The sequence below is a fragment of the Dermacentor andersoni genome, chromosome 7 (assembly GCF_023375885.2).
Source record: "Dermacentor andersoni chromosome 7, qqDerAnde1_hic_scaffold, whole genome shotgun sequence".
Classification (NCBI taxonomy): Eukaryota; Metazoa; Arthropoda; class Arachnida; order Ixodida; family Ixodidae; genus Dermacentor; species Dermacentor andersoni.
Window position 1 is genome coordinate 4,169,437 of NC_092820.1, and position 72,089 is coordinate 4,241,525.

General features: G+C 45.7%; 1 long non-coding RNA gene across 1 annotated transcript; it reads left to right on the forward strand.

Moving 5' to 3' along the window:
- The first annotated feature begins 13,254 nt into the window (after window positions 1–13,254).
- Window positions 13,255–22,114, forward strand: LOC129385979 (uncharacterized). Its single transcript, XR_008613454.2, has 3 exons — window positions 13,255–13,476; window positions 14,623–14,759; window positions 19,833–22,114. It is a non-coding gene; the product is annotated as an uncharacterized lncRNA (long non-coding RNA).
- Window positions 22,115–72,089: the final 49,975 nt, after the last annotated feature.

Sequence of the window (72,089 nt, forward strand, 5' to 3'; positions counted from 1 at the left end):
CTCGTCTCAAAACTCGTACAGAAGTACTTGCCCGTCCGTCGCGACGGAGATCCAGTGACCCAACTCCCGGACTACCGAGGCCCTCCATGCCCCGAGCTCGACGAAGACTCCTCCGTTGCCGAGGCCAGACAGGCCATCTTCGCGCTCAACCGCAAGACTGCGCCGGGTCTAGACGGAGTCACCAACAGAATGTTGAGAAACCTCGAAGACACGTCGATCGTGTTTCTGACCGACAAAATCAGCGAGTCCTGGAATAGCGGCGTTGTTGCTGCAGAATGGAAGATGGCCTGCACTGTGCTCATTCACAAGCCCGGCAAGGGCCCAAACATCGAGAACCTCAGGCCGATTTCTATAACCTCCTGCGTCCGCAAGGTCATGGAGTGCGTCGTCCTCTACAGGGTCAATGGGTACCTCAAAGACAACGAGGTTTACACGTACAACATGATCGGCTTCCGCGCCGGACTCTCGACGCAGGATGCAATGAAGCTAATAAAGCATCAGATTGTGGCTGGCCGTTCCAGAGACGTCAAGGCTTTGCTCGGTCTGCACCTCGACAAAACTTTCGACAACGTGCTCCACAGCTTCATTGTAAAGACCATTTCAGAACTGGGTCTCGGTTCCAGATTCCATAGCTACGTCAGCTCTTTCCTAACGGACAGCAAGGCCAAGCTTCGCATTGGGGACTTCCGCTCCAACGATGTGCCCACCGGAGGTCGGGGCCCTCCTCAGCGTGCCGTCATCTCACCCACACTGTTTAACATCTGTATGATTGGTCTTTCCCAGCGGTTGGCACGCGTAGAGGGCGTCAAGCACACCAAATACGCCGACGACATCACCTTATGGTGCTCCGGGGGCTGCGAGGGCCAAGTCGAAGAATCCATGCAGGAGGCGATCGACGTGATCGAGGAGTATCTCCCCCCCACCGGACTTCGATGCTCCCCGGCTAAGTCGGAGCTTCTGCTTTACAGAAAAAAGAAGGGAGGCAGACCCAAAGATTGGAATCCAGTCTCCGAAAGCAGCATCAGTCTTCGCACTCGTGACGGGGGGGGGGGGGGAGGGAGTGATACCCAGGGTCGTCGCTATTCGGGTCATGGGCATGTTCGTCGAATTCGAAGGCGGGAACGGAACGGCTCTCCGCAAGATCATCGCAAAGACGAACAACGCTGTCAGCCTCGTTCGCAGAATAGCAAACCGGCACCGAGGAATGAAGGAAAACAATCTCCTCAGGCTTATCAATGCCTTCGTACTATGTTACTTTACGTACACAATTTCTATGCACAACTGGCTCAGAGCGGAGCGATACAAGGTCAACGCTCTCATACGCAAAGTGGTCAACAGGGCTCTCGGGCTACCCATCAGGACCTCAAGCTGGGGGCGCATAACACTGCTGAGGAGATTGCCGAAGCCCGAGAACGCACACAACTCACTCGCCTGAGCACCACAGCGGCAGGTAAACGCATCCTCGAAGAGCTGGGTTACCCACCTGCGGGATTCCCGATGGTCAGTACCCCGATCCCTAGGTGCATTCGAGACAAGTTCGAAGTGGTTCCTGTGCCCAGAAACGTCCATACCGTCCATAACGAGGGCAGACGCAAGGCCAGAGCAGCAGCCATCCTCAAACTCATCAAGCAACGACACATTAGAGCAAGCTTCGTCGAGGCCGCGGAGTACAGCTATGGGGAGACCTTTATCATTGTTGTGGTCGACTCCAGCGGCAAGATTTTCCAATAGCGCCTCCATTCACACTTCAGACCCCGGAGTCGCCGAGCAAGCCGCCATCGCCCTCACCCTGCTAGACGGTCATGGGTCCGAGATATATAGCGATTCCAAAACGGTAGTTAGGGCTTTTCAGAAGGGTGGCATCGCCAAGCAAGCTGCTCTTCTTCTTAGCAGATCGAGTCGATATACTCTCACGCATCATTCAATCCACTGGATTCCCGCTCACGTAGGGTCGTTCGAGGGTGCTCCCCCGAACCTAAATGAGTCTGCTCACGAGGAGGCGCGTGACCTCACCGACCGCGCTTCCTCTGCAAGAAGCACCGACTTCCCTCCTACCTACGGCCAGAGGGACGCTTCCGCTACTCACAACGAGATTATTAAATTCTTCCACATGTCTAAAAGGGTCTTTCCACCCCCTCACACCAAGTTGAATAGGGCGCAAGCCGTTTCGCTTAGGCTTCTACAGACGAGCAGGTATTCGTGTCTGTCCGTACTCCACGAGGCTTACCCGGACGTGTATCGAGACGACGCCTGCCCCTCCTGCGGCCAGACCTCCACTCTAGCGCACATGCTCTGGGAGTGCGGGTCGACATACCACAAGTTGACCAAGGAGGAGTGGGACTCGCTTCTGCGTAGCCGCGCTCTAGAAAAGCAAATCCTGGCTTTCCGGCGTGCCCGCGACCGGGCCGGTGGGCTAGACCTGCCGGTCCCGACGTGCGATTAGCCGGGTGCGCGACGAGTTCGCGTCCTCACCGGAACTGCAATAAAGTTTCTTCACCCACTCACTCAGGCCGCGTGTGCGAGCTGCCAAGAGCTGCAGGTGCATGCTTAGCACATGGTTTGGCAGAAAACAACGAGCACAGGCTACCAAAATCTGCATTTGCATGCTTACCGAGTGGCTTGCCAGAAATCCACGTGCGCGCGCAGCCAAAAGCAGCATGCGCGTGCTTAGCACTTAGCCTTGGTAGAAAACCCTGTGCGAAGCCAAAAGCAGCATGTGCATGCTTAGCGCTTGGTTTTGTCAGAAAGGCCACGTGCATGCACTTCCAAAAGCTGCATGTGCATGCTTAGCATTTGGTTTGCAGAAAACAATGTGCGCGCGCTACCGAAAGCAGCATCTGCATGCTTAACAAGTGGTTTCGCAGAAATCTACGTGCGCAGCAAAAAGCAGCGTGCGCGTGTTTAGCACGTGGTTTGCCAGAAATCCACGCGCGCGCGCGCTCCCAAAAGCACCATGCGCGTGCTTGGCACTTGCCCTTGGTAGAAAACCATCATCATTATCATTACCCTGGCTATGCCCACTGCAGGGCAAGGGCCTCTCCCATACTTCTCCCACTGGGTTTGGCAGCACCACAGCCATGGCGACAAACGCTAACCTTCGACGCTTATTTGTCACGCAGATGTTCCTGCTGTCTTACCTCCAACATCACAGTGTGGAAATTCTTGGTGTCACCGATGGAACTGCCGGCCCCACGTCCTGGAGCCCCACCGCCGAAGTACTCCTCGCCGGCTGGCCATGCCGTCCACCGTTTAGCACGACGCACTCAGCCCGGCTGGGTTCCTGCCGAGCATTGCCGCCGCGAGAACCAAGCGGTGGGTATGCCGTCGACGTTCCGAGAAACTTCCTACCCCATGTCCAATCGACCATTCCTGCTGCACCACCGCTTGTACAGCCGGATCACACGCCTTCCAGCGCCCTCGGGACACCAAAACAAATCCAGTGCACGGCGGTGCTCAACCTGCCTCCGCCCTGGACCGCGCATGCCCTTGTGATACCGGTCACATTTAATCGGGAGACATCTTCACCCTCTCCGCACCTCTGCCATATAAAGCCGCTCGGAACCCGCGCGGCCTTTCATGGGTTTGGCAGCACCACAGCCATGGCGACAAACGCTAACCTTCGACGCTTATTTGTCACGCAGGTAAACTATCACTATTCCTTATTCGCGTCTCGACGTACTCGCTATGCTGCTTTATTGGTGCTGCCAAGCCCAAGTTGCTGTTTTGCTATTCTTTTCGACTGTTTTCATGTTCTTCGGCAACTGCTAATTTTATCCGGTGACATTGAGCTTAACCCCGGACCTACCACCCGCGGCAATGAAGAACCTAGTGATATATTGGAAGCACTTATCGAAATCCGTACTGGCCAAACTTCATTATTAAACGATATGAAGTCGATCAAGCAAAAGTTGTCCCAGAGCGACAAATCTTTTGATGAGATAAAAAAACGACTAACTAAGATCGAAGAAGACTGCTCAGCACTTATCGCGGTAAAAAAAGAGGTCGACGAACTCAGGACGCTCGCCGAACAGAGCGCAAATAAGATTGCGTCTATTCAGGCTAAACTTAATGACTCGGAAGATAGAGCGCGAAGATCAAATCTAGTATTTTTTGGTTTAAAAGACACTGAAAGTGAAACATGGGCTGCGTCCGAAGTCCTAGTGATTCAACACTGCAGTACACAACTAAACACCACCGTCGAACATTTGGACATAGAAAGAGCACACAGATTAGGTCGCTTTAGCAGTAACAGAAATAGGCCTATAATTGTCAAATTCGCGCATTTTAAAGTAAAAGAACGTGTGTTGTCATGCGCTAAAAAACTAAAAGGAACTGAATATCGGATCTCGGAAGACTACTCTTCTAACACGCTAACTGCTAGAAGACACCTAGTTCAGTTTGCCAAAGCACAAAAGAGACCCTTCAAACTACGCCACGACAAATTACTAATGGGAAATACAACTTACACATACGACCATAGTTCCGATAAGGTAGTCGCTCGACCACCGGGTTCCTAGCATCCGACTGTCGCAACAACCGTTCCAATAACCATCCCTATAACTCCCTTTCATTCCTTTACACCAATATTCGCAGTATTCTTCCCAAACTTGATGCCCTCCAAAGCCTGCTCGGTACAACGACATCGAACATAGTCCTTCTTACTGAAACTTGGCTTAATCCGTCCATTAATAATTCAGAAATTCTTTCACATTTTCCAAATTTTTCTATATTTCGACGCGACAGATCTCACAAAAGGGGCGGAGGCGTACTGATATGCGCACACGAAAGTCTTCAGTGTGCTGAAATAACAGTAACAACGCCCTTAGAAACTGTCTTTGTGATAAGCAACGCTTCCCGCCCAGCCGTTATTATCGGTACGTGCTATCGTCCACCCGACGCAAACAGCTCTTTCGTAGCTGACTTCCATGAGGTGCTTCACTCCGTAACCGTGCTTTATCCCAAATCACCCATCATGCTGTTCGGCGATTTCAACTTCCCTGCCATCAATTGGTCCAATATAGCTGAAACAACGTCAAAAAACAATGTCGAAAGTGATTTTCTTAATACGTGTCTTACGTTTGGCCTAACACAAATCGTCAGTAACCCCACACGGCACAATGATAAGTCTTCTAACATACTAGACCTTATCTTCACTTCTCACCCTGATAATGTTTCACCACTGACGCACTTACCTGGCCTTAGCGATCATTCAGTGCTACATACCTCGTTCCAAAGTGACATCCCTGCCTTCACTAAAACTAGAAAAACTATTACGCTTTACGACAAAGGTAACTATACTGATATGAATATTAAACTAGCGGAATTTGCCAGCTCGTTCTTTACCGGTTTCTTAGAACGTTCTGTTGAAGTTAACTGGCTTCTTTTCAAAAATAAAATGCATGAGCTGATAAAAACTTACATACCTACTATCACTGTAACTGAAAAGCACTCATCACCCTGGTTCAATACGGCACTAAAGCGTCTCAACAATAAAAAGAAAAGGCTTTACCGCGCTGCCAGACATTCCAACTCTGAGTACGCATGGCAGAAATACTTCACCGCTGAAAAAACGTACCTATCCCTTGCTAGTCAAGCAAAACGCTCCTTTTCTTCGACTACCCTACCAAACATCCTGCGAAATAACTCCAAAAAATTCTGGAATATTATAAATCCAAAGCGTTCGCAACCACTTGCTCTGTGCGACGAGAAAAATAGGCCTATTCCTGATCACGAAATCGCCGAAGCGCTTAATCATGCATTCTCTTCCGTGTTTACGAATGAGCCTAAAGGTGAACTTCCTGAATTCCCATTTTTCAATTACCATACAATGCCCGCAATCACCTTCAGTTCTGATGGAATCAGGAAATGCATTGATTCCTTAAAGCTGTCGTCTTCACCTGGCATAGATGGTATTAATTCTAAAGTCTTAAAAAATACTAAATATGTTACAAGCGAGATGTTATGTCACATTTTTCAGCAATCTTTATCATCAGGAGTGGTGCCGGATGACTGGAAAGTGGGTAAGGTTATCCCAGTCCCAAAGAAAGGTCCTTCATCATCATGTAGTAGCTACCGCCCAATTTCTCTAACTAGTGTTTGTTCTAAATTAATGGAACATGTGCTTTACTCCCACATTGCTACATTCCTAACATCTGTCAGTTTCTTCCACCCTAACCAGTATGGTTTCCGTAAAGGTTTATCTTGTGATAGCCAATTAGCACTCTTTATAAATAACATAAGCTCTCACCTTGATCAAAATATCCCAGTTGATGCCCTCTTTTTAGATTTTGAAAAGGCCTTTGACAAAGTTCCGCATCAATGACTTCTCCTAAAACTTTCTCGCTTGCACCTTAATCCCCTTGTCTTGAACTGGATCCGAAATTTCTTAACTAACAGACAACAGTTTGTGTATGCTAACAACCACTCCTCCTCTAAGAGCCCTGTTCTCTCCGGTGTACCCCAAGGCACAGTTCTCGGGCCCCTCCTATTCCTTATATATATTAATGATTTACCGGCTAATCTTTCATCTAACATTCGCCTTTTTGCTGACGATTGTGTCATTTATCGCCCAATCCTAGCTGATACCGACAACCAGGCATTGCAAGATGACCTAGACAAAGTTACCTTTTGGTGCAGCATGTGGCTAATGTCACTGAACACTAAAAAGACTTTACTACTATCTTTTCATCGACGGAAGCTTCACCATACTCCTAAGTACGTTCTTTGCAACTCGGAAATATCATCAGTGGAGTCATGCAAGTACCTTGGCCTTACTCTTTCAAATAACCTTTCTTGGTCCTCTCATATTACCAACATCACCAACGAAGCCAATCGCACACTTGGTTACTTCCGCCGCAACTTGCGCTTCGTACCTCCATCCTTAAAGATACTAACTTATCTAACTTTTGTCAGACCTAAGCTAGAATACGCATGCTCTGTTTGGGACCCACACCAAATCACCCTTTCTAACACTCTAGAAGCAGTTCAGAATCGTGCAGCTCGCTTTATTTATTCTGATTATTCTTACCACACTAGTGTCTCTCAGCTAAAATTAAAAGCAGGAATTTCCAATCTAGATATAAGACGTCATGTCTTCAGACTGTGTCTTTATCACAAATTTTATCATTCGGCTCCTAGTGCTTCAGCCATCATTCCAGCACACCGTCAGTCTTGCCGATTATGTCATGAAAAATCTGTGTATCCTCCGCCTGCCCGGACCACTGCGCACCTACATTCTTTCTTTGTGAAGACTGCCCGGGACTGGAATGACCTTCCCGCCGACGCCGTGCACCACTCCAATCCACATCATTTCAAGGCTGCCATTGAGTCCATATTCCACTGAAGTGGCCACCCATCCCTCATGTAATACCCCACGTTGGGGCCTTTGAGGTAATAATAAATAAATAAATAAATTGTGGCCATGTTGTCCCTGCAAGCTTCTTAATCTCATCCGCCCACCTAACTTTCTGCCGCCCTCTGCTACGCTTTCCTTCCCTTGGAATCCATTGCGGAACTCTTAAGGACCATCGGTTATCTTCCCTACTCATTACGTGTCCTGCCCATGCCCATTTCTTTTTCTTGATTTCAACTAAGATTTCATTAACTCGCGTTTGTTCCCTCATCCAATCTGCTCTTTTCTTATCCCTTAACGTTACACCTATCATTTCTCTTTCCATAGCCCGTTGCGTCGTCCTCAATATAAATAGAACCCTTTTCGTAAGCCCCCAGGTTACTGCCCCCTACGTGAGTACTGGTAAGACACAGCAGTTTTTAAATTTTTCTATTGAGGGATAATGGAGACCTGCTGTTCATGATCTGAGAATGCATGCCAAACGCACTCCAGCCCATTCCTATTCCTCTGATTATTTCAGTCTCATGATGCTGATCCGCAGTCACTACCTGTCCTAAGTAGATGTATTCCCTTACCACTTCAAGTGCCTCACTACCTATTGTAAAATGCTGTTCCCTTCCGAGACGGTTAAACATTACTTTAGTTTACTGCAGAATAATTTTTAGACCCACCCTTCGGCTTTGCCTCTCCAGGTCAGTGTGCATGCATTGCAGTTGGTCTCCTCAGTTACTAAGCAAGGCAATATCATCAGCTCATCGCAAGTTACTGAGGTATTCTCCATTAACTCTTATCCCCAATTCTTCCCAATCCAGGTCTCTGAATACCTCCTGTAAACACGCTGTGAATAGCATCGGAGAGATCGTATCTCCCTGCCTGACGCATTTCTTTATTGGGATTTTGTTGCTTTCTTTATGGAGGACTACGGTGGCTGTGGAGCCGCTATAGATATCTTTCAGTATTTTTACATATGGCTCGTCTACACCCTGATTCCGCAATGCTTCCATGACTGCTGAGGTTTCGACTGAATCAAACGCTTTCTCGTAATCAACGAAAGCTATATATAAACGTTCGTTATATAGCGCACATTTTTCTATCATCTGATTGATAGTGTGAATATGGTCCATTGTTGAGTAGCCTTTACGGAATCCTGCCTGGTCCTTTGGTTGGCGGAAGTCTAAGGTGTTCCTGATTCTATTTGCAAATACCTTAGTAAATATTTTGTAGGCAACGGACAGTAAGCTGATCGGTCTATAATTTTTCAAGTCCTTGGCGTCCCCTTTCTTATGGATTAGGATTATGTTAGCGTTCTTCCAAGATTCCGTTACGCTCCAGGTCATGAGGCATTGCGTATACAGTGCGGCCAGTTTCTCTCGAACAATCTGCCCACCATCCTTCAACAAATCTGCTGTTACCTGATCCTCCCCAGCTGCCTTCCCCCTTTGCACATCTCCCAAGGCTTTCTTTACTTCTACCGGCGTTTCCTTTGGGATTTCGAATTCCTCTAGACTATTTTCTCTTCCATTATCGTCGTGGGTGCCACTGGTACTGTATAAATCTCTAGAGAACTCCTCAGCCACTTGAACGATCTCATCCATATTAGTAATGATATTGCCGGCTTTATCTCTTAACGCATACATCTGATTCTTGCCAATTCCTTGGTTCTTCTTCACTGCTTTCAGGCTTCCTCCGTTCCTTCGAGCATGTTCAATTCTATACATATTATACTTCCTTATGTCAGCTGTCTTACGCTTGTTGATTAAATTCGAAAATTCTGCCAGTTCTCTTCTAGCTCTAGGGTTAGAAGCTTTCATACATTGGCGTTTCTTGATCACATCTTTCGTCTCCTGCGATAGCTTACTGGTATCCTGTCTAACGGAGTTACTTCTATTGCACACTCCTCAATGATGCCCACAAGATTGTGGTTCATTGCTTCAACACTAAGGTCCTCTTCCTGAGTTAAAGCCGAATACCTCACTTTGGCAAGATGGTATTCATAATCCGCATATTATTCTGTTCTGACAGCGACAGGTTCGACAGGTTCCGGGTGCAGCGGTGGCGTAGAGGTAGAACACCCGCCTCGCGTGCAAGCGGTCCGTGGTTCGAATCCCGGTGCCGGCAATTTTCCACCGAATTAAAAAAAAAACCCGCGTTTTGATAAAATTGCATAAACAGGCCTGGCGTGTGGCCTGATCCAAGTGACCAGAACCGGTAACTTACTCCCTCACCAGAGCAGGATTGGCGTCCCTGGTGCAGTACTTGGCCACAACCTCCTGTATGAACACTACAATCAAACCCCGGCCATCAGTCCCCAGCAGCTGCGAAGCAACTGACCACGGCGGCGCTCAGACCTGCGACGCAGCAGACGGTGCTAAGAATCCCTGGCTCCGGACAGGCCGCCATTTGAATATGAACCTGGCTACGTTTAATCTAGAACGTTATCTAGTAAATCGTTAGAGGGCAGTAAATTGGATATAATAGGGCTCAGTGAAGTTAGGAGGCCAAAAGAAGCATATACAGTGCTAAAATGCGGGCACGTCCTGTGCTACCGGGGTTTAGCGGAGAGACGAGAACTAGGAGTCGGATTCCTGATTCATAAGAATATAGCTGGTAACATACAGGAATTCTATAGCATTAACGAGAGGGTGGCAGGTCTTGTTGTGAAACTTATTAAGAGGTACAAAATGAAGGTTGTACAGGTCTGCGCCCCAACATTCAGTCATGATGACCAGGAAGTCGAAAGCTTCTATGAAGACGTGGAATCGGCGATGGGTAGAGTGAAAACAAAATACACTATACTAATGGGCGACTTAATGCCAAGGTAGGCAAGAAGCAGGCTGGAGACAAGGCAGTGGGGGAATATGGCATACACTCTAAAAATTTTCACACCCTTATGGGTGTAATACGGGTGTATTCATCTTTTCACCCTTGTAAACACCATTGAAACACCCTTTTTTAATGGAAAAGGGTGTTCAACAAGAAAGCACCCTTGGAACACCCCAGTCTTTCTAATATACACCCTAATTATAAGGGAGTAAGTGAACCAGCTTACAGTATATGATAAATGAACATTGCCAGTTAAGGCGTTGATATTGGCTTTACATCAAACGCGCGCTACCTGCGCTTGAATCAGGTAGCTGGAATGATTAGATCGGGGCATCTAGGCAGCAGCGCGCTGGCTCCGAACAGCGGTCAAAAATGAAGTTTCCCACTAATGTTGATATCGAACGGATGCCACTAACGCGCAGACTTTGCATAGCCAGATATCTGCAAAAGGCTTGATATGATCAATGGCAAATATTTACAATGCTATCACTGAATACTTAAAGGTGTGCAACCAGTTAGACTGGGAATTGTTAGGAGTGAGGGCTAAAGGTAAATAGCTCACCAACTTACGGTTTGTAGATGACATTGGCATACTCAGCAAAGCTGCAGACTATTTGCAACAAACGTTTGAGGACCTTGGCGAAGAAAGTGTAAGAGTCTGATTGAGAGTTAGTATGCAGAACAGAAAAGTAATGTTCCGCAGCCTGGCGAGAGAACGAATGTCATGGTCGGCAGTCAGCCTCTAGAACCTGCGCAGAAATACGTTTATTGAGGTTAATTACTCGCAGGGGCCTCTGATCAAGGAAATTAACAAAAATAAAAAATTAGCTGGAGAGCTTACGGCAGGCATTACTAAATCATGACCAGGGAGCTTACTGCTAATCATTGCTTTCTACCGTTACTAACGTATGGGGCCGAAACTTGGAAGTTACCAAAGAAGCTTGGGAAGACGTTGAGGACCGCGCAACGAGCGATGGAATGAAAATTATTAGGCATGACGCTAATAGACTGGAGGACAGCGATGTGGATTAGAGAGCGAACGGGGATAGCTGATATTCTGGTTGACATTAAGAGGAAGAAGTCGTGCTTGGCAGACATTGCAATGCGTAAGGGAGAGAACTGCTGGTCTATTGGAGTTGCAGAATGGGTGCTAAGGGAAGGGAAGCACAGTCGAGGACGGCAGAGAATAATGTGGACGTGATGGAATAGGGAAACTTCAAGACACGTGGAACCAGTTAGCACAAGACAGGGGTATTGGAGATCGCTGGAGAAGCTTTCGTCCTGCGATTGACGTCAAAATAAGCTGATGATGATGATGATGTGACGACGTCCATGCCAGCTTCGCGGCATGTCATTCATGTTATGACATGCATGCGTGTCATGCACGTTCTGATAGCTCGATTTGCTTCGACTGCGGGGTGGGGGGGGGGGGGGGGGGCTAGTAGCGGCGTAGCCAAGTGAGGCACGCCGGGCACTTGTAACGCTCACTAACAGTAAATTTTTTGCTACTATGGCAATGGCCCCGCTCCTTCCCCCTCCACGGTCAATTGGGACCCCACCCCCCCTCACACGAAAAAAATTTTCTGGCTACACCACTGTGGGGAGGGGGGTGTAAGATTGCTCCAGACCCCTCCCCCTAACTTGTCAACGGAAACGGGGGAGGGTTGGGCCGCTGCCACCGGGCCGCAAGCCTTAGGCAGCCCAATTACCGGCTGCATTTCCCTTTGGACGTGAATACTGCTCTAACGTCATTACACTGTAGGATTCGTGGCGGTTCGAGGGCCCCCATGCGACAATAAAAAAAAAAAACACATACAGCCATCAGCAAGTCTTACCTTGAGCAGATCTTTGGGAGCTGGGCAAGACTCTCATAAAGAAAGAAAGCTTGGCACCCCTCTTACATGCATTGTCAACTCTGGGTCACCGCTGACTGCACATTTCCGGTAAAAAAAATCACACAGGAACTCCTCTCGGATTTGTCTAAGTATGCGTAAGCATTGTGACTCTTCCTCATCCACACGCAGTCCATGTCGTTATCAATGTTATGAGACTTGATCCGACGAGTATAAGCGACAGCGCTGCGGCGACACGAGCTGCTGTGGTCGGCGGCGCCAAGTGAATGGCGCAAGGAAAGTACTGCAGGTGGCGGGGCCAGGTGCGCTGTGACGTTACGTTCGTTTTGAGCCGTTATCGCTCTTTAGCACTTCTCAACCGCGTCGAACCATTATCAACCGTTCTCCGGCGGCGGCGGCTGCTTGTGGCACGGCCGCGCGAACCGTATCTCGAAAGCGAACTGCAATTTGGACAGAGTGTGCCCACTGATGAAAACTTCACGCGCTGTGTTCTCACCGTTTACTTCGCTTTGAAAACAGACGCGCGTACACCTATCTTGAAAGTGATCTGCGAAAAGAGCATAGTGCGGCATAAGCTGAGAGCTTCGTGAGCGCTGTGTTCTCGCCGCTTCAGTCGCGTTGAAGCGAGAGCTAGCACGAAGGTGAATTCACTCGCTGCTGCGGGTTCTATTTTGAAAGGTATCGTGCGGTACGGACTGACGGACGGATGGTTTTTATTTGTGGGTAATTATAGAAATGCTTAAGTTATAAAAAAAATCGCAGGGTTCGCGGATGTCGCGATAACAACCAACTCTGTCTTGATCGCCCCCTCCCCACCCCGGGAAAAGGGACACTACGCCTCTACCTCAGTTGAAGAAACGATGATGAAACGTTAACGACAAGAACGGCAATTTTTAACGCGTTGTCTTATGGCCTCCGAGATTCGCGCGCAAAGCTGGCGCGCGCGAACCTGGGGGGCCATAATTGGCTGCTTAATAGCATTAAAGGACAAAATGATAATACCAAACGACACAGTAAAAATGCAAACAAAGAACTGATCTTCGCTATACTGTTCGGGGAAAAGAAATAAAAAATTAGACAGCCGCAACACACGCCACTAAAGCCACCACCGCCGGCATAACGCGGAACCAACAGTTGGCAACATTCATTCGTGCTTCATTGTCCGCTTCGTCTCCGCAACGAGAGCCGCCATCCTTTCGCGCCGGCCGTATTGTCATAGTTTTGTTTTTCCGCAAGTCCGCGCACGCAGCTCATCGGTAGCTGCACGGGTGCACGGCGTCGCATTGCGACCTGCGGCATTTTCTCGTGTTCGCGCAATCGGTGTGAAACATGTCGCATGTGAAATATTTGATAGAAGTGCCTCACGTCCAAGTCGAGCCGCCGTACGGGTGTAAGGCTGTGTGCCCCGTTCTCGGAAGCGTCGACGGGTTTCCGGCATGCGGATTTCAGGTACGTGCAAATGCGTTTCGCCCTTCTATTGAGCTCTGGAGCAAAGCGTGCAATATTTCATGTGAAAGATGCAGTGCCCGTCATCATGGTGTGAATTTCGAGCGGCAAACGAGAACTGTGCCGCTTAGAGCACACCGCGGCTGCTAAGTCAGCGTTGAAATTGTTTTACGTTACCGTAATATGTTGCTGTCTGTCTAATCTGCGGCTTGTGGACAGCTAGCCCATTGACTTTTGCTTGTGGCAGCGATAGGTATATAAATGGAAGCGGTAATAATTTTCGAGAGCAGACAGTTGTTTCGCGGCGCGATGTTTGGTCGTGTTCATGGCGTTATGAAAGCTAGAAAACTAACTGGCTTGATCGTGCTTAGTTCCAACTCCAAGGAGCGTAACGTTGGCGCTGTATATGTTTGTTTTCCGTGCCGCGAGTACCACTTTCATGCTTTTGTTGCATGAGAGTGGTAGCAGCTGCATGCCGTCTGGGCAGAATACAATAAAAGCAATTTCCTCACTTTCATACGTATGCAATGTGACGTAACAAAATTTCCAGCGTCTTATTCGGAGCGTAAATGTCCAGTAGAGTTTAGTAAGAAACTCAAATTCTGTCTTAGCTTAGTAGGCGTGAAACAAGTGAAACTCTCATTCCTTTTTGAATTGTTCGCCCAAGCCGCACCGCCCGCAGATGCGTCATCGGGTAATTGACAGTAGCTTCGCTACGTGAGTTGTTTTTTATGCGCCAATATTGCCCGGTTAAGTATATTGTTAATTTATGCCGACGCTCGTTCATCTTGATTTTAAGCGATTACTATCCCCGAGTACCGGACGATGCCAAACTTGTTGCGAGGTGTAGCAAACGCGGGAAATTCAAAGTGGCGTGGCTGCAAGTTCCTGTTTTTACTTTTCTTGCATTCAAAGCCAACAGACACAGTATCACTGATTTATTTTTCATTTCTGCAGTACTTGACCAATCTAATCTGACAACTGCATTTGCTCTTTAATGTTCTCCATTTATGTGTATTCAGCTGGGCTGCCAGAAAATGCTTGAATTTTTTTCAGTATCCAAGTGACGAAATATTTCACTTACGGCCGTGTGTGAAACACGCAAGATGACAAAACTGATAGCAAAATGATGAGATGTTTCTTTTATAGCGTTTGGACTCGACTTTTGGTGAAGATGTCGATCGACCTTGGGCCTGGTGACAGCACACCCGACATGGCCAAAGTGCAGTCTATCAGTTGAGTGCCCCCGAATGGACCATCAACATCGGAAAATGAAACAGAGCCAGGTAGGGGCAACTTTTACTTTGGAACAGAATACTGACAGCTGCCTCTTTTTTAAAGAACTAAATAACATATTTACAAACCCATCCTTTATCTTTGTGCAGCCTACATAGAATTGTTTTTTGCTTGTTATACAGATCTTCAGAAAGCAGTTCTTCTGAACCCTTTCTGCATGCACAAATAAATAAAGAGGAGTGCACTTTCTGAAGAAATTGATGCACTGAAATGTGCGTTCGACACACAATGAGATGCAAAATAACCAATAACATTAAAGCGGTAAAAAAAAAACAAGTTTGAAACATGTTCTAACATCATAACCCGCCTTGGCATACGGATCTAAATATAACAGCAACAGCGGTGCATGCAGAGAAGTGTTTGTAAATGTTTGCAAGATATGTACGTTGTCTAAGAAATTGTTTTTACTTACTCGGAGCTTCTTGGTGCCGTGGCAGTGCAGTAAAAGCTCAAAATGATGCCCCTGCTCCTAATAAAGCACCTTTCGATTTTAAAATTAAATTATGGGCTTTTACATTCCAAAGTCACAACCTGAAGTTTTGGGAACCTGGCCTTCTTTAATGTACACCCGAATCTAAGTGCATAAGCGTTATTGCATTTTACCCCCATTGGAGGGCAGCTGCCATGGCCTACATTGAAGTTAGGACCAGCATGACTGAGCAGCATGGCATCATAGTAAGTGGGCTATAACACCAGGTCAAAATGAGAAATACTGCTTAGAACTACCAACTTCTTGGCTCACAAGCACTTTGCACTAAGTTAAAGGAGTATGGAGTACTGACAGCGACCACTTATGTACCAATTTCTTTTTAGGCTGACTCTGTTATTAGGGTGCGAAGCTTCAATTAGTCAAAACCAGCCTAAATTACAGAACCAGCTCAAAACACGCACCATGTATAGCTGGATTTGGACATGAAAATGGAGTCAATTCATGTCGCCGAAAATGGAGGTGGCAGTCACATTATTTCATGCATTTTGCCTAAAACATAGTCAATAATAATTAATCAATTTCTAAAATATTCTTTTCAAAAGTTTTTTTCAAGCATGAAAGGAGGAGCCAAATGGTGTTCAGGTGCACGAGTGGTTAGTTGCATGGCACTTTTCGCATGTATTCACTGGCTTCTTTCAAGCTTGAAAAAAAAGCTTGTTGCACCTATTGAGCAGTAGAAAGCTGGATTGGTAATTTTTCAGGATGCTCTACAATTTTTGCACTGACACTCTTGCTTTGAATATAATATTTGAGCAGTTAAATAATCGTTTATAACTAATTACCTAATTAGGAAAAATGCAAGAATTGGTTTCACTTCCTCCAAACAATGGCAAAGGACATTACCTTGGTGCTGTCCAGCTACGTGGCACTTGTACATATTTAAAGCTTGCACATGTCCGACAGACCACCTGGTAATTACAAGGCATATATAGCAGTGGCTAAGTTGTGTGAGCCAGCCATGTGTAGCGAATCATGCGAAACGGCCATGTTTGTTTGACTTAAGGGCATGGTAAGATTTACATGCTCGACACCTTGTATCAGTGGGTTCTAGGCCTGTTCGTAGTTTAGCTGCTACATAAACAATATTTCTTCACGTGTAAGCTCATATGCATCTTTCAAGTATATTCCCTCATGTGTCCAAAATAAACCATCCTCGCGCTTCCTTCATTATGTCTTCATCTGTTGCTGTGCTAAATTTTTAACATGCAACTGCACAAATTTTCATCTAGTTTTCATATTTCCTCGTTGTTTGGTGGCTTTATTTCTGAACAAGTTGTTTTCGTTAAACCCTGTTGCACACAGCAGTACACAGCATTTCTGCCTAGAGTGGGAATTTTTTTTTTCAGATTGACATTAATACACCTTGCCTGGGCAATGTAAGGCATTCTACATAACACGGCCCTGCAATAATGTTTTATATTGCATTCCAGCATCATGCAAAAGCTGTTTACTTACCAGATTAGAATATGTATAAGTGTTGGAAGTAACAGAACTGGAAGAAGCCAGCAGATAATGAGGCCAAGGAAAGCATGTTTTAAGTTTTTTATATGAAGTAAGAAGTGATAAATTCTAAGTAAATGAAAGTGGATTAAAAGATATCCACCTGTGGGTGAGGAACGAACCCATAACCTTCACATTACGCATGTGATATACTAACCACTGTGGTACTACGGCCGTGTTCAAGCGTCGACAATCTGAGGGGCCATTGTGGATGGTTGAATGCTGCCTCTGTGGCACAGTGGTTAGTGCATCGCATGCCTAATGCAAATGCTGTAGGTTCGTTCTCCCCCCATGCCTGTTTTTACCATTTTCATTTACCTTTATCATTTCTACATTTAAATAGAAAATTACAAATAAGTTTCCATGTGCCTTCCCTGGCATCTTCCAGCTGTGATTCAGAAAAAGTTTGAGCCTCAGTATCCTTTCTTCTCATTTGGAAGAACAGGAGCTTCATTTTAAAAATAATGAGTTCACTTTGTTCAGCATCTCAATGTGGTCTCAAATCTTATCACAGCATGTGTATTACTAAGTGAAGTTTTTGTTAAGATGATGATATAGCATGGGACCTAATTAGTAGCCTTTGTGTTCAGATATATGACTAGTCTAATAAATAGGAGGATTTTAAGAAGCACTTCTAAGATGGTCTGATCATGTGTTTAAAAAAACTAATCTAGCATGATTTCAGGTATAACTGTTGCCCCTGAAAAATATTTGGATCATCTGCATTGGTATTGTTTTTAGAGAGCACCAATACTGCTTTGGTTGAAGTAGCCTCGTGGAACATGAAGCATCGCTTCTTGCTGAGTCAAGGAAATATCTGCATATCTGAGGTGCATGTGTCATATGCTCGAATGCTGTTTAAAGGCTGCTAATAAGAAAATTACTTCACTTGCCTTCCAGAGATTGCTTCAGTAGTCTATGCTACTCGATCATAAAGAATTTACCAGAGTGAACATTCATCACAGTTGCCTTTGCAATGTTTATGCAAAATACCACAATTGCCTACTAGGCATGTGACTGCACTAAAACTTGGAATTAATGACCAGTAAGATTTATGGGACTGCAAAACTTGTTATTACTCCAGAACAAAATGCCAGGCACTTCGGTTATTTCTGCCATAGAGTTTCTTACAGTAATTACTAAAGGGAACTCTGGCGCTCCAGTCGTACCACCATGGGAATGATGGGAAGCACATGGATTTGTCTGATATTCGTGCTTGTGAATTCAGACGTTCTTGTGGCTTCGTATATTATGCGCTATATAAATCTTATTGTCGTAAATTTCAGCGCAGTCTATACTCTTCGAAGTGCAGAAGACGGCGCCAACACGCACAATTGCTATTAATTGCAAGGATTGAGCTTGTCCAGCTGGCCAAATCAAAAGGCGCCAAGCGTCTCAAGGCACTGGTATGCCCGCGATAACTTCATCAGGGCGTTGCACTCGCTTGTCGTTACATGCCTCCGTGGCTTAATGGTTTCAATATCAGACTTCTTCTCTAGAGTTCCTGTGTTTGAATCCTGTCGTCGGACGATTTTAATGTTTATTTATTTATTACACAGTATATTGTTGAAAATGACTAGTTTACAAAGTCACAAAGCCGCTTGAAGCCAAACAGACGAAGTTTAGGCAAATCCATGTACTTCCCATAATTTCCATGCTGGTACAGCCGTTCTTGTTTGACCTCCTGTAGACACTAATGTCAGAGTTCCCTCTAGTAATTATTGTATGAAACTGATTTCTGCACCGCAGTCTTGCAGAAGCGGCACCACACCCGCTGCGTAAACATGCACTACCTTTCGTCCAAGTGCAGGGAATGCTGTGAACTCGCCCTGTACAAAGCCTGCACTTAGTAAAACAAATCACAACGTGCAGTTGCTGTCACGTTGAACTGGTGGAATGAGTATTGAAATGCAGCACCTCCTGAACTAGTTCAGGAAGTGCAGGTTAATCAAGTGGAGATTATATAGTAGCAGAAGTTGAGTGATGCTGCATTACATTCACGAAATACACTTCATGATACTTTTCCATTTATTTCCTCAGTTATTAAGAATCCATTTTGCAATGTTGGACAAAACTACAGAATGCCAACATATTTTCTAGCATTCACTGGTAGCAAACATGTCAAAACATGTTCTAGTTTCTGGATTGCCGCTTCGACCGTTAACCCCCTAGTTAATTCCGGAAAAATGTACAAAATTTTCCAAATTCTTTACATACTCAATTTTTCGGTGTCATTCTCATTCTAAAAATAATTACTTCATTGGTCTCTGGTTAGAAATAACACAAAAATAAGAGCTGCTCTTGAGGGCAGCTTTCCCTCAATGCCGACTGTAACTCATCTTTGACAATAACAGCAGCATAACATCGGGCAGAAAGAGTGCGACTCGTCATTGGCGATATTGGTGCTACCTGCAGTCACTAGTACAGCTTGGGATCAAGGGTTAAAGGTTGCGACTTCGTTGCTGCCCAATTTTAATTCTGCAGCTGTTACACGTGGGTGTATCGTGTGTATGTACGTGTGCATGCATTAAAATGACTTCACGCTAGAGCAAAGCAACTGTAGCGCAGAGAGGCATTAGTCATCTTTATATATTTGCTTTGTAAAGATGCGCTAAGTTTATCTTTTGCAATATAGACTTGGTGCTCTTTGGCCAAAGATGACCTTGTGCTACTAAAACCTATCAATTAGCTTTTTGCAGTAGCAGGTGCTTATTCCTTTTTCGGGATTGGTGTGTGAGTTTTAATTTGTTTTTCTTGAACTGTGCAATTCCCACTCAGAGGACTGCATGTCATTTGAGGTGTTCCTTTTTCAATCAAGAATGTTGAGGTTGTGTTTGTGAAACTCGATTTCTTGCCTCAAACGAGCTTGTACAAACTGACCAAGCTGATAATTCTACCTGCTTATATATGAAATATGTTGCGGTTATGAACCCTCATAATGAATGACACATAGTATAAAAATTTTATCTATTAAAACAATTTAATGAAATTTTTCATGTTTTTCGCGTTCGTGTTCACTTCTCTACTCTCGTGTCCTGTCTGCATGCCTCACCTCTTTTTTACCACAATGCAGGGGGAAAAGGTTCCGGTAACACCATGCATTCAGTATGGTGGCCCAGACGTGTATGCAAGCAATCTCCTTCATGTGGACCAAGAACTACTCTGCAGTGTCTCGCAGACTTCCATGCGAAGTCCTCAACATTCTCGTCTCAGTGGAATGGCTGCTCATCTATCTGCGTGTCCATCACCAAGACGGCCAGTTGTAAAGCTCCTGTACCTGTTTAAGAAAGCTTAATGATTTTTTTATTTAGTTTTCACGGTTGGCCATAGAATCTTAACATTTTTGATGTTTATAACATTTTTACCTGGCACAAAGTGGTGCAATAACTTTAAACCAGTGTAATGTATTTAAGTGATGCTCACTCTAATGCCTATCTGGTTTTGTTAGTGTTTAAGAAATTTGTATGTCTGATGAGGTAACAACATTTGAATTTGTCATCGTGGCTCGTTTCAATGAGCTGCTAGGAAAAAAGTCGCAAAACTTATCACACGCCAGTTGTAGCATTTTTGTTTTCATGACTATAGTATACACGTTTCAAAAGATGGAAAGTGGGGAAAAAAACCTGAAGAACATAATCATCCTAGGATTGTCATGTCCTTACAACTCCGCAATGATAATGCCTCATACATCTTGGGAGCACATTGGTCACAATTCCTACAGGTATACTTGATAAGAGAATAGCTTGCACCCAGATTTGCCACACAGTTGATGGCTGATGGCTTTTGTTTGTCGTCTTCATGCTACTACTGTGTATTCAATATTCATTTAGATGTAAAGGACACTAGAGGCACTGAAGTACCAAATGGCACTTGCATTTCAGGGGACAAAGTGCCCAGCATGCCTGTCACAAAACGTGTTCTAGGGGCTACCTTGCCTCTATAGGTAAATGGATACCAGATGCTCTGTGTACAGTGTAATCGGTGTACTTGTCTGGAGTGCTTGAAAGATGTGCTACGGGCTGTACTGGCACTGTCTGAAGATAATGCATGGTTCTAGAAAGCCTGCAGCTGAGCATCTGCCACCATACTGAAGGAACTGTCCTAATTTTGTTGTTGAAATGTAGGAGCTGCAATGAATAGTTGTGAATGTGTGCTCCGAATCTTTTAATGTGGAATGCCTTGATTATTTCCCGTGTGGTTTGACATTTGTCTCGAAAGAATTTTTGTGTCTTCAAACAAAGGTTTGCAACCGCAATTGAAACAATGTGATGCTAGATGTGAAGCATTAGGGTTGTAAAGTGAATGTTTGTTTTCTTTTAGTCTAATAATAATGCACCTGCCGCTCTGTACAATGTAAGTCTTCCCTCACTTGAGAGGATACTGATAAACTATACCAGTGTTACAGGGCACAAAAAGGGAGACATGTCTAACGCCGCAATTATCTTTTCTGTTTTGCCACCCTGTTCAAGTTTCCTATTTATCATAGGCACATGATAGACAACTTGCGGTGCCGAGAAAACTTTATCCACATCATATGTATTGGCCACGTTCCATAAACCATCTGATAATCTATGTATATAGGGCACCACAGCAAACCTTCTTTTTCTGTTTTTCTTGTTTCTTAGCCTGGCCTTTTACCCACTTTAAAAGCTTTTTGCAGGTTAGTGATAATAAATGCACAGGATAACTAGCCTTTTCGAGCCTATTTGTTGTGAAAAACTGTTTCATATTGTGTGGACATGACTAGCTTACTCAGCTCTTAAGTTTGCCATTACTAATGTCCGCACAATATGAAACAAAGTTTTTCACAACAAATAGATAGAGAGGCATTCCACATTAAAAGATTGGGAGAGACTTACATTAGCCATGCATCTTTGTCTCTGTTAGGATGCGAATTTCAGTATCTTCAGAACACGTGTGTTAATCTGAAGTAGTCTTTTTGTTGTTTCCTTTTTTACTTACTTCCTGATATGCTTAACTGATATCTTCATACCTTGTCATGTTCTTACGCTGCGGTTTTTTTGCAGTCACCCATATATATATATATATGTTCTTCGTTTCAATAAAAATTTAGTTGAGAGTTAGCGCTCATCCTGGTCTGCTTCTAGTGTGTGTACGTGTCACTTCGCGCTACAATCCAAGATCATGTTACTGTACCAACTCGCCCAACTTTCTATCCTTGTGTTAACATAGACACACTCAGACTTGTTCTTACTTATGTGACCGGTTATTTTTGTACTTTATAATAAGATGCAGTGCTTTTCGAATGAAAACATGTGATAGTTCGTAGCGAGATTATTTAAAAAAAACTTTTCTGCTTAAAATTTATTTGAACAAGCCTGTGGCATTATTCGGTGCTTATGTCTTTATATTGGTACGGTTTTACTCCTTATCTTTTTACTTTTAAAACGTGCAAACATTATTATGTAAGCATTTCACTTTATTTAAATAATAAATACTTTTCTTATGACATTTCGTCACAAATTTTACAATGATTTTGTTCAATTAGGTAAGCTTAGACTAGCTGATTGTTATTCTGATAGCTTAACTTACTATGCCTGTGGGATATTCAATGCAAGCACATGGTGAAAAATGAACTAAATTGTTGGGTATAAGCAGGTCACTGGCAGTAAATGGAGCATACATATATTTCAGGAAATAGTGCATGATTATATATTGAACAGCTTGCACAGCTACACATGCTGTTTTGTTCGTAAATGCTGAAACAATATTCGAAGTGGAAGCGCTTTGTTGCACTTTGTTCTTTGGCTTTCAGTGCTACCTTTAAGTCATATATGTGAAAGTACTAGTAGAAGCATCCCGTGGAGATAAATGACAACTTTGATGAATAGAGGTATAGAATGTGTGCTTAAAACGGCAAAAAACTGCTTCACAGGCAAACGTATGCTTCTGTAGTACTGCACTTGTTACCGTCGCCAATCCATGCATTGCTTGCGCTCTATTGCATTCAATATGAGCTACGACAACGAGCTGTAGTGTCTTTCCCTCCTGGTCGAGCTGGTGTTGCGAAAATTTTTGACCAAGTGGAGGTTTTTAATTATTTCTGAAATGCATGCAACCATGCTTTTGGCTGTGTGCTGTTTCCACGGAGTGATAAGTACTGGTGCACCAAGGTGCGGGAGATCCTGTGTCCTTTGTGCAGCGCGCGTTGTTATTGCGCTCTGCATCCTGCCGGCAGAGAACTATCACTGCAGAGGAAGATTACGAAAAGCATAGGATGTGTGCATTTCTGCGATCATGAAACTTAAATTTTTTGCCTTAAAGGGTCGCACGTTATGCTACCACATGACGGACCAGAAGCGCAATATGACGACGCCTCACAGATTCTGGCTCATACTGAACAAGGTAGTACCATAGCTAAGGCTAGGCAGCATTCACAACAGCTAGTCTGCCCATTAACTACATGGCTGTAGTGAACGCTAAAATACTTGCAGGGATAACACCCTTTCGGAAGGGTGTTGTCCATGCTACACCCATAGTGAAAGGGTGGTGTCTGTGTTACACCCCATAAAGAAAGGGTGTCGTTTGTTTTACACCCATAGGCAAGGTGACGTCATATTAACACCCCTTCCTTTGTGGGGTGTTAATTTGCATCTCTTTGCTTGGGGTGTAGCAATACACCCAAAAAGGGTGTCACCCATGGGAGAAGTCATTTACACCCTTAAGGGTGTTAAAATTTTTAGAGTGTAGGCACTAGGAATAGCAGGGGAGAGTTATTAGTAGAGTTTGCGGAACAAAATATTATGCGGATAATGAATACCTTCTTGCGCAAGCGGGATAGCCGAAAGTGGACGTGGAGGAGCCCGAACGGCGAGACTAGAAATGAAATAGACCTCATATTCTGCGCTACCCCTGGCATCATACAAGATGTGGACGTGCTCGGTAAGGTGCGCTGCAGTGGCTATAGGATGGTAAGAACTCGAATTATCCTAGACCTGAAGAGGGAACGGAAGAAACTCGTATATAAGAAGCCGATCAATGAGCTGGTGGTAAGAAGGAAAATAGAAGAATTCCAGATCAAGCAATAGAACAGATGTTCGGCTTTAACTCAGGAAGAGGACCTTATTGTTGAAGCGATGAACGACAATCTTGTGGGCATCATTAAGGAGTGTGCAATAGCAGTCGGTGGTAACTCCGTTAGACAGGATACCACTAAGCTATCGCAGGAGACGAAAGATCTGATCAAGAAACGCCAATGTATGAAAGCCTCTAACCCTAAAACTAGAATAGAACTCGCAGAAGTTTCGAAGTTAATCAACAAGCGTAAGACAGCTGACATAAGGAAGTATAATATGGATAGAATTGAACATGCTCTCAGGAACGGAGGAAGCGTTAAAGCAGTGAAGAAGAAACTAGGAATTAGCAAGAATCAGATGTATGTGTTAAGATACAAAGCCGGCAATATCATTACTATAATGAATGAGATATTTCAAGTGGCTGAGGAGTTCTTCAGAGATTTATACAGTACCATGCGGCACCCACGACGATAATGGAAGGGAAATTAGTCTAGAGGAATTCGAAATACCACAGGTAACACAGGAATAAGTAAAGAAAGCCTTGGGAGCTATGCAAAGGGGTAAGGCAGCTGGGGAGGATCAGGTAACAGCAGATTTCTTGAAGGATGGTGGGCAGCTTGTTCTAGAGAAACTGGCCACCCTGTATACGCAATGCCTCAGGACTTCGAGCGTACCGGAATCTTGGAAAAACGCTAACATAATCCTAATGCATAAGAAAGGGGAAGCCAAAGACTTGAAAAATTATAGACCGATCAGTTTACTGTCCGTCGCCTACAAAGTATTTACTAAGGTAATTGTAAATAGAATCAGGAACACCTTAGACTTCCGTCAACCAAAGGACCAGGGAGGATTCCGTAAAGGCTACTCAACAACAGACCATATTCACACTATCAATCAGGTGACAGAAAAATGTACGGAATATAACGAACCTTTATATATAGCTTTCACTGATTACGAAAAAGCGTTTGATTCAGTCGAAACCTCAGCAGTCATGGAGGCATTGCGTAATCAGCGTGTAGACGAGCCGCATATAAAAATACTGAAAGATATCTATAGCGGTTCCACAGCCACCGTGGTCCTCCATAAAGAAAGCAACAAAATCCCAATAAAGAAAGGCGTCAGGCAGGGAGATATGATCTCTCCGATGCTATTCACAGCGTGTTTATAGGAGGTATTCAGAGACCTGGATTGGGAAGAATTGGGGATAAGAGTTAATGGAGAATACCTTAGTACCTTGCGATTCGCTGATGATATTGCCTTGCTTAGTAACTCAGGGGACCAACTGCAATGCATGCTCACTGACTTGGAGAGGCAAAGTCGAAGGGTGGGTCTAAAAATTAATCTGCAGAAAACTAAAGTAATGTTTACCAGCTTCGGAAGGGAACAGCAGTTTACAATAGGTAGTGAGGCACTGGAAGTGGTAAGGGAATAAATCTACTTAAGACAGGTAGTGACTGCGGATCCGGATCATGAGACTGAAACAATCAGAAGAATAAGAATGGGCTGGCGTGCGTTTGGCAGGCATTCTCAGATCATGAACAGCAGGTTGCCATTATCCCTCAAGAGAAAAGTTTATAACAGCTGTGTCTACCAGTGCTCACGTACAGGGCAGAAACCTGGAGGCTTACGAAAAGGGTTCTACTTAAATTGAGGACGACGCAACGAGCTATGGAAAGAAGAATGATAGGTGTAACGTTAAGAGATAAGAAAAGAGCAGATTAGGTGAGGGAACAAACGCGAGTTAATGATATCTTAGTTGAAATCAAGAAAAAGAAATGGGCATGGGCAGGACACATAATGAGGAGGGAAGATAACCGATGGTCATAAAGAGTTACGGAATGGATTCCAAGGGATGGAAAGCGTAGCAGAGGGCGGCAGAAAGTTAGGTGGGCAGATTAGATTAAGAAGTTTGCAGGGACAACAAGGCCACAAGTAGTACATGACCGGGGTAGTTGGAGAAGTATGGGAGAGGCCTTTGCCCTGCAGTGGGCATAACCAGGCTGATGATGATGATGACTTGTTAAGCATGCACATGCATCTTTTCTTAGAAGCGCACGTTGTTTTCTGACAAACCACAAGCTAAGCATGCACATGCAGGTTTTGGCAGAGCACGCACATGGATATCTGCCAAACGACGTGCCAAGCACGCCCATGCTGCTCTTTTCAGCGCACGCGCATGGATTTGTGCCAAACCAATTGTTAAGCGTGCACATGCATCTTCTAGTAGACGCGCACGTTTTTTTCTGCCAAACCACAAGTTAAGCATGCACATGCACATTTTGGCAGAGCAGGCACGTGGATTTCTGCCAAACCACGTGCTAAGCACGCCCATGCTGCACTTTTCAGCGCACGCGCCTGGATTTTTGCCAAACCACTTGTTAAGCGTGCGCATGCATCTTTTAGTAGACGCGCACGTTTTTTTCTGCCAAACCACAAGTTAAGCACGCACATGCAGGCTTTGGCAGAGCGCGCACGTGGATATCTGCCAAACGACGTGCCAAGTACGCCCATGCTGCTCTTTTCAGCGCACGCGCATGCATTTGTGCCAAACCATTTAAGCATGCACATGCATCTTTTGGTAGACGCGCACGTAGTTTTCTACCAAACGACACGTTAAGTATGCACATGCTGCTTTTGGCAGAGCGCGCACGTGGATTTCTGCCATGCGACGTGCTAAGCACGCCCATGCTGCTCTTTTAAGCACACGCGCATGGATTTCCGCCAAACCACTTGTTAAGCATGCACATGCTGCTTTTGGCAGAGCGCGCACGTGCATTCCTGCCAAACCACGTGCTAAGCACCCCCATGCTGCTCTTTTCAGCACACGCGCGAGGATTTGCGCCAAACCACTTGTTAAGCATGCACATGCATCTTTTCTTAGATGCGCACGTTTGTTTTCTGCCAATTCACAAGCTAAGCATGCACATGCAGGTTTTGGCAGAGCGCGCACGTGGATATCTGCCAAACGACGTGCCATGCAAGCCCATGCTGCTCTTTTCAGCGCACGCGCATGGATTTGTACCAAACCACTTGTTAAGCATGCACATGCATCTTTTAGTAGACGCGCGCGTAGTTTTCTGCCAAACCACAAGTTAAGTATGCACATGCTGCTTTTGGCAGAGTGCTCAGGTAGATTTCTGAGGAACCACGTGCTAAGCACCCCCATGCTGCTCTTTTCAGCACACGCGCATGGATTTGTGCCAAACCGCTTGTTAAGCATGCGCTTGCATCTTTCGGTAGGCGCGCACGTTGTTTTCTGCCAAACCACAAGTTACGCATGCACATGCTGCTTTTGGCAGAGCGCTCAGGTGGATTTCTGACAAACCACGTGCTAAGCACGCCCATGCTGCTCTTCTCATCGCACGCGCATGGATTTCTGCGAAAGCACTTGTTAAACATGCACATACATATTTTGGTAGACGCGCACGTTGTTTTCTACCAAACCACAAGTTAAGCATGCACATGCTGCTTTTGGCAGAGCGCGCACGTGGATTTCTGCCAAACGACATGCCAAGCACGCCCATGCTGCTCTTTTCAGCGCTCGCGCATGGTTATGTGCCAAACCACTTGTTTAGCATGCACATGCACCTTTTCTTAGACGCGCACGTTGTTTTCTGCCAAACCACAAGTTAAGCATGCACATGCTGCATTTGGCAGAGCGCGCACGTGGATTTCTGCCAAACGACATGCCAAGCACGCCCATGCTGGTCTTTTCAGCGCTCGCGCATGGATTTGTGCCAAACCACTTGTTAAGCATGCACATGACTCTTTTGGTAGACGCGCAAGTTTTTTTCTGCAAAAGCACAAGCTAAGCATGCACATGCACCTTTTGGCAGAGCGCGCACGTGGATTTCTGCCTAACGACGAGTCAAGCACGTCCATGCTGCTCTTTTCAGCACAGGCGCATGGATTTGTGCCAAACTACTTGTTAAGCATGCGCATGCATCTATAGGTAGAATTTATTTATTTATTTATTTATTGTACCTTCAAGGCCCGAAGGCGTTACAGAAGGGAGTGGAACGAAATATACAGCATGTGCAGATAACAGGGTATAATAATAACAAGAAAAAAATTAGAAAGTGCGGATTAACAAAAGTATTCTTCAATAGTAGTTCTAAAAGCAGATGTATCGGTTATGTTAATAATTGAGGCCGGCAGATGATTCCATTCATTGGTAGTTTTAGGAATAAATGAATAAAAAAATAGGTTCGTGCGACAGTGTGGAACGCCCAATTTATGCCTATGGTCAGTACGAGATGATATATATGCAGGTTCGGACAAAAGTTCACATTTTAATTCCGGATTGTAATAATGAATTTTGTGCAGCAGTGATAAGCGTGCTAACTTCCTACGGGATGAGAGGAGAGGGAGGTGTAAAGTAGCCTTCATAGATGTTACGCTTGATGTCCGAGAATAGTTAGTAAGAATGAACCGCGCGCTGCGATTTTGTATAGATTCTATGGCATTTGTTAAGTAATCCAAGCCAGGGTCCCATACAGAAGAGGCATATTCAAGCTTAGGACGTAATAGTGTTTTGTATAGAAGTAGCTTTAAGTTAGCGGGTGCCATAGAGAAATTGCGACGGAGGTAACCAAGAGTACGGTTAGCATCGTTAGGGATGTGGTTTATGTGTGTTTGCCAGGAAAGATTAGATGTTATGTGAACGCCTAAGTATTTATAGGAACTGACCTCTTCGAGTACAGAGTTCTTCAAGTGATAGTCGGATAGGTTAGACGAAGCATTATTGCGGGAAATCCTCATTAGTTTGCACTTTTGGCGGTTAAGTCGCATTTTCCAAGTGTCGCACCAGTTAGTTACCTTGTCTAGATCAGATTGTAGCGTTAGAGTGTCAGAATTTCATGATATTACTCTGTAAATTACACAATCGTCTGCAAATAACCTTATGGGGGACGCTACACAGTTAGGCAAATCATTAATATAAATGAGAAAAAGCAAAGGTCCGAGAACGGAATCTTGCGGCACCCCGGAACTGACAGGACAACGTGAAGAGTCAAAATTGTTAGCTGAGAAAAATTGTGTTCTATTGGATAAGAAGTGTTCAATCCATGTGATAATGTTACGGTCAATGTTAAGTGTATTTAATTTTAGACAAAGTAATTGGTGAGAGGCGAGATCAAATGCTTTAGAAAAGTCTAAGAAGATGGTGTCAATGCGAAATCCATTATCCAACGCGGCAGAGATGTCATGTGTAAATGAAATAAGTTGGGTATCACAGGAAAATGATTTACGGAACCCATGCTGACGAGATGAAAAAAATGAATTTGTTTCTAGGAAGTTGATGAGATTAGAGTATATTATATGCTCTAGAATTTTGCATGGCACACTTGTTAGAGAAACTGGCCTGTAATTTAAAGGTGAATGCACGTCACCAGACTTAAATAATGGAACCACCTTGCCGACTTTAAAGTCTTTTGGTAGTGAGCACGACAGAATAGATTGCGAAAAAATGTTGCACAAAATTATGGATGAGTACACTTCAGTATTTTTCAAAAATTTAGAGTTAATATCGTCTATTCCTGACGATGACGAAATCTTTAACTTACGAATCAAGTTCACGACACCATCGTAATCAATTAAAAAGGGCTCCATCGGAGGAAACTTCATCTTAACAATTTCAGGTAGAGAGGCACAGGGCAACACGTTATTCAAAAATGATTTAGAAAACACTTCATTGAGGACAGAACAACATTCTTCTTGTGGAACAACAGCACCATCTACATCAGTTAACGATATTGTGTTACATTCGGAACCCTTCACAGTTTTCCAAAATTTTTTAGTATTTTCAGTCAGCAGAGATGGAAGTGTATTGTAAAAGAAAACGCGTTTAGCTTCTTTGACTGCGTTTTTAAACAGTGAAGCAACCTGCTGATACGCACGCCAGCTATCAATTGTGTTCCGTTTTTTAGTTTGGCGAAACAGCCGCTTCTTCCTGTTCAAGATACGTTTTAGGGATGCATTAAACCACGCTGCTCGATGGTTACACCGGACAACTCGGAGGGGTATGTATTTTTGTACTAATTCATTAACTTTATTTTTAAAGAGCGACCAGTTCTGTTCAACGCTCCGAGTGTAAAAGTCCGGCATATATTCTTCTACAAAAGCTTCAAGTTGTGTGTTCATTGATGCGTAATCGGCTTTACTGTAGTCTCGAATGTATTTTTGTTTGCTATTGGGACGGTTGACGTTTTCTTTCAGCTGGAAATGAATAAAAGAATGATCGCTAAGCCCTGGCAAAATACTTAAAGAATTGACAAGATCCGGAGTGGTAGTTAAAACTAAGTCAAGGATGTTAGCACTGGTTGCTGTAGTTCGAGTAGGTTGAGTAATCAGCTGAGTAAGATGGAAATCAAAACATAAATCGAGAAATGCCTTGCTATCACTGGATGAGTCGGATACAGTTGGCACAGGATAGGACCAGTTTATGTTGGGGTAATTGAAATCCCCCATTAGGAAAATGGGTGAGTGTGGAAACCTTGTTACGATGGTATTAAGCAGGTCATCAAGTTCAGCGCAAAACGTAGAGGAAGCGCGCGGTGGCCTATAACATGCGCAAAAAATAACATCACGGTGGTTTATTCTAATTCCTGCACAAACTGCTTCTAAACCGGAAGAAAGAGGAATGTGAAACGAATTGAGCCTGTCGGCCACTGCGATAAGCACGCCACCACCTAATCTAGTACCACGGTCACACCGATAGATACAATATTGTTGTTGGCATTCGAATACTTCTTTGTTCGATATTTTTGACGATAGCCAGGTCTCTGTCAAAGTGACAATGTCGGCAGTGCATGCATCGATTAAGGATGATATGTCATCACGTTTATTTACAACACTACGAATGTTAGAAAAGAGCAGATTAATATCAGGTGCAAGGCGGTGTGTGTTCGAGTTTAGCTATGCCGGAGGTGTGTCATGCGCAGAAGATCGAACAGCGGCTTGAGAAGGATGCAAGGATGATTCATCAGCCTCGATTCCGGACTCGATCTCACAGACACTGTTAGTAGATGGGTGGTACATATAAGCCTTCTTTTTGATTATCAATTTATTGTAGCATACTGAAAATTGTTCACCGCTAGCTTTTCCAAACTCGATTAGTTTTTTGCGCGCTGTGCGGGTGGAAATGCAAAAATCTTCACTTACTGTGATACCTGTCGTTCTCATTTGGGATGTTGAGGAAAATATTTCGCTTTTTGTTTTAAAACTAGTGAACCTAGTTATTATCGGACGGCATTTATTTGGCGGAAACTTTCCCAGTCTGTGGGCACGAGATACGGCCTCATTCGACAGTTCCATGTTGAGCGCTAAGGAAATTATGTCCCGCACTTTTTTTTTCAGAAGCAGCCCACGTTTCTGTCCGGTCATCAGCGACGCCATAAAATATCAAGTTATCGCGCCTTGACCGATCTTCGAATTCATCGAAACGACTGTAAATGCCGGCCGTCTCCCTACCCACAGCCTCAGTCACTGCTCGGGCAATTTCCACCTCGGCACAGTTTTCAGTTGCTTCTAATTTTTCTTCAACAGCTGTCAACCTGTCATTTAAATCTGTCAATAAACCTGTCATGGCACGTTCTTTTCTGCCAAACCACAAGCTAAGAATCCATATGCAGCATTTGGCAGAGCGCGCACGTGGATTTCTGCCAAACGACGTGCCAAGCACGCCCAAGCTGCTCTTTTCAGCGCACGCGCATGGATTTGTGCCAAACCACTTGTTAAGCATGCACATGCATCTTTTGGTAGACGCGCACGTTGTTTTCTGCAAAACTACAAGCGAAGCATGCACATGCTGCTTTTGGCAGAGCGCTCAGGTGGATTTCTGACAAACTACGTAGCTAAGCACGCCCATGCTGCTCTTTTTAGCAGACGCGCATGAATTTGTGCCAAAGCACTTGTTAACCATGCACTTGCATCTATCGGTAGACGCGCACGTTATTTTCTGCCAAACCAAAAGCTAAGCATACACATGCAGCTTTTGGCAAAGCGCGGACGTGGATTTCGGCCAAACAACGTGCCAAGCACGCCCATGCTGCTCTTTTCTGCGCTCGCGCATGCATTTGTGCCAAACCACTTGTTAAGCATGCACATGCATCTTTTCTTTGACGCGCACGTTGTTTTCTGCCAAACCACAAGGTAAGCATGCACATGCTGCTTTTGGCAGAGCGCGCACGTGGATTTCTGCCAAACGACATACCAAGCACGCCCATGCTGCTCTTTTCAGCGCTCGCGCATGTATTTGTGCCAAACCATTTGTCAATTGGCAAGAATCAGATGTATGTGTTAAGAGACAAAGCCCGCAATATCATTACTAATATGGATGAGATAGTTCAAGTGGCTGAGGAGTTCTATAGAGATTTACACAGTACCAGTGGCACCCACGACGATAATGGAAGAGAGAATAGAGGAATTCAAAATCCCACAGGTTACACCGGAAGAAGTAAAGAAAGCCTTGGGAGCTATGCAAAGGGGTAAGGCAGCTGGGGAGGATCAGGTAACAGCAGATTTCTTGAAGGATGGTGGGCTGCTTGTTCTAGAGAAACTAGCCACCCTGTATACGCAATGCCTCAGGACTTCGTGCGTACCGGAATCTTGGAAAAACGCTAACATAATCCTAATCCATAAGAAAGGGGACGCCAAAGACTTGAAAAATTATAGACCGATCAGTTTACTGTCCGTTCCCTACAAAGTGTCTACTAAGGTAATCGCAAATAGAATCAGGAATACCTTAGACTTCTGTCAACCAAAGGACCAGGCAGGATTCCGTAAAGGGTACTCAACATAGACCATATTCACACTATCAATCAGGTGATAGAGAGATGTGCGGAATATAACCAACCTTGATATATAGATTTCATTGATTACGAGAAAGCGTTTGATTCAGTCGAAACCTCAGCAGTCATGGAGGCATTGCGGAATCAGGGTGTAGACGAGCCGTATGAATAAATACTGAAAGATATCTATAGCTGCTCCACAGCCACCGCAGCCCTCCATAAGGAAAGCAACAAAATCTCCATAAAGAAAGGCGTCAGGCAGGGAGATATGGTCTCTCCGATGCTATTCACAGCGTGTTTATAGGAGGTATTCAGAGACCTGGATTGGGAAGAATTGGGGATAAGAGTTAATGGAGAATACCTTAGTGACTTCCGATTCGCTGATGATATTGCCTTGCTTAGTAACTCAGGGGACCAACTGCAATGCATGCTTACTGACCTGGAGAGGCAAAGTCGAAGGGTGGGTCTAAAAATTAATCTGCAGAAAACTAAAGTAATGTTTACAAGCCTCGGAAGGGAACAGCAGTTTACAATAGGTAGTGAGGCACTGGAAGTGGTAAGGGAGTAAATCTACTTAGGGCAGGTAGAGACTGCGGATCCGGATCATGAGACTGAAACAATTAGAAGAATAAGAATGGGCTGGCGTGCGTTTGGCAGGCATTCTCAGATCATGAACAGCAGGTTGCCATTATCCCTCAAGAGAAAAGTTTATAACAGCTGTGTCTACCAGTACTCACGTACGGGGCAGAAACCTGGAGGCTTACGAAAAGGGTTCTACTTAAATTGAGGACGACGCAACGAGCTATGGAAAGAAGAATGATAGGTGTAACGTTAAGGGATAAGAAAAGAGCAGATTGGGTGGGGGAACAAGCGCGAGGTAATGATATCTTAGTTGAAATCAAGAAAAAGAAATGGGCATGGGCAGGACACATAATGAAGAGGGAAGATAACCGATGGTCATAAAGAGTTACGGAATGGATTCCAAGGGAAGGAAAGCGTAGCAGAGGGCGGCAGAAAGTTAGGTGTGCAGATGAGATTAAGAAGTTTGCAGGGACAACAAGGCCACAAGTAGTACATGACCGGGGTAGTTGGAGAAGTATGGGAGAGGCTTTTGCCCTGCAGTGGGCATAACCAGGGTGATGATGATGATGATGACTTGTTAAGCATGCACATGCATCTTTTCTTAGAAGCGCACGTTGTTTTCTGACAAACCACAAGCTAAGCATGCACATGCAGGTTTTGGCAGAGCGCGCACGTGGATATCTGCCAAATGACGTGCCAAGCACGCCCATGCTGCTCTTTTCAGCGCACGCGCATGGATTTGTGCCAAACCATTTAAGCATGCGCATGCATCTTTTGGTAGACGCGCACGTTGTTTTCTACCAAACGACAAGTTAAGTATGCACATGCTGCTTTTCGCAGAGCGCGCACGTGGATTTCTGCCAAACGACGTGCTAAGCACGCCCATGCTGCTCTTTTAAGCACACGCGCATGGATTTGCGCCAAACCACTTGTTAAGCATGCACATGCATCTTTTCTTAGATGCGCACGTTTGTTTTCTGCCAATTCACAAGCTAAGCATGCACATGCAGGTTTTGGCAGAGCGCGCACGTGGATATCTGCCAAACGACGTGCCAAGCACGCCCATGCTGCTCTTTTCAGAGCAAGCGCATGGATTCGTGACAAACCACTTGTTAAGCATGCACATGCATCTTTTGGTAGACGCGCACGTTGTTTTTAGCCAAACCACCAGTTAAACATGCACATGCTGCTTTTGGCAGAGCGCGCAAGTGGATTTCTGCCAAAGCACGTGCCAAGCCCGCCCATGCTGCTCTTTTCAGCGCACGCGCATGGATTTGTGCCAAACCATTTAAGCATGCACATGCATCTTTTGGTAGACGCGCACGTTGTTTTCTACCAAACGACACGTTAAGTACGCACATGCTGCTTTTGGCATAGCGCGCACGTGGATTTCTTCCAAACGACGTGCTAAGCACGCCCATGCTGCTCTTTTAAGCACACGCGCATGGATTTCCGTCAAACCACTTGTTAAGCATGCACATGCTGCTTTTGGCAGAGCGCGCACGTACATTCCTGCCAAACCACGAGCTAAGAACCCCCATGCTGCTCTTTTCAGCACACGCGCATAGATTTGCGCCAAACCACTTGTTAAGCATGCACATGCATCTTTTCTTAGACGCGCACGTTTGTTTTCTGCCAATTCACAAGCTAAGCATGCGCATGCAGGTTTTGGCAGAGCGCGCACGTGGATATCTGTCAAACGACGTGCCATGCAAGCCCATGCTGCTCATTTCAGCACACGCGCATGGATTTGTGCCAAACCACTTGTTAAGCAAGCACTTGCATCTTTTGGTAGACGCGCACGTTGTTTTCTGCCAAACCACAAGCATGCACATGCTGCTTTTGGCAGAGTGCGCAAGTGGATTTCTGCCAAAGCACGCGCCATGCACGCCCATGGCGCTCCTTTCAGCGCACGCGCATGGATTTGTGCCAAACCATTTAAGCATGCACATGCATCTTTTGGTAGACGCGCACGTTGTTTTCTACAAAACGACACGTTAAGTATGCACATGCTGCTTTTGGCAGAGATGCGCACGTGGATGTCTGCCAAACGACGTGCCAAGCACGCGCATGCTGCTCTTTTCAGCAGAGGCGCATGCATTTGTGCCAAACCACTTGTTAAGCATGCACATGCATCTTTTGGTAGACGCGCATGTTCTTTTCTGCCAAACCACAAGCTAAGCATGCACATGCAGCTTTTGGCAGAGCGCGCAGGTGGATTTCTGCCAAACGACGTGCCAAGCGCGCCCATGCTGCTCATTTAGCGCACTCGCATGGATTTCTTCCAAACCACTTGTTAAGCATACACATGCATCTTTTAGTAGACGCGCACGTAGTTTTCTGCCAAACCACAAGTTAAGTATGCACATGCTGCTTTTGGCAGAGCGCGCACGTGGATTTCTGCCAAACAACGTGCCAAGCACGCCCATGGCGCTCTTTTCAGCGCACGCGCATGGATTTGTGCCAAACCATTGAAGCATGCACATGCATCTTTTGGTAGACGCGCACGTTGTTTTCTACCAAACGACACGTTAAGTATGCACATGCTGCTTTTGGCAGAGCGCGCACGTGGATTTCTGCCAAAGCAGGTGCCAAACCCGCCCGTGCTGCTCTTTTCAGCGCACGCGCATGGATTTGTGCCAAACCACTTAAGCATGCACATGCATCTTTTCGTAGACGCGCACGTTGTTTTCTACCAAACGACAAGTTCAGTATGCACATGCTTCTTTTGGCAGAGCGCGCAAGTGGATTTGTGCCAAACGACGTGCCAAGCACGCCCATGCTGCTCTTTTCAGCAGAGGCGCATGAAATTCGTGCCAAACCACTTGTTAAGCATGCACATGCATCTTTTCTTAGACGCGCACGTTGTTTGCTGCCAAACAACAAGTTAAACATGCACATGCTGCTTTTGGCAGAGCGCGCAAGTGGATTTCTGCCGAAGCACGTGCCAAGCCTGCCCATGCTGCTCTTTTCAGCGCACGCGCATGGATTTGTGCCAAACCACTTGTTAAGCATGCACATGCATCTTTTGGTAGACGCGCACGTTGTTTTCTACCAAACGACAGGTTAAGTATGCACATGCTTCTTTTGGCAGAGCGAGCACGTGGATTTCTGCCAAACGGCGTGCCAAGCACGCCCATGCTGCTCTTTTCAGCGCAAGCGCATGGATTTTTGCCAAACCACTTGTTAAGCATGCACATGCATCTTTTGGTAGACGCGCACGTTGTTTTCTGCCAAACCACAAGCATGCACATGCTGCTTTTGGCAGAGTGCGCAAGTGGATTTCTGCCAAAGCACGCTCCAAGCACGCCCATGCTGCTCTTTTCAGCGCACGCGCATGAATTTGTGCCAAACCACTTAGGCATGCACATGCATGTTTCGGTAGACGCGCACATGCTTTTCTAGCAAACGACAAGTTAAGTATGCGCATGCTGCTTTTGGCAGAGCAAGCACGTGGATTTCTGCCAAACGACGTGCCAAGCACGCCCATGCTTCTCTTTTCAGCGCAAGTGCATGGATTTGTGCCAAACCACTTGTTAAGCATGCACATGCATCTTTTGGTAGGCGCGCACGTTGTTTTCTGCCCAACCACAAGCTAAGCATGCACATGCAGCTTTTGCAGAGCGGGCACGTGGGTTTCTGTCAAAGCACGTGCCAAGCACGCCCATGCTGCTCTTTTCAGCACACGCGCATGGATTTGTTGTGCCAAACCACTTGTTAAGCATGCACATGCATCTTTTGGTAGACGCGCACGTGGATTTCTGCCAAAGCACTTGCTAAGCACGCCCATGCTGCTCTTTTCAACACACGCGCATGGATTTGTGCCAAACCTCTTTTTAAGCATACACATGCATCTTTTGGTAGACGCGCAGGTTGTTTTCTGCCAAACCACAAGGTAAGTATGCACATGGTGCTTTTGCCAGAGCGAGCGCGTGGATTTCTGCGAAAGCACGTGCCAAGCACGCCGATGCTGCTCTTTTCAGCGGACGCGCATGGATTTGTGCCAACCCACTTAAGCATGCATATGCATCTTTTGGTAGACGCCCACGTTTTTTTCTACCAAACGACAAGTTAAGTATGCACATGCTGCTTTTGCAGAGCGCGCACTTGGATTTCTGCCAAAGCACGTGCTAAGCACGCCTATGCTGCTCATTTCAGCGCGCGCACATTGATTTGTGCCTAACCACTTGGTAAGCATGCACATGCATCTTTTGGTAGGCTCGCACGTTGTTTTCTGCCAGACCACAAGCTAAGCATGCACATGCAGTGTTTGGCAGAGCGGGCCCGTGGATTTCTGTCAAACCACGTGCCAAGCACGCCCATGCTGCTCTTTTACGCACAGGCGCATGGATCTGTGCCTAACCACTTGTTAAGCATGCACTTGCATCTTTTGGTAGGCGCGCACGTTGTTTTCTGCCAAACCACAAGTTAAGCATGCACATTTCTGCCAAAGCACGTGCTAAACACCCCCATGCTGCTCATTTCAGCGCACGTGCATTGATTTGTGCCAAACCACTTGTTAAGCATGCACATGCATCTTTTCGTAGACGCGTACGTTGTTTTGTGCCAAACCACAAGTTAAGCATGCACATGCTGCTTTTGGCAGAGCGCGCTAGTGGATTTCTGCCAAACCACGGTCCAAGCATGCGCATGCCGTTCTTTTCAGCACACGCGCATGGATTTGTGCCAAACCACTTGTTAAGCATGCGCTTGCATCTTTTGGTATTCGCGCACGTTGTTTTCTGCCAAACCACAAGCTAAGCATGCACATGCAGCTTTAGGCACAGTGCGCACGTGGATTTCTGTCAAACCACGTGCAAAGCACGCCCATGCTGCTTTTTCAGAACAGGTTCATGAATTTGTGCCAAACCACTTGTTAAGCAAGCACTTGCACCTTTCGGTAGACGCACATGTTGTTTTCTGCCAAACAGCAATCTAAGCATGCACATGCAGCTTTTGTCAAAGCGCGCATGTGGATTTCTGCCAAACGACGTGCCAAGCACGCCCTTGCTGCTCTTCTAGTCGCACGCACATATATCTCTGCCAAACCACTTGTTAAGCATGAACATGCAGCTTTTGGTAGCACGCGCATGCTGCTTTCTGCCAAACCGCAAGTTAAGCATGCACATGCAGCTTTTGGCAGAGTGCGCACGTGGATTTCTGCCAAACGACGTGCTAAGCACGCCCATGCTGCTCTTTTCAGCACACGCGGAAGGATTTGTGCCAAACCACTTGTTAAGCATGCACATGCATCTTTTGGTAGACGCGCACGTTGTTGTCTGCCAAACCACAAGCTATGCATGCACATGCAGGTTTTGGCAGAGCGCGCACGTGGATATCTGCCAAACGACATGCCAAGCACGGCCATGCTGCTCTTTTCAGCGCACGCGCAAGGATTTGTGCCAAACCACTTGTTAAGTATGCACATGCTGCTTTTGGCAGAGCGCGCACGTGGATTTCTGCCAAACCACGTGCAAACACGCTCATGCTGTTCTTTTCAGCACACGCGCATGGATTTTCGCCAAACCACTTGTTAAGCATGCACATGCATCTTTTCTTAGAGCGCACGTTGTTTTCTGCCAATTCACAAGCTAAGCATGCACATGCAGGTTTTGGCACAGCGCGCACGTGGATATCTGCCAAACGACGTGCCAAGCACGCCCATGCTTCCACCCATCCCGGTGCTCGTTTGGCCGAATCTGAATGCCTCTGGGAGCGTCATCTGGCAACAACGCTCAGCAATGGCCATCACCTGCTCAACCAGCGCCGGTTATAAACGCCCGCCTGAGACTGTACCCCTTGGGCACGGCACCGATACCAGCATGGAGAACTCGCGCACGCTACATTTGCAGACCACTGTCGTATTCGGCATCTGCTCTTGGGCCCTGGATTCCGGGCGGCGAGGCCCGGCGGAAAAATTACAACTTCCACCCACCCAGGTGCTCGTTTGGCCGAATCTGGATGCCTCTGGGAGCTTCATCTGGCAACAACGCTCAGCAATGGCCATCACCTGCTCAACCAGCGCTGGTTATAAACGCCCGCCTGAGACTGAATCCCTTGGGAACGGCACCGATACCAGCATGCATAACTCACTCACGCAACTTTTGCAGACCACTGTCGTATTCGGCATCTGCTCTGGGGCCCTGGATTCCTGGCGGCGAGGCCCGGCGGAAGAATTACAGCTTCCACCCACCCCGATGCTCGCTTGGCCGAATCTAGATGCCTCTGGGAGCCTTATCTAGCAACCACGCTCAGCAATGGCCATCACCTGCTCAACCAGCGCCGGTTATAAACGCCCGCATGAGACTATCCCTTGGGCACGGCACCGATACCAGCATGCATAACTCACTCACGCTACTTTTGCAGACCACTGTCGTATTCGGCATCAGCTCTTGGGCCCTGGATTCCTGGCGGCGAGCCCCGGCGGAAGAATTACACCTTCCACCCACCGCGGTGCTCGTTTGGCCGAATCTGGATGCCTCTGGGAGCGTCATCTGGCAACAACGCTCAGCAATGACCATCACCTGCTCAACCAGCACCGGTTATAAACGCCCGCGTGAGACTGTATCCCTTGGGCACGTCACCGATACCAGCATGCATCACTCACGCACGCTACTTTTGCAGGTTAGTTACCTTAAGTATGCTTCTTGTCTTAGAAGTGACGATAGATGCCTTGTAGTGGTGTCATGCCCAATGGAGCCGCTCGAGGGTGTTAGGCGTGCCTTGTCTGTCATTCCACGATTGTGTTCTGCCTTGGTGAATGCGGCCGCATTTCGATGGGGGTGAAATGCGAAAACACCCGTGTACTTAGATTTAGGTGCACGTTAAAGAACCCCAGGTGGTCGAAATTTCCGGAGTCCTCCACTACGGCGTGCCTCATAATCGGAAAGTGGTTTTGGCACGTAAAACCCCATAATTTAATTAAAAGTTTTAATTTTTTTTGCCTTGGTGAATATGCTTTTGTTACTCGCCGGTGACGCTGAATCGAACCCGGGACCCGACTTTGATGCTCTGGAAGAAACGCTTGCATCTCTGTTGGAAACCGTTCGAAAACTAGACAGTGGGCAGGAGGCGATATTAAGAGAAATACGAGGCTTAAAGGACAAACAGGATGCCACTGATAGACAAATTAAGCTTAATAAATAAGAACAAAAATCAACCGTTGGGAGGTCAGAAGCCTCAAAGACGAACAAACAGCAGTATCTGCTAAAGTCGCTGTCCTGGCCAGCAAACTTTCAACCCTTGAAAGCACTCTTTCTTCACTCAATATGACCGAGATAAGCAAGTTTGGCAGTCCACTGCGCAACATCAGCGAGCAACTGCAAACCATGGTCACAAGATGCGACGACACAGAAAATAGAATGCGTCGGTGCAACCTTCTATTTTCTGGGCTTGATGACGAGTATAAGGAAGACTGGGCAGCTTCAGAATCGAAAATAATTAGGTTTTGTTCGGATAAACTTGGGGTACAAACAAGCAGCACACAATTTGAACGTGTACACAGGTTGGGTAAATTCGCCGAGGACAAACGCAGATCAATAATAGCAAAGCTAAGCTTCGTTAAAGATAAACAGGTCATCCTAGCATCTGCGCACAAACTAAGGGGATCTGCATTCTCGATTCGAGAAGACTTTTCGCCATCGACGTGGCTTGCTAGGAGGAAGTTGGTTGAATTTGCCAAAACGCAAAACAAAGCATTCAAGCTGTCAATAGACAAGCTACGTATTGACAATAATACTTACATGTATGCTCACGCAACTGACAAGGTCATTTCATGTCAAAGATAGCTAGAAAACGGTACTTGTAGAGGCGTGCCGCAAATAACCCAATAAATTTCATCAGTACAGTCGATATCCTTATCTTTCACTAACATTCGAAGCCTACTCCCAAAGCGCGACCTGGTGTGTTCTTTTATCGAAGACAGTCATTCAGACATTATCGTTTGGAAAGAGACTTGGCTACGACCCGAAATAACCAACAACGAAATTTTTCATGATTGCCCTGTGTACAACGTATATAGGCATGACCGCACCGAAAAAAGAGGAGGTGGCGTCTTAGTAGCTGTTAATCGAAATGTTTCATCGCATGTAATAGACACTAACTCATCTCTTGAAATTATCTGGGTTGCATGCTCATCCTTATCTGTCAAATTATTAATTGATTCTTGCTATCGTCCTCCTGATTATGACCAATCGTTTGTAGAAGAATTACGTTGCAGTATTGACAATGCAACAAAGCAATATTCTGCTGAGAATATTACATATTCGGCGACTTTAACTTTCCGAACATTGATTGGCCGCAGCTATCATCCCCTTGTCACTAGTCGATTGAATTCATTAACTTAACCTTAGATTTCAACTTATTTCAAGTTCTCAGAGAGCCCACTCGAGAAACTAATGTTCTAGACCTGATTTTCACTAACGCTCCTGAAACAGTCGGTACAATTTCTTGTCTAGATGATTTTAGTGACCATAAACTGCTTCAGTTACAAATTACCGTGCCTTTAAAATTTACAGGAGTCACGGTTAAACAGATTCGCGATTGTAATAAGGCTAACTATGCTAAAATGAATACTGACTTGGATGCGTTCTTTAATGAAACAATCGTAACATTGATGATAACTGGGTACTTTTTAAAAAACGCCATTTCCACTTTAATTGTCAAGCACATTCCTCTAGTCACAATAACGAATGATAAATCTAAGCTTTGGTTTAATAAATATATTCGTACTCTACGTAACAGAAAAAAACACTTGTTTGTTTGTTTCTTTATTTATACTGTCAGTCCAAGGATGGACCATTACAGGAGTGGATAGAAATACAACAACACATATACAAAATATCGGTACATGTTGAACAAAGAACAATGCAATAGCAGTATCTGTAAAATGTGACATGCAGTGATCAAAGACAAAACACTCGTAATATGCGCATCAGAAACAAATGCTATGATGCAGTCATATCTGGAAAAATAAGATTCTCTAAACCAGCAGTAAAAGCACTGACAGAGGAACATGTGACAAGTGGATTGGGTAATTCGTTCCATTCCTTGATCGCCCTAGGAAAGAAACTATACTTGAATATATCATTCCGTGTAACTGGCGGGTGTATGTATAAACTGTGCTTGTGTCTGGAGCGTTGATCTGGTGAAATTATACAGAAATCAGTGAAATTAACTTTAACCTGGTTATGAACAATTAGGTAGAAAAATTTCAGCCGGTCAAACTTAGTCCTTAGTTCTAAAGCGGAGAGGTTTGCGCGTCTGCATAGTTCAGTAGGAGAGTGCACGCGCTGATACTTTTTAAATATGAATCTGGAGGCGAGTCGTTGAACTCTGTCCAATTTATGACGGTTGGTTACAGTGTGCGGGTCCCATACAATGTTAGCGTATTCAATAATTGGCCTTACTAATACCTTATATGCCAAGCTTTTCACTTCAGGAGTTGCGCTGTACAGTCTTCGCCTGTGACCCCATAAGACTTTATTTGCTCTGCTACACACCTGATTGATATGCGCATTCCATCTCAAATTTAGAGTAAATATTAGTCCTAGATATTTATATTCTGTTACTCCTTTTAGTTCCTGTGGACCTATGCTGTATTTGTACCGCAAAGGCACCTTTTTTCTTGTTATGGTCATACAAACTGATTTTACTGGGTTCAGTGACATTTGCCATTCATTACACCATTTTAAAATTCTTTGTAAATTGTTGTTCAGTTCTAACTGGTCACTTAAAGATCCGATCCTATTGTAAATGACGCAGTCGTCTGCAAACAACCTTAGTGGAACAGTTATATTGGAAGGCAAATCATTAATAAATATAAGAAATAAAAGGGGACCCAGGACACTGCCTTGGGGTACTCCAGACAAAACTGGTTTGGGCATGGATTTAATTTTGTTTATTTCAACATACTGCTCACGAGACTGAAGGTAGGATTTAAGCCACTTAGTAATATTTGGATTTCTAAATATTTCATTCGTTTTTAAGAGAAGTTTAGGATGTGATACTTTGTCGAACGCTTTGGCGAAGTCTAAAAAAATTAGGTCGACCTGTCCTCGGCAATTTAAAGTTTGTGAAAGATCGTGAACGGTTTGAACAAGCTGCGTTATTGTAGACAACCTCTTGCGAAAGCCATGTTGTGCTGGTGATAATAACTCCTAAGCTTCCAGGTAATTTGACAGATGTTTACAAACTATATGCTCAAGTAGCTTGGAGCAGGTACTCGTAAGAGAAATAGGCCTGTAGTTTCCTACCTCAGATGTGCTCCCACTTTTGTGAACTGGAATTATTTTAGCTTGCTTCCAGGCTGTAGGAAATGTTCCCTGGGTGAGCGAAGATTGAAAGACTATGGTAAGATATTTAGCAACCCATGGAGCATATCTATATAGGAACTCATTCGGGATGCCATCGGGGCCGGGGGATTTCTTGATGTTAATGCTCAGAAGAAGGTTCAGGACTCCTGCCTCGTTGATGAGAAGGTCAGATGCTGAAGGGCGGTCAGAGGTGTCACGAAAGTACGGAAGTGTGCCATCATCACTGGTGAACACGGAGGAAAAAAAGGAATTGAAATTTTCTGTGCGTTCTTGGTTAATCATTTCATCCTCGTCTTTGTGTTGTTTTTTAGAAGGGTTCACATATCTCCAAAATTTACTAGGTGCGTTAAGAAGGAAATTTTTCAGTGTTACATTAAAGAATCTCTCCTTGGATTCCTTGATCAGACGGTTTAAGTCGAGCTTCATGTTATGAAGCAAAGTCTTGTTTTGGGCGCTAGGATCTCGAGAACAAGCTTTTCGTTTCCTTTTTATCCTCCGTTTGACATGTATGATTTCCCTTGTAATCCATGGGTTATTTCGTTTACATTTTTTGACGCTTATAGGGATAAATCGCGTAATGCAATGCATCGTAACCGTGGAAAAAAAGTCCCAGAGATCGTCAGTGCCACCATTGGATTCATAAACAGACATAAAGTTATCAAACGACCTTTCAAGGTAATCCAAGATGCTAACATCATCAGCAGCTTGAAAGTTTAGATATTGGATGCTTGAATCCTGGTGCGAAGGGTACGATGACATGTTCATGGACAGAATAATCATTTTGTGGTCAGATAGCCCTTCATCAACAAGACAGTCAATCACATGCGGTGTCAAAGCATTTGATATTAGTATAAGATCAAGTACAGATGACCTTGTTGCACACTCCCTAGTATATTGGTTAACAAGCTGGGTTAAATTGTATGAATATATTAAATCCAAGAACAACTGAGAAGATGTAACATCTGTGTCACCGGCTACATATGAATCCCAATCAATAGCCGGGAGATTAAAATCACCTAGTAACAGTATGCTATCTTGCTCTTTCACGTGTGTTTCCATGAATTCTCTTAGCAGCATAAAGTGTTCTACTGGGGAGTTCGGAGGCCTGTATACCGCTCCGATGAATACAGTGCGATTATTCAATTTTGTAGTGATCCATACAGCCTCAATATTTCCTGGTACTTCTAAAGTGGAAAATATGATATTTCGTTTCACCAAAACGGCCACGCCTCCGCCTCTTCCATCTCGATCCCTCCTAACCAGCGAATATCCGGGTGGCGCGATATCGCTATCGAGAATATTTTTATGCAACCAGGTTTCAGTGATTACAGCAATGTCAGGAGCATGATCAATAACTAGAGCTTCAAGCGCATGCGCTTTGTTTATCAGGCTTCTTGCATTTACGTTGATTATTTTGAAACCAGCGTGTTGGCCCTGCATGCGTCAATTATCACTTGCTTCTGCATCAGTTCGCAGTTTGCACCTGTCCTCACGTTCTTCATTCCAGCTGTACAGCGTATTGTTTACTTTTAATTTATCAAAAAGCAGCTTTACCTTCTTTCCTGCCTTCTTCTCCTCACTCGCCGAGGCCCATAGCTTTTTTCTTATTCCCTGTACTCTTTTAGAGAAATCTTCGCTTACGCTGTAATCTGTGTCTCTCAGTTTTGTGCAGTTCTGCAAAACTGTCATTTTATCCCTATAGTCTGCCACCCTCAGGATAACTGGTCGAGTTCTACCAGAAATCCTCCTGCCTAACCTATGAATTCGTTCAATAGAAGATACATTCACTTTCAGAGTAGCGCTGAAGATATCGTCCTTTACTTTGCTTAATAGGGTCTCTTCGTTTTCGTGGTCCTCTTCTTTAATTCCTCTAATGATAAGATTATTTCGTCGTGAACGATTATCCAGATCATCCAGATGTTTGACCAGAGTAGATGTTTCAACGCTGTGGTCAGCTACAATTCCCTCAAGAGTTGCGAGCCTGTTCCGAGTCTCGTCTAAGCTTTGTACCTTACTCTCGATAAGAAGAATCCGACTCTGCATGTCTAGGATTCTTGTTTCAAACGAGTCTTGCTTGTCTTGAACCGCAGTGAGTTTAGACAAAATGTCTTTCTGGTTTTGGAGCATTTCCCTGCACATTACTTCTGTTATTGGACCTGGATTTTTCTCCACGTCCCCAGAGAGACTCAACAACAGGGCCGCAATAGAAAAACAGTCGCTTATACAGTCAACGACAGCCTGTGGACACGGCAGCACTATAAGACCAAGAACATCACTACGGAAGTCATTTTTTCGGTCACCAACCTGCATGAACAGCGGCACGTCAGGCGACATCGTCACGGCGGTGCTGCCGTGTCCACTCAAGCTGGTAGGCGAAGGGCATGCTTTTATAGCATACAGCTGATCCCTTCTGGGCATGCGTCCTGACGTCATCGTGCCCCCAGATGGTGAGTCGAAAAGACCATTCACGCGTCGATGCCCCTGGATGCCGGTGAGGTCAGCAAACTGGCCGCAGTATCCGCCTGCGCAGAAGTGTCGCGGCTGGCCAGCATCGTAGCGAAGCATGATGTTTCCAGCGTCGAAGGGTTTGCGCAGAGGCATGCGCAGAGAACCTGCATGAACAGCGGCACGTCAGGCGACATCGTCACGGCGGTGCTGCCGTGTCCACATACAAACGTGTTAAGAAATCATGCGATCCTAATTAATGGGGTGAATATAAAAAGTGTTTAAAGAAGTACTGCGCTGTAGTAACCCTGGCTAAAGACAAGTACTACTTCCGCGACCTACCTTCATTACTGGCTTCTGATCCTAGAAAGTTTTAGCGAACCATTGCTCCAGACAGCACTATCCATCAAATATCGCTGCAAAAAGATGACCAAATCGAGCTGTCAGATCAAGAGGGCGCATATGAATTCAGTAGGTTCTTTTCATTTGTGTTTACTGTTGAAGATCATTCCAAAATGCCCATTATTCTTGATCATGAATTTAGATACATGGAGCCCATTGCCATCACAATTCAAGCTAGCGCATGCCTCATTACTGACCTTAAGGTATCTTCCTCTGCTGGTCCCGATAACATATGTTTTAAAATCTTGAAGAATACATTGTCTGTCTCTAGCAAAATATTATATCACATTTTTTCACAATCTTTATCAACAGGCCATCTTCCACTTGATTGGAACGTTGGAAAAGTAATTCCAGTGTTTAAAAGTGGTAACAGAAATATGGCGGAGAACTACCGCCCTATCTCGCTCACTTGCATATGTTGCGAAATGTTTGCGCATATTATTGCGCCGAATATTTATAACCACCTCGAGTTTAATAACTTCTTTTTTAATAACCAGCATGGGTTCCGAAAATCTTTTTCGTGTGATACGCAGTTACTAGAATTCACCACTGACTTGCACTTTAACATGGATAATAACCTTCAAACTGATTGCACCTTTCTTGACTACTCAAAAGCATTTGATCGCGTTGCTCACTGCCGCCTCATCGCTAAGCTATCTGCTCTGAGACTAGACTCCCTAACGCTATCTTGGCTTCGTAACTTTCTATCGTTTCGCAAGCAGTTCACAGTCGTCAATAATATTGCGTCTTATTTTTCTGATGTCACATCCGGTGTTCCGCAGGGCAGCGTGCTAGGCCCTTTGCTTTTTTTAATTTATAATAACGACCTACCTTCTAACATTTCCTCTTGCATGCGACTATTTGCTGACGACTGCATCGTATACCGCACTATTTAAAGTCATGATGACCACTTGATCCTCCAAAAGGACCTTAACCTCGTTTATGCTTGGTGTGATGACTGGCTTATGTCGTTGAACTCGAATAAGTGCAAAACAATTTCCTTTACTCGTAAACAGTCACTTTCTAACTTCACGTATTCTATAGAGAATGTTTCACTGCCCCGTGCGGTGTCATATAAGTATTTAGGCTTGCATCTTACATCCGACCTTTCGTGGAAATTGCATATCACCAACATATGTGCTAAAGCGTCACAAACGCTGGGTTACTTACGTCGAAATTTGCGACATTGCTCAACTCATACTCGCAAATTGCCATATTTAACCTTCGTCCACCCACAGCTTGAATTTGCTTCATCCATCTGGTCGCCTCATCAAAAGTATTTAATCTCAATGCTGGAAGCCGTACAAAATAGAGCCGCTCGATTCATTTCAAGTAACTATTACCGCCATTCCAGTATAACAAAAATTAAGCTAGGCATTTCACTCCAGACGTTATGTATTCGTCGTTCTGTTGCTCTTTTATGCTTAATACACAAATATATTCACAGCGTAACGCCATTCTCACTGCCACTTGAAAAACCATTACGTACATCCAGGCGCCTTCATAATCACCTCAGCATCAAACGCATATTTGGTAAAACTAAAGCTTTCAATTCCTCGGCTTTGCCACAAGCCATCGCACTGTGGAACGATCTTCCAGATGCCATTGTTTCAATCACTAACCGCGAACATTTCCGTGAGCGCTTATATACACATTTTACAAACGAAGACTGTATAATGATGCATTTTTTTTTGTTCTGCTTACTGTTACTCTTCTTTGTTCTTGTTCATGCTCATCACGTATTTTATTGTATAATCCCCCATCACTCAATGCCCCGACCGGAGCCTGTGATGCACCTTTAAATAAATAAATAGAATCTGTGTTCATCCTCCTCAAATTTTAAGTGTTTCGCCTCTATGCGACATATACTCTTTGCGTGATTAGCCCGCTTTTTAACGGCCATGGCTGGCTACGACGGTAAGACGAGGACCACACACCGATGGCGCATGCAGTCACGACGATGGAATTGCCAAGAGATAATGACGTATATAGAACGACAAAGTCATTATGAGGACGACGACGATGGAACGATTCTTAAGTTATCATCATCATAATCAGCCTGGTTATGCCCACTGCAGGGCAAAGGCCTCTCCCATACTTCTCCAACTACCCCGGTCATGTACTAATTGTGGCCATGTTGTCCCTGCAAACTTCTTAATCTCATCCGCCCACCTAACTTTCTGCCGCCTTCTGCTACGCTTTCCTTCCCTTGGAATCCATTCCGTAAGTCTTAATAACCATCGGTTATCTTCCCTCCTCATTACGTGTCCTGCCCATGCCCATTTCTTTTTCTTAATTTCAACTAAGATATCATTAACTCTTGTTTGTTCCCTCACCCAATCTGCTCTTTTCTTGTCCCTTAACGTTATACCAATCATTCTTCTTTCCATAGCTCGTTGCGTCGTCCTCAATTTAAGTAGAACCCTTTTCGTAAGCCTCCAGGTTTCTGCCCCGTACGTGAGTACTGGTAAGACACAGCTGTTATAAACTTTTCTCTTGAGGGATAATGGCAACCTCCTGTTCATGATCTGAGAATGCCTGCCAAACGCACCCCAGCCCATTCTTATTCTTCTGATTATTTCAGTCTCATGATCCGGATCCGCCGTCACTACCTGTCCTAAGTAGATGTATTCCCTTACCACTTCCAGTGCCTCACTACCTCTTGTAAACTGTTGTTCCCTTCCGAGACTGTTAAACATTACTTTAGTTTTCTGCAGAATAATTTTTAGACCCACCCTTCGGCTTTGCCTCTCCAGGTCAGTGAGCATGCATTGCAGTTGGTCCCCTGAGTTACTAAGCAAGGCAATATCATCAGCGAATCGCAAGTTACTAAGGTATTCTCCATTAACTCTTATCCCCAATTCTTCCCAATCCAGGTCTCTGAATACCTCCTGTAAACACGCTGTGAATAGCATCGGAGAGATCGTATCTCCCTGCCTGACGCCTTTCTTTATTGGGATTTTGTTGCTTTCTTTATGGAGGACTACGGTGGCTGTGGAGCCGCTATAAATATCTTTAAGTATTTTTACATACGGCTCGTCTACACCCTGATTACGCAATGCCTCCATGACTGCTGAGGTTTCGACAGAATGAAACGCTTTCTCGTAATCAATGAAAGCTATATTGTTACACACGAGGTGTTTAATGCAGAACCAGATGAATCTGGTTGATAGGCGCGGTTGTTCAAGAGCGGTCTCGCGGCAGCCCGGCTCACGTCGTTCTCCTCTTTCTTTTCGTTGTCTCCGCGGCAGGCGTGGTTCATGACAGCTTGTGACATTTCCCCGCTGGCAGACGAAGCCCGCCGGGCGAGTCAGTCATCTCGTGGGTTGTAACGCCTCAGCCGCGCGACGTGCGTCACTTCAGCCTTGGCCGAGCGTCGTCCACTGCTCGTGAGACGCGCAATGCGGTAGTTTACTTCGCTGAGGCGCTCCAGAATAACGTAAGGGCCGACGTAGTGGGCGAGAAACTTCTGGCACAAGCCACGCTTCCGCAACGGCGTCCAGAGCCACACAAGGTCCCCAGGATCGAAGGAAACGTGGCGGTGACGCCCGTCATAGCGGATCTTGGACCGGTCCTGCGATGCTAGGGTGCGTAGCCTAGCGAGGCGTCGCGCTTCTTCTGCTCGACATAGGATCTCATCAATTGATTCGTTGTCATGAACGAAGTAGGGAAATATGGTGTCGAGGGTGTAGCGCGGCGGACGAGCATACAGAAGGAAAAATGGTGAGTAACCAGTGGTCTCGTGTCTCGCGGTATTGAAGGCACAGGTAATGAAAGGCAAGATACTGTCCCAATTCTTGTGTGCTGAATCGACGTACATGGATAGCATGTTGGCAAGCGTTCTGTTTGTGCGCTCGACGAGACCATTAGTTTGTGGATGGTAGGGCGTAGAATGGCGGAAGCTACATGAACACAGACGAAGGGTTTCTTCAACCACATCCACGGTAAACTGTCGCCCACGATCGCTGATTACTATGCGAGGAGGTCCATGTCGGAGTATAACGTTAGCCAGCAAGAAGATAGAAACTTCTGTAGCTGTGGCCGATGGCAATGCGGCGGTCTCACAATAGCGGGTAAGGTGATCTACGCAAACGATAACCCAACGATTACCCTTGGAGGATCGCGGGAAAGGGCCCAGAAGATCTATACCAACTTGCTCAAAGGGGACGCTAGAAGGGCGAACTGGTTGAAGCAGGCCATGTGGCGCTTGTGGCGGACGCTTGTAGCGCTGGCATTGAGGGCAGCTGGCGACGTACCGTTCGATATCTTTCCGCATCTTAGGCCAGTAAAAACGTTCTTGAGCCCGGTAGAGTGTACGTGTGGAACCAAGATGACCGGAAGTTGGGTCATCGTGCATGGCGTGTAATACTTGGTGGCGAAGGCTCTTGGGGACAACTAAAAGGTAGCGTGCACCGGTGGTCGAGTAGCTCTTCTTATACAGCGCGCCACCATCACGTAGGCGAAAGCGACTGCCTGCAGGTGACTCCTGTGCTGCCGCGAAGAGCGGTTGTAAGCTCTCGTCCTTGTGCTGCTCGGATATCACGGTACCCATATCCGGAAATTCCGGGGACACAAAAGCGATGTATTCATCAAAATTGTCCGCATCACATTCAGTTGTTTGAAGTGGCATCCGAGAGAGACAATCAGCGTCAGCATGTCGCCGGCCACTTTTGTAGCAAATAACGAAATCGTATTCCTGTAGACGGAGGGCCCAGCGCGCTAGTCGTCCTGAGGGATCCCGCAGATTCACAAGCCAGCATAGCGAATGATGATCTGTTATCACAGGGAAGGGGTGCCCATAGAGATACGACCGAAACCGTTGCACGGCGAAGATGACCGCCAGACACTCTTGTTCGGTGACTGTGTAGTTGCGCTCGGAGCGGCTCAAGGACCGGCTAGCGTAAGAGATCACGTGCTCACTGTCGTCAACACGCTGAACTAGCACAGCACCGATGCCTACGCCGCTGGCATCGGTGTGAATTTCAGTTGGTGATGAAGGATCAAAGTGCCGAAGAATTGGTTGGGATGTCAACAGGAACTTGAGCTGGCGAAACGATGAGTCGCAATCTGCAGTCCACTCAAAGGGAACGCCTTTTTGGAGAAGGCGTGTAAGGGGATGAGCCATGTCAGCAAACCGGGGAATGAATCGGCGAAAATAGGAGCACAAGCCCAAGAAACTTCTTAACTGCTTGACAGAGTTGGGTACTCTAAATGCTTCTACGGCCGCAGTCTTTTGTGGATCTGGTCGGATGCCTTCTTTAGCGACGAGATGGCCTAGCACAAGAGTTTGTCGTTCCCCAAAACGGCATTTTTTTGAATTGAGCACAAGGCCCGCTTTCTCCAAGCAGTTCAAGACCAAATCCAAACGTTTGTTGTGCTCACTAAACGTTCGCCCGAAGATCACAACGTCGTCTAAGTAGCACATGCAAACTTCCCATTTTAAGCCGCGTAATATCGTGTCCATGAACCTTTCGAACGTTACAGGTGCGTTACACAACCCTAAAGGCATCACGTTAAACTCGAATAGTCCGTCGGGTGTTACAAATGCTGTCTTTTCTCTGTCGTCCTTGTGCATAGGAATTTGCCAGTAACCTGACCGTAAATCGATTGAGGAAAAGTAAGATGCCGCAAAGAGACAGTCGATGGCGTCGTCAATTCGTGGGAGCGGATACACATCTTTCTTAGTGACGGCGTTTAGGCGACGGTAATCAACACAGAACCGCCACGTACCGTCTTTCTTCTTCACCAATATCACGGGTGCTGCCCAAGGACTAGATGATTCTCGAATGACGCCTTTGCATAGCATTTCTTGGACCTGATCGCTGATTATCTTGCGTTCTGACGGAGATACACGATAGGGTTTTTGTCGGATTGGCTGGGCGGCTCCTGTGTTGATGCGGTGACGAGTTCTGGACGCAGGAATTGATGGCGGGTCATCGTGCTGCGCAAAGTCGAATACCGAGGTATGTTTCGTAAGCAGGGCCATCAAAACTCGACGCTCGTGATCGCTGAGTGACTTGTCAATCATGGAAAGTATCTTCGAGCTCCCGGGGCTCGAGACACTGGTTGCTCCTCCATCGGGGAGCTCTGTAAGTGCTGCCACCGATACGGGCGAGTCTTCCTGAAACGTGGCAATCTTTAGGCCTTGAGGTAGCACTGCCGCTTCAGTGGAACAGTTTAGCGCCCACAGCCCCGCGCATCCATTGGTCACTGAGACTACGCAGTGCGGAACTAAAACGTTTTTCTTGAGGCAGTTCCGATGTACAGGTTCCACTGCAGCGTCGAACGAGATAGGAGCCGGAGATGAACAGGCGACGGCAACACGCATCGCGGATAAGGCGGGCACAACTGTATCCTCAGACACGCACAGCACACTCTCCGGGCAAGCTTCACCTTCAAAGAGCACAGGTGAAACACTGGTGTCGACACTGAGTTCTCCCGTCCGGCAGTCAACATTCGCACCACACAATTGCAAAAAGTCAATCCCCAGAATCACGTCATGCGAGGAGCGAGGAAGAACAGTAAACTCTGCATTAAAAACTTTCCCACCCAATGACACATCCACGTTACACACACCAACCGGGTATAATGATTCACCACTGACTCCACGGAAACTTGTGCACTGGTCCCAACGAAACATAACCTTGCGTCCCAGAAGGCCTTTAAACCCCACACTCATGACGGAGACAGTTGCTCCCGTGTCGACTAAAGCCATTGTAGAGACCCCATCAATCAGTACATGAACCTTATTCTTTAGCATGAAAATAGTTGGAGGCAGTTGAGTCGGCAGCACACATTTTCCAGCGACCTCACCTCCATCGGCCGCGCTGGCTAGTTTCCCGGCGGGGGCGACACGAAACGGCGCCGAGGCGATGGTGACGTGAATCGCGGCCGAGGGGATGGTGATCGGGAGGCTCGGAAGGCTGGTGGTGGCGTCAGAGTACGTTCGGAGGCAGGGGAGCGGTAGCGGTTCCGGGTTCTTTCTTCTCCAAGGTAGGTCTCCTGGGCGCTGCATCGGTCCTCTCGAAAGTGGATTCCTGAAGTGGAGTCTCCTGGCCACTGAGTGCGCAGTTGACGACCGCTAGACCGCATAGTCGGCGCTGACGATCCGTAGTTTGATGCTCGGCGTCGGCTACAGTACCTAGCTATATGGCCAGGCATGTCGCAGCAGTAACACACTGGCGAAGGGCGGACTTCAGAATGCAAATTGAAGTATTCTGCCGGAGACATCGGTTGAGGGTAACGAGGCTCTTCCCCTTGAAAGTCGTAGGTAGCGGCGAGTCTTCGTGGACGAAAGTTGCGTGGGCGTGGATCAAAACGTTGAGGGGGCGAATCATTGCGTGGTGGTTCGGTCGTAATGTAATGCGGTTCGTCTCTGGAGCCGTTAAGATCTGCGACGTTCACCGAGTGGTTCCAAGTAGCCGAAGGGGGTTCCCAAAGAGTGTCTCGGAAAACGGAGGAGCTGCAACATGGCGCCGCATAACGTGCCTGTTCGTCATGTCGCTGTAGCTCCTCGCGGACTATCTGGCGGATGGCGGACGATAGGTCTGGGAGCGGAGGACTCGTGTCAACACTTGCTACGGTCGTTACATTGGCCAGCCGTCCAAACTTTGGTGTAATTCGGCGAGTCTTCAGCGCTTCGAACGTACGGCAGTGCCGTATCAGTTCTGATACAGTGTGCAAGTTCTCTTTACCAATGAGGAAGTTGTACACGTCTTCCGCTATTCCTTTTACCACGTGCCCCACTTTATCTTCCTCTGTCATTTGAGGGTTGACGGTTCGGCACAGCTTCAAAACTTCTTCGATATAGGTAGTGCAAGTCTCGCCGGGTACCTGAGCTCTCTGGGCCAATGTGAGTTCCGCACGTTTCCTCTTTGCGTCTGAGTCACCGAAACACTTTTTGATCTCCTCAACGAAGCGTGTCCAAGTAGTTAGCATGTCCGCGTGGTTATCATACCATACCAATGCCGTGCCGGCCAAGAAGAAAACAACGTTCCTAAGCTGACTGGCAGCGTTCCAGTTATTGTATTGGCTTACCCTTTCGTAATGGGTTAGCCACTCATCCACATCTTCCTCTGCCTTCGCCGAGAACGTGCGTGGCTCTCGGTAGTGCTGGATAGGGACTGGGCTCGCCGAGGCACTGCTGGTGAAGATATTTTGCTCTGTGGCCATGATTGAGCGCGACGGCGAAAGTCCGGCGAGGCGACGGCTTCGGCGTAGCTCTTGTGCTGGTGGCTCCGTTGTAGGTCGTGGGAGTTACCCCGCACAGCTCCACCAAATGTTACACACGAGGTGTTTAATGCAGAACCAGATGAATCTGGTTGATAGGCGCGGTTGTTCAAGAGCGGTCTCGCGGCAGCCCGGCTCACGTCGTTCTCCTCTTTCTTTTCGTTGTCTCCGCGGCAGGCGTGGTTCATGACAGCTTGTGACAATATATAAAGGTTGATTATATTCCGCACATTTTTCTATCACCTGATTGATAGTGTGAATATGGTCTCTTGTTGAGTAGCCTTTACGGAATCCTGCCTGGTCCTTTGGTTGACGAAAGTCTAAGGTGTTCCTGATTCTATTTGCAATTACCTTAGTAAATACTTTGTAGGCAACGGACAGTAAACTGATTGGTCTATAATTTTTCAAGTCTTTGGCGTCCCCTTTCTTATGGATTAGGATTATGTTAGCGTTTTTCCAAGATTCCGGTACGCTAGAAGTCATGAGGCATTGCGTATATAGGGTGGCCAGTTTCTCTAGAACAATCTGCCCACTATCCTTAAACAAATCTGCTGTTACCTGATCCTCCCCAGCTGCCTTCCCCCTTTGGATAGCTCCCAAGGCTTTCTTTACTTCTTCCGGTGTTACCTGTGGCATTTCGAATTCATCTAGACTATTCTCTCTTCCATTATCGTCGTGGGTGCTACTGGTACTGCGTAAATCTCGATAGAACTCCTCAGCCACTTGAACTATCTCATCCATATTAGTAATGATATTGCCGGCTTTGTCTCTTAACGCATACATCTGATTTTTACCAATTCCTAGTTTCTTCACTGCTTTTAGGCTTCCTCCGTTCCTGAGAGCTTGTTTAATTCTATCCATATTATACTTCCTTATGTCAGCTGTCTTACGCTTGTTGATTAACTTCGAAAGTTCTGCCAGCACTATTCTAGCTGTAGGATTAGAGGTTTTCATACATTGGCGTCTCTTGATCAGATCTTTCGTCTCCTGCGATAGCTTACTGGTATCCTGTCTAACGGAGTTACCACCGACTTCTATTGCACACTCCTTAATGATGCCCAGAAGATTGCCGTTCATTGCTTCAACACTAAGGTACTCTTCTTGAGTTAAAGCCGAATACCTGTTCTGTAGCTTGATCTGGAATTCCTCTATTTTCCCTCTTACCGCTAACTCATTGATCGACTTCTTATGTAGCAGTTGCTTCCGTTCCCTCCTCAGGTCTAGGCTAATTCGAGTTCTTACCATCCTATGGTCCCTGCAGCGTACCTTGCTGAGCACGTCCACATCTTGTATGATGCCAGGGTTAGCGCAGAGTATGAGGTCTATTTCATTTCTAGTCGCGCCGTTCGGGCTCCTTCACGTCCACTTTCGGCTATCTCGCTTGCGGAAGAAGGTATTCATTATCCGCATATCATTCTGTTCCGCAAACTCTACTAATAACTCTCCCCTGCTATTCCTAGTGCCTATGCCATATTCCCCCTCTGCCTTGTCTCCAGCCTGCATCTTGCCTACCTTGGCATTGAAGTCGCCCATCAGTATACTGTATTTTGTTTTGACTTTACCCATCGCCGATTCCGCGTCTTCATAGAAGCTTTCGACTTCCTGGTCATCATGACTGGATGTAGGGGCGTAGACCTGTACAACCTTCATTTCGTACCTCTTATTGAAGTTTTACAAGAAGACCTGCCACCCTCTCGTTAATTCTATAGTATTCCAGTATGTTACCAGCTATGTTCTTATTATTCAGGAATCTGATTCCTAGTTCTCGTCTCTCCGCTAAGCCCCGGTAGCACAGGACATGCCCGCTTTTTAGCACTGTATATGCTTCTTTTTGGCCTCCTAACTTCTCTGAGCCCTATTATATACCATTTACTGCCCTCTAATTCCTCCAATAGCACTGCTAGACTCGCCTCACTAGATAGCGTTGTAGCGTTAAACGTTGCCAGGTTCATATTCCAATGGCGGCCTGTCCGGAGCCAGGGATGCTTAGCACCCTCTGCAGCGTCGCAGGTCTGACCGCCGCCGTGGTCAGTTGCTTCGCAGCTGCTGGGGACTCAGGGCCGGGGTTTGATTGTTGTGTTCATATAGGAGGTTAGGTACCGTTTTAAGTAATGACGGTAAATAACCGCATGGCAAGAAACGTTTCGACAAGTGGACTTGTCCTCTTCAAGGCAACATATGCTTTCCTCGCCACAGTATATATAGGTGGAGTTCTAAAGGGGAGAGGGCATACGCGGGTGGGTGAGGCCCCGAGCGAAAGTGTGTGAGCGGCGAGGGTGTCGAATTGAGAATGAAGGATGGTGCTGTGCACAAGGCCAGGGACAAGGCCGTCTGTCAATCACGTGACAATGGCCGTGTGTCAGCCAGCGTGTCTGGTGGTCGTGGGTTATCGTGTCTCTGAAAGAGAGAATAGAGGGAGCGTTGGAAACCGCTGCTCGCAAAACAAAATTGAAATGGAATAATAAAAGAAGGCAAATACGGAAAAGAAAAAATACACTATGCCCCCAAACTAAGTGTTGTTGCCTATAGCTTGAAAATTAACATAGCGAATAAATTCCAAAGCTCCCTTTGAAATGTTTATGCCTGTTGGTTGCAATGTCTTGAAATTATGGATAAGGTATGATTCTCTGTTGTTTCTTTCTTCTTCAGAACGTAAATTTGACTGTAAGATGGGGAGTTTTTAAGTTCATCGAAGTTATGACGTGGTTGGTCGAAATGCTCGGCGACGGCTTTGGGAAGCGTTTTAGCTGTGTCCGCGTGATGTCCGTTTAACCTTACGTTCATTTATTGTCCCGTTTCACCGATATATCGTTTCCTACAGAAGGAACGTTTCCTACAGAAGAAATGACATTCCGAACATGTACAAGTGAAGCTAGATTCGAGTTCGAGCGTATAATTATTTGCGGTGCTTTTAGTTTTAATGCCACTTTCAAGGTGCTTGAAGGTTTTGCACCTCGGGCGACAACAAGTTTTTATTTTGGGTAAATGATGTTGGCTGACTTTTGCATGCGCCAACATGTCTTTAAATTTCCGTTTGCGGCGATAGGTAACCATTGGTACATCCAGGAACGCTTTTCTCAGACACTCGTTACTTGATAATATTCGGTGGTATTTTCGTAGGATGTTGTTTAAGTTAGGGAGTGCAGTAGAATACTTTGTTATAAAGGCTGGCGGTCAGTCAGGTTCTGGTGTAAGCTGTTTCTTCGCTAATTCCGGCGGTCTTTCTTTTTTTATTTCTTTCTTTCTTTCGTTCTTTATTGATTTATTTAAGTCAAAGGGGACGCGGCTAAAGGCAAACATTTACCTGACTAGGCCGTGCCACCCGTACATTGGCACCAAAATGGCAGTAGCAGGCTTTAAGGAGGTCACACATGAAATTAAAATAGTACACATTTTCCAACACTCGAGTACAGAATTCACGTAAGAAGAAAGAAAAAAGGGTTAAAGTGTACACAGTTTTCTAATCACTCGAAGCACAACAACAACAGGAAAAAATACATGTACGAAATATTCTATACCTGTAGTTGAAAGGTTAAAGTTTACACAGTTTTCTAAGAACAACAACAACAACAAGAAAAAAACATGTACGAAACTTTCTGTACCTGTAGTTGAACATTTCTATTAGTCTTCGGATAGTAACAATTCTTTTACCGTGTTCTTAAAGCTTTGCTTTGAAATTCCAGAATTTAGCAGGTCCAATACCAAGGGGTAGTCGTTTAGAAGGTTAGGAAGTTGAACTGCTAGCTTTTCACCTCCGTATTTTGTTCTGCAACGTGGTTTTCCTATCAGAGTTTTTCTTTCACTAATCTTCCCGGCGGTATGACGACGACGGGATGACAACTGGATGACATTTCTGTAATGATGGCCATGGTGCGACAACAGGTTGACGGCGCTGACATGGCAACTATGGAATGACAAGTGTACGATGATGACAGTGTGACGACGGCTGTATGGCGAAAATGGCGGGACGCCGACAGTATAACGTGAATGGCGTGAAGACAATGGAACTACCAGGGCGCTATCACGAGTATGGTATTACAACAAATGCACGACTGTTACCTTGTGTCGACAGTGCAATGACGACCATGGGATTACATTTCTGTAATGATAGTGACAGTGCGACAACAGCGTGACGTCGGTGGCATGGCAACTATGGAATGACAAGTATACGATGATGACAGTGGGACGACGACTGTATGACGAAAATGGCGGGACGCCCAGAGTATAACGTGAATGGCGTGACGACAATGGAACTACCACGGCGGTATCACGACTGTGGTATTACAACAAATGCACGACTGTTACCTTGTGTCGACAGTGCAATGACGACGATGGGATTACATTTCTGTAATGATAGTGACATTGCCACAACAGTGTGACGTCGGTGCCATGGCAACTATGGAATGACAAGTATACGATGATGACAGTGGGACGACGACTGTATGACGAAAATGGCGGGACGCCGACAGTATAACGTGAATCACTTGACAATGGAACTACCACGGCGGTATCACGACTATGGTATTACAACAAATGCACGCCTGTTACGTTGTGTCGACATTGCAATGACGACGATGGGATTACGTTTCTGTAATGATGGCGACGGTGCGACAACAGCGTGACGTCGGTGACATGGCAACTATGGAATGGCAAGTATACGATGATGACAGTGTGACGACGACTGTGTGAGGAAAATGGCGGGACGCCGACAATATACCATGAATCACGTCACGACAATGGAACTACCACGACGGTATCACGACTACGGTATTACAACAAATGCACGACTGTTGCCTTCTGCGGACAATGCAATGACGACGATGGCATGACAACAATTGGATGACATTTCTGTAATGATGGCGAGGGTGCGACAACAGCGTGACCTCGGTGACATGAAAACTATGGAATGACACGTATACTATGATGACTGTGTGACAACGACTGTTTGACGAAAATGGCGGGACGCCGCCTGTGTAGCGTGAATCACGTGACGCCAATGGAACTACCCCGGCGGTATCACGACTACGCTTTTACAACAAATGCACGACTGTTACCTTGTGTCGACAATACAATGACGACGACGGAATGACAACAATTGGATGACATTTCTGTAATGATGACGACGGCGCGACAACAGCGTGACGTGGGTTACATTGCAACTATGGGATGACAAGCATACGATGATGACAGTGTGACGACGACTGTATGACGAAAATGGCGGGACGCCAACAGTATAACGTGAATCACGTGACGACAATGGAACTACCACGGCGGTATGACGACTATGGTATTACAACAAATGCACGACTGTTACGTTGTGTCGACATTGCAATGACGACGATGGGATTACGTTTTTGTAATGATGGCGACGGTGCGACAACAGCGTGACGTCGGTGACATGGCAACTATGGAATGGCAAGTATACGATGATGACAGTGTGACGACGACTGTGTGAGGAAAATGGCGGGACGCCGACAATATACCATGAATCACGTCACGACAATGGAACTACCACGATGGTACCACGACTACGGTATTACAACAAATGCACGACTGTTGCCTTCTGCGGACAATGCAATGACGGCGATGGCATGACAACAATTGGATGACATTTCTGTAATGATGGCGAGGGTGCGACAACAGCGTGACCTCGGTGACATGAAAACTATGGAATGACACGTATACTATGATGACTGTGTGACAACGACTGTTTGACGAAAATGGCGGGACGCCGCCTGTGTAGCGTGAATCACGTGACGCCAATGGAACTACCCCGGCGGTATCACGACTACGCTTTTACAACAAATGCACGACTGTTACCTTGTGTCGACAATACAATGACGACGACGGAATGACAACAATTGGATGACATTTCTGTAATGATGACGACGGTGCGACAACAGCGTGACGTGGGTTACATTGCAACTATGGGACGACAAGCATACGATGATGACAGTGTGACGACGGCTGTATGACGAAAATGGCGGGACGCCAACAGTATAACGTGAATCACGTGACGACAATGGAACTATCACGGCGGTATGACGACTACGGTATTACAATGAATGCACGACTGTTACCTTGTGTCGGCAACGCAATGGCAGCGATGACGTGACAACGGCGACATAATCACGGTTGAATGACGACAGCATGATTACAATGGAATGACGTCGATGAAACTGCGAAAGTGCTGTGACGATGAGCGTATGACGATAATTTGAGGACGTTTCTGAAATGACGGCGATGGCACGCCAGCGTAACGAGAACTACATGACTAAAACGGAATCATCATGACTGTGTGAGGGCGACGGAACTGCTGTGACCGCGAGGACATTTTCAAGTGAGTAGAACACAACTGAGTCACATGGTGCAAGACAGACAGACAGACAGACAGACGGACGGACGGACGGACGGACGGACGGACCTAGGTCCGTCTGCACCTAGGTCCGGGCCGCGTCACCCTAGCCCCGCCCACGGGCTGGCATGGGCCCGGGCCCGAGCAGTGTTATTAATTCCGAAGCCCGGCATTTCTTTCCTCGCGTAAAGAACATCACATTAAACTTAGGACGTACCTTTGTAGTGCTGATCGTTTAGTGCTATTAGCATTGTTTGCTTACTTCAGGCGTTTTGAGCCTATCTATCGGATCGGCCTGTCTATACAATCGTTGTCACGCCACTGTCGTCATACTCTCATCGCCGCCGTTTTACCAACCTCATCGTTTAAGAACTGTCATATGATTCTAATCATCGCCTTATCGTCATAACACCTTTCCTTCTCCGATTCCTTCCTTCATTCCTTCTGATTCCATAGTCGTTAGTGCGTCGGTGTCATACAGTCGCCGTCGTGCCACCAAGTTGAAGCATTACTATGGCAAGTGAATTCCATACCAACATGAGAGGATACCGGCTTAGCCCACACATAACCAAACCAAGGGAAGTCAGAATGACAACTACAGATTTTAAACAAACTAGGCTTGAAAAATATGGTGTGTTGCTACACGCTCAAAACGCTTATCCCATTCATATCGACATTCATCATGAGATGTGTTCTGCCGTTACGTTTGTACATTTCTTTCCTCGAATCATTGTTGCATGCAGTTCACTACCTGCGGATGTTGTGTACTGCAGCAATCTTGGTGTCCTTTACCACCCCCCACCCATGCAAAAGTACCTTAATGCCGCTGCAGATCATGTATTAATTAGGAGCAACGAAAGCTGCAGTAATCGATGACACTCACATATATTTACATTGGTTAGAGTTTATTTCTCTGAGCCCTTAATTACACCAGTTAGTTACGGCGTCAAGGACGGAGATGACTCTTGATATTTTCTCAATTTCTTTTTATTTTTCTAAAGCTAACTCAATTAGGAGTGAACAGACGAACGCTGAGGTATTTTACCTTATCACACTATGGTGTCTTGCTTAAAAAATTCAAGATTACATTGCTTGAGCCGCGGGTAAACGAATCAAACTAGAAGGATTCGTAGTAATGCAAAAGAATTCAAAATTTAAACTTGTGGTTAGCACTTCCCATGTTTCACCTTTCCCTGTATTCTAGGCGTGTTCCATTGCTCTTCTAAGAAATCGTTGACAGATATTTCAGATAGTGTGTAATTTTAAGTTTATATTACCCCCTGAATCGATAGCCGTACAAGTGATATGTGCTGATGACACCCGCACAGTGGCAGAAATTGGCAATTGCTTCCCGGCAGCCCCAACTCAGCATCATCTGGGGTAATTAGGAGCTTGACAGGAATTAGTGAATACTGCTCGTTTCGTTATTTTCATGCGAAATAAGAGACAAGGCATTCCCATTGTTCTCGATCAGCTGAACTAGGGAACGACTTCACATTTTCAGAAATGGCGCATGGTATATCAGATGGAATATGAACCTGGCAACGTTTAACGCTAGAACGTTATCTAGTGATTCGAGTCTAGCAGTGCTATTGGAGGAATTAGAGGGCAGTAAATGGTATATAATAGGGCTCAGTGAAGTTAGGAGGCCAAAAGAAGCATATACAGTGCTAAAAAGCTGGCACGTCCTGTGCTACCGGGGCTTAGCAGAGAGACGAGAACTAGGAGTCGGATTCCTGATTAATAAGAATATAGCTGGTAACATACAGGAATATAGCATTAACGAGAGGGTGGCAGGTCTTGTTGTGAAACTTAATAAGAGGTACAAGATGAAGGTTGTACAGGTCTACGCCCCTACATCCAGTCATGATGACCAGGAAGTCGAAAGCTTCTATGAAGACGTGGAATCGGCGATGGGCAGAGTGAAAAGAAAATACACTATACTGATGGGCGAGTTGAATGCCAAGGTAGGCAAGAAGCAGGCTGGAGACAAGGCAGTGGGGGAATATGGCATAGGCACTAGGAATAGCAGGGGAGAGTTATTTGTAGAGTTTGCGGAACAGAATAATACATGGATAATGAATACCTTCTTCCGCAAGTGGGATAGCCGAAAGTGGACGTGGAGGAGCCCGAACGGCGAGACTAGAAATGAAATAGACCTCATACTCTGCGCTAACCCTGCCATCCTAAAAGATGTGGGCGTGCTCAGCAAGGTGCGCTGCAGTGACCACAGGATGGTAAGAGCTCGAATTAGCCTAGACCTGAGGAGGGAACGCAAGAAACTGGTACATAAGAAGCCGATCAATGAGTTAGCGGTAAGAGGGAAAATAGAGGAATTCTAGATCAAGCTACAGAACCGGTATTCGGCTTTAACTCAGGAAGAGGACCTTAGTGTTGAAGCAACGAACGACAATCTTGTGGGCATCATTAAGGAGCGTGCAATAAAAATCGGTGCCAAATCCGTTAGACAGGATACCAGGAAGCTATCGCAGGAGACGAAAGATCTGATCAAGAAACGCCAATGTATGAAAGCCTCTAACCCTACAGCTAGAATAGAACTGGCAGAACTTTCGAAGTTAATCAACAAGCGTACGACAGCTGACATAAGGAAGTATAATGTGGATAGAATTGAACATGCTCTCAGGAACGGAGGAAGCCTTAAAGCAGTGAAGAAGAAACTAGGAATTGGCAAGAATCAGATGTATGCGTTAAGAGACAAGGCCGGCAATATCAATACTAATATGGATGAGATAGTTCAAGTGGCTGGTAGTTCTAAAGAGATTTATACAGTACCAGTGGCACCCACGACGATAATGGAAGAGAGAATAGTCTAGAGGAATTCGAAATCCCGCAGGTAATGCCGGAAGAAGTAAAGAGAGCCTTGGGAGCTATGCAAAGGGGGAAGGCAGCTGGGGAGGATCAGGTAACAGCAGATTTGTTGAAGGATGGTGCGCAGATTCTTCTAGAGAACCTGGCCACCCTGTATACGCAATGCCTCATGACCTCGAGCGTACCGGAATCTTGGAAGAATGCTAATATAATCCTAATCCATAAGAAAGGGGACGCCAAAGACTTGAAAATTATAGACCGATCAGCTTACTGTCAGTTGCCTAAAAACCATTTACTAAGGTAATCGCAAATAGAATCAGGAACACCTTAGACTTCTGTCAAGCAAAGGACCAGGCAGGATTCCGTAAAGGCTACTCAACAATAGACCATATTCGCACTGACTGTACCCCTGATTTAAAGCGAACAACCGCATTTTCGATAGTAATTACTGGAACCATTACACTTTTCCACATACCTCGGAGCACCTCGTACCTATTGTAACCCCATAGACCTCTGTGCGTCCTTATTGCTGCATTTATTCTCCCATTTATTGTTATTGTTTTTTACTGTGTTTGCATATATCTATTGTCTTCGTTTATTCATATACGAAGATATTTATATTCTTTTAACCGTGGTACTTCTTGGCTGCGTATTGCCACTGTCTGTGCAATGTTTTCACTGAATACCCTAACAACTGATTTTCTAACGCTGAATTTCAAACCTAAATTATCGCCTTCCTGTCCAGAGATATGAGCCAGACGTTGCAAATCTCTTTGCTTGTTGTCTAGCAACACAATGTCGTCCGCGTAACACAAACCTGGAAGCTGCTGTTCTACTAATGTACCCACATGTTTGTATGAGATATTAAACCCTATATTGCTTCCTTCTAGCGCCCTCTCCATCTTTACTATGTACGTCATAAACAGCAATGGCGATAAAGCTCACCCCTGCCTTAGTCTTTCGTTGATATCAACTTTCTTCTCACTGCTCATTCCTTCCCATTCAACGCAAACTATATTTTCAAAGTAAACCTTTCTGAAAAGCTGTAGACAATCGTGCCTAAGCCTTCCCCCCTTCCGGAATGTCTCACAATATGCTGCGGTCTACGGTGTCATACGCTCCTGTTATGTCTACAAAGGCCACACAGAACGGTCTGCTTTCTACTTTTTATATTTCAATACAATGAGTAAGAAAAAATAAGTTATCATCCAAACGCCTACCTATTCTCAAGCCATCCTGAAGTTCTCCCAAAATGCCAACATTCTCTGCCCATGCTTGCAGCTTTAATTTGAATGCCTGCATTGCTAACCAGTATATTACCGCTGTAAATGTCAACCGTCTATATCATTTATTTCATTTAATTTCATGGGAGCTCAAGGTGTAATATACAGTTCAACAAAAACTCACGAGGGAATTCTATCTTTCTCAGCCTTACCTTTATAAATTAAATTCATTCTTCTTTGTCGCCAACTGTCAGGTACTCCTCTATCTTTGCAAGTTTTTTCCACTGCCTTCACAATAGCTTCCTCACTTTTTGGTCCTAGTTCATCATTCTGCCTAACGGGAACCTAGCCTAGCGCTGTGGCTCAGCGCTTAGGAATTTTCCTTTCGGGTCCTTTCCTGTTGAAATTTGTCAGCACCAGCTGCGTTTACATCTGGTTCTGTTTTATGGCCTTTATTTTTCTTCAAACACAACATCGTGATTGCCTTGGAAAGACTCGGCTATAGCTTTTCTGATGTTATTTAATGCCGATGCCCTTTTGAGTTTGTTCAATCTTCGTCTACGATATGTTGTATTGTGTTCGACTTCGTGCCAATTTTTTTATATGGTTCCAAAATATTCTTGGTACAGCCTGCCTTTTCTCACGTATTTGTGACACCAAACGTTCACTTTCACTTCTATCTTTGCTTGCACCATTATTTGAAGCATAGAATTTTTATCCCGGTATATTTGCCACCTCATCCTGCGGCAACTGCCCCTTCTTTGCCTGCCTGTGCTCTTGAGATGATTTCTGTCGTTCGGTGATTGCTTCTCGTATCTCATTATTCCACCAGCTTTCCGCTTTCTTTTTTCCTCTCCAAGAGCATGTTTTTTTTTCTTTCCGTATTTTCGCCGTTAATTTTACTTATTTTTATTTATTTATTTACAAATACCCCCACAGGGGCGTCTGCGCAAGCAGGCGTTTGGTGTGTTGCTACACCATGGACCCGAGCACACGAGGGTTGGACCCTCCCGCGTGTAGCTGTGCGAGGCTTAGCCGTGTCTGGGGAAAGGGGAATCCTTGAGGTTGAGCTGATGCTGGGTGTTTGGACCTTTAAGGCCCCCTGGCGGAGGCAACACACCTCTTTGGCCTCTGCTTCACATAGACGGCACCCCCAGACTGACCCACCGGGGGGAAATCGGTAGTTGCCTTTTCCTGTCTCTCTCTCCTTACAACCTTCGTCTTTTCCTTACTTTCCACCTTTCCTGTCTACTTCTGGCTTCCCTTTACTTCCAATTTTTCCAGGCAGCAAGGGTTAACCTTGTGTGAATAGCCAACCTAGCTTATTTCATAATTGGTTATAGTGGTAATGTACAGCTGGCGTTTGCAGGCCATGTTTCACAGGTCCTGTAGCGTCCCCTTGTAGGACTCCACGGTGGGTGGCTGGCATTACTGCCGAAATCTCACATATCTTTATGGCTAGCTCCTTCCCACCACTCCCTGATCGCCCTCAGAAAAGAGGGCGCACCGATGAACTATTCCAATTTTTTAGCCGGCAAAATGAATCTTTCCCTTGTTTCCACGTCATCTATTCTGAAAAACCAGCTAAACCAGTGCGAAAAATTTCACCATTCCTTGTATCGAAGTCCCTTACCGAAGTTTTTGGCACAGGTTATAAGGCGTCGAGGATGGCTAGCGGTGACCTCCTCTTGGAGCTCCGCGATCTGAAACAATTTGAGAAACTGCCTAAACTAGTATCATTTGGGGAGACCCAAGTAGTAGTAACCCCACACCGCACGATGAATACCACCCACGGCGTTGTCTCGGACGATGATTTGCTGGAGCTCACTGAGGCTGAACTCTTGGAGGGCTTCAGTGAACAGAATGTCATAAATGTCAAAAGAATCAAGATGAGGCGAGATGCTAAGGAAATTGCGACCAAACACCTAATACTCACCTTCAGTTCAAGTGTCCTGCCCGAGTCACTCGAGGCCGGGTACATCAAGCTCAGTGTAAGACCGTATGTGCCAAATCCCTTGAGATGTTTCAAATGCCAACGTTTTGGCCACAGCTCGCAGAGCTGCCGAGGCCGCCAAACATGTGTGAAATGCAGTGCCCTTGAACACGCCGCTGAAGCATGTAAGAACTCTCTACACTGCGTAAACTGTGACGGGGATCACGCTGTGTACTCGCGGTCGTGCCCCTCCTGGAAGAAGGAAAAAGAAATTGTAACGATAAAAGTAAAAGAGAATATATCGTTCAAAGAGGCACGAAGGCGGGTAGCATACCTGCCAAAGAAAAGCTTTGCCGAAGTGGCGCGTCAGGGGGAAGCGTCACAACGGCCTCCGGCGTCTGTCCGACTTACAAGCAGTGAGTCGGCAGTTACGCCATCTGCCCCCGCGGTGGTCGAAGCTAGCGCTTCTCCACCAACGGAGCAGAAGGGACCATCAACCTCCCCGGCCTCTCCCAGCGCTGGCAACAGCCGGCGCAGCCAAATCCCTCAGGGAGCCCCATCGACCTCCGGGCTGGTGGGCGCAGGGGTCTTGCCCTCCAAGGCGGGACTCTCTCTGAAAACTTCTCGCTCGCAAGAGCACGTGTCCGGCGCCTCACAAGAGGCAATGGACACTACACCTATCCTCAAGGCGCACCAAGCGCCTAAGGAGCGGCGAGGCTCCCCCGAACGCTCCAGAAAGGGAAAAACCCCGGTTACAGGGCCTCGAAAAAGCTCTGTAATCTAATCTCTGAAATCGCCGTAATTAATACTTCTCTTTCCATATACACAGCACCTATTTACCTCCAATATGGACACACAAATAATACAATGGAATGTCAGAGGTCTTCTTAGGAACCTTGATGACGTGCAAGAGCTTATCGAAAAACACAATCCAAAAGTGCTGTGACTACAGGAAACACACTTAAAACCACAACACACAAACTTTCTCCAACCTTATGTCAAGTTTCGCAAAGATCTCGATGATGCTGTCGTATCATCAGGCTGTGTTGCCATTTTTATTCATAAAAGTATTTCGTGTCAGCGTTTACAGCTACAAACGCCCTTTGAAGCAGTGGCGGTTCGAGCTGTTCTTCTAAATAAACTCGTCACCATTTGCTCGCTTTACGTACCCCCACACTACAAGTTAAACAAACATGAATTTCAGTCATTTATAGACGAATTGCCAGAACCTTATGTTGCTCTTGGCGATTTCAATGCGCACAGCTGCCTGTGGGGCGACTCTCGTATAGACGTGCGAGGTCGTCTTGTTGAACAGTACCTTTTTTGTACAGGTGCGTGCTTGCTGAATAAGAAGGAACCCACGTATTACTCCCTAGCAAACAGAACCTTTTCTTCAATAGATCTTAGTATAGTTTCCCCGTTCATACTGCCCGTACTCGAATGGGAAGTTACGAACAATCCTTACGGGAGTGACCACTTCCCCATACTGATAAGAACATCTACCTCCACAAGCTCCTAGGTGGAAGATTGACGCAGCCGACTGGGAGAAATTTCGAACTCTCACTAGCATCTCATGGGCTGACATGTCTTCTTTAGAAATTGATGTTGCTGTGGAGTATCTTACATCATTTATAATAGATGCCGCATCAAAATGCATATCCGAAGTAAATGATTTGGCATGCAAACGACGTGTACCGTGGTGGAACAGCGAATGTAGGATCGCACGTAAGAATCAGAAAAAGGCGTGGGGGTTGCTACGCGCTTCTCCTACTGCAGAGAATCTTATCAGCTTTAAAAAAGTAAAGTCCCAAGGCAGGCGAACCCGCTGACATGCCAAAAGAGAAAGTTGGCAGACGTTTTTATCGAGTATTAACTCGTTCTGAGATGAGGCCAAAGCCTGGAAGAGGGTTAATAGGATTAGAGGGCGGCAAACACATTCACTCCCTCTGGTAAACACACAGGGCGATGCACTGCAAGACCAGGCAGACTCACTTGGGGAGTATTTCGGGAACGTGTCAAGTTCAACAAATTATTCACAATCCTTTCTGAAACACAAACAAATAGAAGAATGTAAGCCTTTCATCAGAAAATGCCGTGAGAATGAACCATACAACCGTCCTTTTAGTATTGCAGAGTTGAGAGCTGCCTTGAGCGCATGCAAGAGCTCTGCACCAGGATCGGACAGAATAATGTATGAAATGACCAAAAACCTACACAATGACACGCAAGTTACACTACTCGCACTTTTTAACGCTATTTGGGCTGTGGGATAGCTTCCAACCGCATGGAAACAAGCCATTGTGGTCCCTGTTTTGAAACAAGGCAAAGACCCTTCCTCAGTGGCAAGTTACCACCCGATAGCCCTCACAAGCTGCCTTTGTAAGGTAGTTGAAAAAATGATTAATCGGCGACTAATTCACTTCCTTGAACTGAGCAAAATGCTAGATCCCTATCAGTGTGGCTTTAGAGAAGGGCGGTCTACAACCGATCATCTTGTACGTATTGAAGGATTTATCCGCGACGCTTTCGTACACAAACAGTTTTTCCTATCGATATTTCTCGATATGGAGAAGGCGTACGACACAACGTGGCGGTACGCAATCTTGCGAGACTTGTCGAGAATGGGCTTCCGTGGCAATATGCTGAAACTGATAGAAACTTACCTGTCCCGCCGTGCCTTCCGCGTGAAAGTCGGGAATGTGCTATCACGTCCATTTATGCAGGAGACTGGTGTACCCCAGGGAGGTGTGCTCAGCCGCACGCTCTTTACAGTTAAAATGAACACACTCCGCGCTTCATTACCACCAGCTATATGTTATTACGTTTACGTAGATGACATACAAATAGGTTTCAAATTCTGTAACCTTGCAGTGTGCGAAAGAGAAGTACAGCAGAGTTTGAACAAGATATCTAAGTGGGCAGACGAAAATGGATTTAAAGTCAACCCCCACAAAAGTTCATGTGTTCTCTTTACAAGAAAGAGAGGCCTGGTTCCCGACCCGTGCATGGAACTGGGTGGACAACAAATACCTGTCAACAAAGAACAGAAATTTCTAGGTGTAATACTTGACTCTAAGCTTGCTTTCATCTCGCACATAAAATATCTCAAAACTAAATGTCTAAAAACTGTGAACTTACTAAAGATGCTATCACACACAACATGGCGTAGCGACAGGAAATGTATAATGAATACTTATAAGAGCCTCATTCAATCACGGTTAGAAAATGGCGCCATAGCGTACAACTCTGCCGCCCCGAGTGCACTAAAGATGCTGGATCCCATCCACCACCTGGGTATCCGTCTGGCCACAGGCGCATTGAGAACTAGCCCCATTCAAAGCTTCTATGTAGGATCGAATGAGTGGCCACTCAATCTGCAGAGATCTTACACCAGCTTCACATATTTCCCTAAAGTACACTCTAATCCTGAACATCCGTGTTGTGATACCATTAACGATTCTACATGTACTACACTTTTCCGTAATCGACCCTCTGTGAGACAGCCTTTCTCACTCCGTTTGAGGGAGCTTAGCGTCGAAATGGATGTTCCAATCTTCGAATACCGCTTGATGCCTCCAGCGAAGCAGCTACCGCCTTGGCACTGGCAAGTGATAGAAAGTGATATGTCTTTTGTAAGACTTACAAAACACGCACCAGAACTCGAAATACGAATGCATTTCCTAGAACTTCAGTACAAGCACTCATGCACAGAGTTCTACACAGACGCTTCCAAGTCACATGCCGGAATATCCTATGCAGCCGTCGGTCCTTCTTTTTCGGAATCCGATGTACTACATCCAGAAACAAGTATCTTTACGGCAGAGGCCTACGCTATATGGTCGGCTGTAAAGCAAATGAAGAAATCAAAACTCCAAAAAGCCGTTATATATACAGACTCCCTAAGTGTGGTGAAAACCTAAATGTCACCCTACAAACAAAAATCCTGTACTTACTGAGGTCTATTCCGACCTGTGCAAAGCTTATCTATCTAACCAGCAAATCATCATATGCTGGGTACCCGGCCACAGGGGAATCGAAGGTAACGTTTTGGCAGACCAGATGGCTGTGTCAATTGCACTCCCTGCTGTTAATAATACTGCTTTGGTGCCTCACACAGATCTGAAACCTTACATACGAAAGAAACTGCGAAACCACTGGCAATGCACGTGGGACGCAGAAATAAATAATAAACTGCACGTTATAAAGCCACAGTTAGGTTTTTGGCCCTGCCCAAGAAAATCTGGGCGAACAGATGTCCTATTCTGTCGCCTCAGAATAGGACACACATTTGGCACCCATAATTATCTGCTTACTGGAAGTGAACCTCCAATCTGTGGTAGATGCGGTGAGATGCTTACCGTCCTCCACGTGCTCCTGGAGTGTCGGGAAGCTGAAACGGAGAGAAAGAAACATTTTCCGCTTGCTTACCAACATTACATCCCTCTACACCCGGCTATGTTTCTTGGTAAGGAACCGCTTTTTGACACCAAGGCAGTCCTCAACTTCTTAAAAGATGTCGTACTGCACGTTATATGCCCATTAAATTCCTAGAGCATCCTCGCTCCAGAGGATGCCGCTGCGATAACAGTTTTGCATAGCACATGCCTCCAGGCCCTTGTTCTTCAAGGGCTCTAAGGAGGCAGTAGTGCTCTAGCATATCTTATAACCTTATATAGTTTTACGCATCCTATCATTTTATTTAAATGCATCTTAATGTTCATAGTACATGTCATAAGTAATCGCCATAATCTTATTATACAGATTTTGCGCACTTTAGCGCGACCATTTTTAAGGCCCCTCTACAGCCACGTCACACCAACTTCATCGAACTCATGATTACACTGCGAAGTCATGACCACGGACACGGCGCTCTTTGGCCATACTTGGCCCTTGCGCCATAAAACATCAAACATTCATATTTACAAATGCGGCAGGCAGCAGTGCTGCTCAAGCAGGAGAGAGTCACAAAAAGTGAGGTCACAAAGAACGCTCAAAGTTATTAACATTAGTACATTCAACAACACAAGCACGCAGGAGGTTCCACTGTTGGATTGTGTAGGGAAAATTATTTAAGGAATTGTTTAGTTCTTGCATAATATGACCTTATCCCTTTTATCTGGTTCAATATTAATCATCTTTGTGGTGCAGAAAGTAATTATCATTCATGTGGCAATTCTGTTTTGTTGTGATAAT